Below are 72,089 nucleotides of genomic sequence, written 5' to 3' on the forward strand. Positions count from 1 at the left end.
CAGTGGGTGGGGCTCTCTTCCACCAATTAACATTTAAGAAAGTGTCCCACAGACAAGCAAATCTGATTCCTTGACTGAGATTCCTTCTTTCAAGGTGTGTCAAGTTGACATCTAAAGCTAATGACAGCAGAGAGGTGAAAGTTCTTGGGGACACCCTTGGATACACAGGTCAGCACCTCTCAAAGTTCCCTTGAGGTATTGGCTGGCTAGACCTGGGGCAACATTGGGCACACACAAGTGCTATAGTGCTGTCACACATGCTACTATATTAGAGAGGAGCTCCTGGGGTTTGGATACGGTTTGTGGGCACCTCCCTGCCCCAGGGTCAATGATCTGGAAGCTTGGTCCCCAGCATGCAGGCATGAGAGAGAATGGGACCTTTTGGAGACGTGATTAGATTGCTGGGCACAGAATGGATTAATGGTGGCCTTGCGGAGCTGGTTGTCAAGAGTGGGTTGCTATGAGAGAATAAGACTGGCCTTTCCTTGGTCTCTACGCCTCTTCTTGCCAGACAGCCTCTTCTACCTGCATGTAAGTGATTCCATTTCCATTTCTCTGCCTCGATGCCACTCAACCAAGGGAGCTCTCGCCAAAGGCAAAGCAAATAGAGCTGTACAACCCTGGACTTGCACCTTCCAAGTCTGAACAGGAACTAAGCTTCTCTTCCTTGTAAGAAGAGATTTGAGCATTTTTGTTATAGCAATAGAAAATACACTAAGGTTATTTCTAGAACTCAACCCGTCCTACATCCTCCTCCCCTTGCCCCTTCCTTCCTCTCTCCTTCAGTCTAGTGTCCTCTTCCATTCAGTTTTGGAGACACAGACTCAGGCCAGCCCCTGTACTGACTGTATTCCCAGATTGGTGACTATTGCATCACGATGACCTGTCATACAGGGCCATCAACATCTGTGTAATTTGAATATGGGTTTGATGGTACCCCGTGTCTGGGCCACATAAGAAGACCTGATCTTTGAAGCCTAAGATCCTGGCTGTCGCTAGGAACACACCATGGTTATTTACCGACCCAGACCACCAAGCATCTCAGGTTCCCTCACGTTACCTCGTCCTTCCTCTCCCTGGGGATGAAACAGTGTGAGACACTGCTCACATGTTCTTTCCTGACTGCACTGTGGCAGCCCCGAACTCCTCTCCCTCAAATGAAGTAATAATATCCACGGTGCTAGACAGGCAGAGCTCTACCTCTGGATCTGATGGTGAGAGGGAGCTCGATGGCCCCTTCTCCCAAGGCTTCTACAATCTCCTCAAACCCTGCCATGATCTGGAAAGCAAGCATTCAGAACAGAAGCCCATGGGGCAGTCCATACTCAAGCCGTGAGTGAGGGAGGGGTGAAGTCAGTGGGCCTAGAAGCTCCTGGAGAAGCAGCTTCCTCATTTCCCCCATCGCTGCTCTAACAAATGGCCATTACCACTGAGCCTGAGAAGAGCCCACGTTGATCATCTTACAGTCACGCTCAGACGGCTAACAGGGATCTAGCTGGGCCAAAGTCAGAGTGCCATCCTGGTGGAGTGTCTTCCGAAGGGCAGGAATCCATTTACTTACCATTTCATCTCCAGGGATTATACTGCTCCATGCACACAGTCCCTTCCTCCAGCTCGGAAGCCAGTAACTCAGTGCTCCCTTTTAATAGTTCTGGAACAGGCTCGAAGTGCACAGCCACAGTTGGCTGTAGGACGGTGAAAGGCAGCCTGGCTTCTGGTTGAGCTAGGTTGGAAACCTGGAAACCCTGCAAGGGAAGGTGGGCATGTTTCCACGCTCCTGGACACCAGGCTCCTGACACGAAGCCACAGCTCTCCATAATTTTGTGGCCATCAGTCACATAAGGACAATGCCCCAAGCCCCTCCACAGGTAGGGGACATGACCACAGGTCACGTAGCCTCAAGACAGATCTCCATTTTAATGACCTAAAGATCTGAAGGGCTTAGCCAATAAACTCCTCTTCCCAGACACTCCTCCCTGAAAAAGGTATTTAACCTCAGGCCCACCCTGAGAAAACGGGGTACAGTTTACTCATTGCTCCTCTCCACCATGACAAAACATGCTTTAAAACCTCAGACTGTCTCTTTTCATCCAGGTCTGCTGTGGGGAGCAGTGGAACAGGCCTTTTTCTAAAGAGCCACATCTAGTCCCCCACAGGAGGCCTCTCAGAGCCCCCATCCATGGCCTCCACCAAGCCAAGCTGCCTGCTGAACAAGCCAAGGACTCTCTCCTCCCCATGGGACCCAGCAGGAGCTCCCATATTTTCCCTGTGGGCCCCAGGCTAGATTCAGCCTGAAGGCCCCCACTCTATTCTCAACTCTTCTGAGGCATCCAGCCATGCCTGGGGTGTCCAAAAGTCTGAGAACCTGATGGGCCCAGCCTCTGCGCAGGCCCAGGGACCCCCAAGAGGCTCTGGCAGTCGCCAGGACCTTAGACAGTGCTCCCCCACCCCCAGAGCAGTGTCTAGTGGCTTCACAAAGCTGACACCCACCCAACACTGGCATAGGGTAAGCACAGTTAAAACTTCCCGATTCCTGCCCTGTGAGCTGCCCAAGCCATGAGTGGACATAGGACACACTGTCACCCCACAGTTGGCAGCTCCTGAGGTACCTCCTTGGCTGGCAGATGGCCGTTACATGACCTTTCCTCCGATTGTGTGTCCCTGGTGGCCTTCTTCTTTTAAGGACCCAAGGGATTAGAGCCTACACTCATGATCCCACTTAACCTCAATTTTCTCAAGCACATTTAAAGTCCCATCTCTCTATAATTATATTCTAAGTCACTAAGACTTAGGCTGTTGACATATGGATTTGGGGGGGCACAATATAGTCATAAGAGATTCATGCAAATAAGACATGAGCAGTTTGTGAGAGAACACCATCTACTTGTGCAATCGGTTCATCTATATGTTGACCAAGCACAGATCTTATCTCAGGCCATGAGAAAGAAAAACGCAAGGGAGGGCTTCCCTGTTTGTCTCAGCCAGTCCCCTGGGTGCAGAGGCCATAACATTGTCTAAGGGACGTCAGCCCAGCGTTTGGTTGTGCCCCTGGGCGGTCTTTAGTTGCCAATACGCCTCCATTTCTGATGCTGCCAGTAGGCACTCCTGCAATTGATACTAGCTTTTGTTCTTGCCGCAGGCCGCAGCCTGCACATTCCACAGCTGGGAAAGATGTTACAGCTGGAACACACCAGATGGACTCTGGTGCACAGAATGGTTATTAAAGCAAGCCCTGGGAACTGACATTGATGGAGAGGAAAGGGAGGCGGTGTAGGTCAAGAGAGCAGTCAGGTCCCAATGCCAGGCCATCCCTAAGCTCAATCACCAGAATGATCCCTCCGTGAGGGCCCGTGTCAGGCAGAGCCCAGCCTTTATAGACTCATATTGATCAGGCACAGATGTGAGCTGTTTAGAAAGCAGAATGACCACAGGCAAGGCAGCTCTATGTTGCTTAGCCAGCTCTAAAAGGGCAGGGACCTGTGTACAGGCAGCACGGGGCCAGGAAGGTGCGTCTGTGTGCTAGCTAGAGTCTACCCTAAGCCTCTCTGGTTCGCGTCCAAGGATGGATTCTGGAAGCATCTCTTGCAAGACTCCTGTTGACTTGTCTTCTCGGGGGAAATTTAAGGAGGATGGGGAGGGGGTGCATGGCTCAGCAGCAGAACAGTTGGCCTGATCACACGGGAATTCCTGTATCCGATTTCTGGGTCCTTGGAAAAAAGAAAATGGTAGAAAGGAAGTTGGATGACAACATCTTTGGCTATGTTGCCGTCTAGACCCAGGGCCATCACTTGTGTCTCACAGTTTGCATCCATATTGTCCTGTCTGCCCTTGTCCTCAGCGATGCCTCAGATATTCCCAATGGCTTTACTGAGTGGTGTGAGCCCCTCATACTCCAGCTAGGGTGATACACTTAGCCACGACCATCCACACCAAACAAGAGATATCTCAGGAGTCACTCTGTTCCACACCTCTTCTCTTCCCCATTGTGTTGTGTGATGGCAGCTGGCACCCTCTTCCTCTTACTGGCTGGACACCACCTCTCCCATCAGGAAGACAACTGTTCCTGGTCATTCTTAGGTGCCCATATTGAAATGGCAATGTGTGACTCAATATATGCAGTCTCTTGTCACGTTTTCAGACTTGAGAAGCAGACATTTTGATCTTGAAAGCATGCACCTGTCTCTGTGATGGTAGACTGGAGATTTGTAGAGCAGTACATGTCAACTCTGGCAAATGAATGTCTGTACCGTCAGATCCATTCATAGTCTCACCTCTCCCACTATGGGGCTGGCACTGGGGCAATAGCATAGGCGGACTGAATCCTCCTGTTTATTAGGTCATGAGGCCCATATTCTGTAGTGGATGGCCTCTAGGAAACCTAACATAAAATGTGACAGCCATCGTTCTCTATCCATGGCCTGCAGACGTCCTGACATGCCTGCCTGCAGACGTCCTGACATGCCTGCCTGCAGACGTCCTGACATGCCTTTGAATCAGGTCAAACCTTTGAAGCCTTGAACGTCCAAGCTCCTAACACCAGACAAGCCGTTTGGCGTTGTTTGTGGATCCATCTGCATTCTGACTTGGCCTGCTTTCCTTCTTCTACAAGGTAGACAAGCAGGTGTGCTGCTCTCTACTCTGCCTGGTATGAGGCTTGTCCTGCACAGTTCTTTCAAGACGCCCCTGGGTCGAGGCTGTATGCTCGAGGAGCTGCTATTATTTAGACCACATACACACACTGAAACCTAATGAACATAAACTAAACTTGGTCATTTTCCTCTTGTTGTCTGGTAGTATGCAATTCCTAAAGCAGCATGGGTATGAAGTGGTACTAGCCCAAGAAGGCCCGTGTCACTTGTTCCTGTGGTGGCTGGGCCAGCTGGACCTGTCTGTGTATCACAGCGGATGGTCCTCCTCCATTTTTAGAGGTATGACTTGGTGGGCCTGTCAGGACCTGGCTCATCCTGGGAGGTTGTGGCTCCATGGGCACTTCATACAATGATTCTGTGATGTTCGCTGTGAATTCCATATCGCATCTTAGCCCCTGGTACCAGCTTTCTAGGTACCAGCGTTGCCTTAAGAAGGCACATGTGATGGAGGGTACAGACCACCAGAGATGGAAACTGTTTGTCCTGGCTACTAGGAGTTCTTGTTTGCAATTGGCTTATAGCTGTCATGGACCCTTTCTAGGGCTACCTCACCTAAGCCACTGCATTTCTTAGAAAGCTTGAATTTGGTGACTGATCTCAGTGACAGCATAAGGATCTAACCACCTCAGACACATATAAGATGCTGGGAAGGGCCCAGTTAGTGCTGAGCTGTAGCTGGACTCAGCTAAGGCTATAGTTGCATCTGACATAAACTGGACTCCCTGATGCAAGCAGAATCATCAATTTGCTTACCCAAAGGGCCTTCTGATGTAGGCATTTTCTTAAATAAGGATCCATCTTCTCAGATGTCTCTAGCTTGTGTCAAGTTTAAAAAACACCACACACACACACACACACACACACACACACACACACACCACAGTAACCTTATGTGAAAATAATGTTTGTATGTATAATCAAGTAAATGATGTCTTCAAAGAAGTCCACTGAGCACACAGAGAGCAGAAGGCCGAATGCTAATGAACAGGAGATTTGAGACCTTCACCTAAGAGCCCAGGATCATGAGGGGAAACGAGAAAATGCAAGAGAAAGTCTCGCTGAGGGTCACAGGAAGCAAGGCTGTGCCACCACCTGGACCTTCAACTTCCAACTTCTAGGATTGTGGAATGATATTTATCTAGTGTTTACAGCCAGGAGTCTGTGGCAGTTCATTAGAACCACACCAAAAGCTAATTTAATATCTTACACGCTGACTTGACCACATAACTAGTCGTTTACCTTGTTATCTGGGAGTGATTATTTATTGGAAAACATTTATAACACTGTACGTGGTTTCATCTAATCCAAATATCACATATTAGATACACAATTTCAATGAGCTGAAATGGACAGGGAAAGAATACAATGAAGTAAACGTTTGCAACACTTAAAAACCAGTCTTGTGTAAGAAACAACAAGCGCCAAATGTTGCTACTTGCATCTTTGCCCCCATTTTAAGCAGGAAGTGAGAGCAAAGCTGGGTGGCTATTCCACATCACTACTGACCTCTAGAGGCAAGACACACAATGTTCATTGATAGAGACTTGTTCAAACCTGTTCTAAACAAAGAAAAACTATTCACAATGCTCAAGTGGTAGCAATCACTTCACAGGTACTAAAACAGTTGCTAACATTAGGTAGTAGGTATCCTAAGTGGGCGAGGCGGGAATACACGGCTTTGCGACCAGTTAGCCCCTTTCCCCAAAGCTCAGCGGACAGAAGTGTGTCGCGGTATAAGCTGTATGGAAGGAAGGCTGGTCAAGGAAAAGGTGTTCCAGGGTGGAAGCTCTATTGCTAAACCTGTGTTGTCTGCAATGGGGACCCCAGCGGAAGCAGACAGATGCAGGGCCACAAACTTCATATTCTGACCCTGCAATCTGACAACACTTGAGTGTGGATGACAGAAACAAAAATGATTTCAAGAACATTAGAAAAATCATTTCATCAAAACCTCTACAAGGGGAGGGCCAGGAAGAGTGGGGAAATCACCAAACATCTTTTAAACGTATCCTCTGAACTGGCTAATCCATTACACAGTTTGTAGGCAAAGAAGGAATGAATCAGTTTCAGACTACAGACTCACCCAAACACAGTGGAACATTCTGGAGTAGAAATGAATCGAGGATATTTCTTGCAGGGACTAAAAGGGCATCAACCGCTTTACTTGTAAATGGCCCTGGTCCTGAATCAGCAGCCTAGTTAGAAATAGAAGGCTGAGCTTGGTGATAGTTCCTTCAGAGGACTCAAGCCTACATTTTCTCAGCTAGAATGAAAGGGTCAGTCCCAAGCCAGATTGACTTTCCTGTTTTGTTTGTTTGGTTGGTTGGTTTTGTTTTTGAGACATGGTCTGTCTGTGTAACAGCGCTGGCCGTCCTAAAACTCACCGTATAGACTAGGTTGGCCTCAAACTCACAGAGATCCACCTGCCTCTGCCTCCCAAGTGCTGGGATTAAAGGTGTGTGCCACCACCGCCCAGCTTTCCTGTTCTTATTTAAACCAAAGGTGAAAAAAAATTAAAAATAATTTTTAACAAAGCAAATAAATAAACCACTGGTGACTGTGTACAGACGGAGGGATTCTTTGCCTCTGTATGGGTGTCTGCCTTTGCTGCAGGAACACACAGGCCACCCCTTATGTCAACCAGCCCATCATCCTCCTTCCTTTGCATCAGAATGTTTTCTCCCTACAGCAGCCCACATGAAACAATGATCAACATTAACCAGTGTTACCCGGCTCCCTCCCCAGAATCAGAACTGTGTGCCTACACAGGCAGAAGTAGGTACAGGTAGGGCTCATGTCTCCAGAGAACACCTGACTAGTGTCCATAAGAGAGTGACAGTCTACAGAAGTACATACAGACTGAACTCCCAAGGAAAGTAAGGGACTCTATTTCAGAAGACACGACAGTGACTTCCGATTGTATGTGACAGTCCCCATGACATTCGTGCCCAACCAGTAGAGAACCAAATGGGGACCTGTGGATAATTAAGAGTTCTGTGCTAGTTATCCTTCCTGTAGTTTCAAACCCTAAGGCCCCACTGTTGAAAGTACCAAGGGTTTCAAAACGGTTCACAGAAGTCAGTCTTTGTCCGGCTTTCCTGCATATGCCAGTTGTGAGGGTTCACTGTGTACCTTCCTGTTGCTCCGATAAACACCATGGCCAAGCATGCAGCTTGCAGGAGAAAGGGTTTACTTGAGCTTATGGTGTGTGTGTGTGTGTGTGTGTGTGTGTGTGTGTGTGTGTGTGTGTGAGAGAGAGAGAGAGAGAGAGAGAGAGAGAGAGAGAGAGAGAGAGAACCCAGGGCCGGAAGCTGAGAGGTCACATCCTCAACAGCCAGCTTGAAGCACAGAGAGCACACTACAAGTGGGGCAAAGCGATCAACTCTCAGAAGTCCACCCCCCAGGGACATGCCTTCTTCAGAAAGGCTGCACCTCCTAAAGGTTCCGCAGTGTCAGCCAAATAATGGCACTAAGTGCAGATCAAGTGTGCAGATACTCAACTCCGTGTGTGTGTGTGTGTGTGTGTGTGTGTGTGTGTGTGTGCACTTTTCATTTAAACATCCACACAGAGCAAGTCTTTGCCTTTACTTGGAAAAGCCACCAGCACACCCGGACCATGGCCCAGAGGTCTACTAGAGCCGCATCTCGGGCACTGCAGTGGGGCCTGGCTTCTCTGTGATTCCAGTGTGCAGCTGCTCTGTTGCTATGTTCTTCCCATGAAGAGGGCTCTGAAAACGACTCAGATTACCACACAGCGTGATTTACACAACTCCAATAGGTCCCAATGGAAAAGCCTCAGGGTTGAAGGGGGAAAAGAAAAAAACACACCAATGAGGGGCCATGAGATGGCCATCTCACCTAAGAGAATTAAAATCTCTTTGAGTTTTCTCTGGCCTATAACAAAAGATAAATGTCCTTTTGGATTTTGTGGGATAGGACATGTTCAGTCCTTTAAGACCCTGCTCTTGTAAGAACTCACTAGGAGCCTTGGCCTTGAAGGCGGGCTCACAGCCTGGGCCAGATGAAGCTGACTTTGCTCAGCCCCAGCTACTCAGCTGCAAAGCACACTAGGCATAAACAACAGGGAACAGAAGCTTTTAGGCTGTGAGTGAGTGTGGAGCAGGGAGCACTGTGCACCGTGCACTGGCCTTGATACGGAATTAGGGGATGTCCTCATTAGAAAGAAGCAGGAACAGCCACAGAGGTTGCATCAGGTTTAGGGAATGGGCTTTTCCTGGGTTTTACAGTCTGTGGAAACCCTGTCTGCTGCATTCCAGTCAAACACAGCATCTTTGGAAATCCTCTGTCTCCTTTTAATCTTCGTACAAACTAAGGAAATGTACTAAATCCTGCTACTCATAACCATTGAGAACGAAACTAAATACTTAGTTGGGTCAGACCAAAGAGCTTGCTGCAGCTTGTTATAGGGTAACAATGTATCCAGAGGCTTTTTACACAGCTGCCCAGCTCGCACAGGAGCTCTGGAGTTGTCTGTAATTCTGGAAACGGGGCTTTGCACATGAAGCATGATGTCCATCCAGAAAGGGCTTGGTGGGTTGTGCAGGTCTTTTCTGCCCTCTGATGCTATTACCATCTGTCATTGTTAAAACTGAAGCCCGTACACTAGAAGCTGAGACTCAGCTGCACTCCTAGCCTGACGTAACTCTTCCCACAGAGCCTAGGCGATGAGCCTCTTGCTTGTCTGGAACAGCAAATTTCTTTCTCATTGGTATTCATCGTTCCTGGTTCGGAGAGAAGGCCCCTACCTTGGTTGGGGGCAATGGTGATACTTTATCTTTTGTGCTACTGAGATTGTGCCGTAACCATGATTCCCCTAGAAGGACCTGGTGAGTACGGGTCTGCTACGCACAGTTCAATGTGTAAAGAGCAAGTGACAACCATGCCACATTATCTTTGGCACTGAATCCCAAAAACTTCTGTCGTTCTCCTTTGCATCACTGCCGTGGAGGCTCTTACACAAGAACACTGAAGATGAGAGGAATAAAGAGGTGGACAGAACCAGGAAGAACAGCGTAATGGTTCTGAACTCAGTAAGTTATAAAGGCTAACACGTCAGCAGGTAGAAGCAAAACCTTCCCAACACGAACTCAGCACAGACACCGAACTTCCAAAAGAGTCTTGGAGAAGTTACGGTCACACTCGATAGACACTTCCAAACAGAAACAGTAACAATACTAATTCCTACTTTTTTTCTGAAAAAGAAAAAGAATAAATCAACACCTATTGGCTGCCGTGAGCAAATTCTAGTCAAGGATTTCTGTCACAAGAGTTACGGTTTTAAGTGGCCAGATAATGTCATAAATGCCAAATAGAGGTGAACTCTTAATGCGTGGAATGGCTTGTTCAAAAGGGCTTTAAGCCCCTCTCAAGGGAGATGTCAAAGAGTCATAGTAAATGAGGTGGGTGTTTTTATTCTAAGTCCCATGCTGAAGCTGAGTTTCCGCTACTGAGAAGAACAATAAAATCAACATCGCTGTGATCATACGGCTTTCTAATAAAATGCCTGATGGGTTGATAAGCCATCCACATTTTGTATCATAAAATATACATTTAAATTAAACCCACACACCTTGAATGAAGAAAGCAGAATGTGCCACTGAGATTTTCTCAGCAGGGTCTTGTCAGTCGGGATGCTTATCTTACAGACCAAGCAGCAGGCTGCCTGCACCAGCTGCAGTGATATTCCCAACATGCACTGGAGGTCGGGAGTCACAGCTATCATTATCTGATGGAAATTTCCCAGTTGAATGAAGATAAAACTCTGTTTACAATGCGTTTGGCTGTATGTTTGACATCCCAATGGACATACGTCTCTAACTCACTTTTGACTACCCTTCTTCTGAAGTGTTTATGAATATATACTCTCAAAATACTGGCAATCCTCAGACTTTTCTATATGTAGGATACATCTTCTTGTAGTTTTACATTCATTTAATTACAACATGCAATTTACAACACCCGGGGTTACAGCAGGACACAAAACACAAACACGGCTCTACCCAGTAATAACTTACTTCTTCGGTATGGACTGGGTAGTGATTCAGTTCATTAACTTTGCAAACAAGTTCACAGTGACACACAGAAGCCAAGTCCAGTTTTGACTTGCATATATCTTAATATGTCTGTTTCCACTCACTGTCTAACCACTGGTATTCACATTTTCAACCTATCCTGTCAAGATACTGGCTAGGAATGCAATCACCTTTGACACTGAAGTCACATGTCAACCATGTCTGCGTCCCATGAGGATGTGAGCTGTCATCTCGAAGCATCTGCTTTGAAGAGATTTTCAAGGATTTCTCACCTGTACCTTCCACATGAACTTCAGGCGAATTTTGCACGGTGTCAGAGTCCAGCCGGTAGACTTCTTATGTGTGAGAAAATCGGTATTTGGCAAATGTCCCACTTACCACCACATTGACAAGAGTTTACAAAGTGCGCCGAAGAGGATGGGTATTTGTCAGTGTCTGGAACTTAAAAACACAGGGGGCTTCCGGCAACCTTAATCTAGAGGAAAATCAATTATCTCTCTGTGTGTTGTTAGCCGTCTCTTGGCGACTATTCAGCTTACGTGTAATGATGACTAATATCCGCCGAATGGCGAGAAGGCGCTCTTTCAGGGAGGCCATGCCCAGAATGGCCAGCTGAGCCTTGCGTTCCAAGGGCAACACGGCCAGAATCCACCAGGACCAGGCAGGGCCACTAGAATTGCTCTGTGAAAGACACAAGCGGAGAAATGAATTAATGCCTACAACACAGGGCATTCCCTAATTCAGTCTTTTGTTTAGCCAACAAATATGGGCAAGAATCCCACCTCCTGTTGTCGAGCTAGGTCACAATTCACAGGCCCTCGAAATGCAGAGTTCCTATTGAATATAAGTCACACACTAGAGGCTGGAGGTAGGACACAAAGGAAGCACCCGATGAGGGGAACCCCAGTGGATTCGCTGCCCCCCCAAGTCTCCAGACAAGGATGCGCACCCACCAGAAAGAAAGATGGGAGCTCTTAGGGTTTAGGTTCTAAGTGAGTTAGCAAAAGGGTAATGTTATCAAGGTCAAATTACTGACTCTGAGCTCCACCAGAAAGTAGATCCTAAAGCCAATGTGGCAAAGTGTGTATAATACATGCGTGCACGCATTATGGTGTGTGGTAACTACCATGCATTTATACACGTACAGATGACGTATGTAAGTTCTGATTGGGTGCAATGTGGATGCACATGTTTGCCTTTATTTCACATAGTCGAATAAGCATTCTGGATTGAGCTGGAAGCGAACAGCGATTCTCAACCTGTTGCTGCTCTCCCTTGTTCTGGATCGAAGACAACCAAGCCTGTCTGCTTACAAGGTTTGGATTCTCCTCCAGTCCTTTTAAAGAGGTGCCAACCAGAAACTAGGAAGAATGGACTCAGTGGCTTTCACGAGTTGGATAATTTCACTGGAGGCCAGAAATAACCCATTCTCCAAAGCTCAAAGAGGCATCTCAAGTCACTGCCAAGAAGATCCTGGGCTGCCCCTCAGAGGTGACCTGTAACCCAGATACTGAAGAAACATGACAGAACTGAAACTTGCCTCTTCTCTTATCCCACAGGACAGGGAGACTAGCATGCTTAGTTGCACCTCACTAGTTAAAATCCTTCTAATTGGCAGAATAAGTCTCCAAGGACCTCAGTGTCTAATTCCTTAGACCTGTGACTATGCCACTATATGTAGTAATGGGGAACTTTGAAGATGTGAACATGTTATTATAACAGGCAGATTATCCTAGTCCAACCACATGGTCCTCCTGGGGTTGTGGCCAGGGGGAGGGTGACATGGAAGAAAGGCTAGACCTGGAGCACTGTGGGATGAACAAAGCCAAGGAAGACCAGCATCCTCAGAGGTGGACCACACCAGGAGCTGAGTCTCCTACAACCAGCAGAGGGCGATGTCATTGCTATGTCAAATGAGACACCTGCCAGGCTTCTGACAGTACATTGAACTGATCACAGGGTCCCCAAGGGAGGAGTTAGAGAAAAGGGCTGAAGGAGCTGAAGGGGTTTGCAAACCCATAGGAAGAACAACAATATCAACCAACCACAGTTCCTAGGGTCTAAACCACCAACCAAGAGGTACACATGGAGAAGACCCATGGCTCCAACCCTGTAAGTAGCAGAGGATGGCCTTGTTGGGCATCAATGGGAGAAGAGGCCCTTGGTCCTCTGAAGGCTCAATGCCCCAGTGTAGGGGAATGTGAGGGCAGGGAGGCGGGAGTGGGTGGGTGGGTGGAGTCACACCCTCATAGAAGCAGGAAGAGGGGGGATGAGATAGGGGGGTTCTGGGAGAGGAATCGGGGAAAGGGATAACATTTGAAATGTAAATAAATAAAATATCCATTAAAATATTTCAGTAATTTGAAATTAAAAAAAGAAAAGATAATATACCAGTATTGCCAAAGCCACTAAGTGTGTCACAACAGTGATAAGAAACAGTCCACCCACCATTTAGAGAATAACTTAATCGATTGGTCTTATTACCATCTCTTTGAAACTGAGGCACAGCACAGTGGCAGAAGGGAGTAGTAGGGAGGGAGAGGACTTCGACATGATTTTTGAGTCTAAAGCAGGACTCCTAAACCTCTTATATTCATGACATTTTTAAACTAAGAATTTTTTACAACTCTGGGTACAGAGGTACCTTGTATCTACCAATACAAATCAAACATTTACTAATAATAAGTGATGACTACATGGATTCTTAAACAAGCCTGTAATATATGTGTAATTGTATCAATTACTAAAGATTAAAGTAAATATAACATTAATTAGATAGATGTGATCATTTTTGTATAAGAGAACAAATCTTGGCTGAGTGTATGATACTGCAGGGGACAGAGTATCTTCAGTGTTTTTCAGAATGAAATTATATTCTGAATTTACATAACAATAAATGTTGAGAATGTCACTTTCCTATAAATACAGGGTGTTTAGGGCCATTTCAGAAAATGCTAGAAATCCTGCCCTAAGGATTTCAGAATTTTGATCCAGGGTCAAAATTTACTGACTGTTTTAAAAATGAAATGCAGGGTAGCAACTGTCCTGGTTAGCTCCAGCTGTCACAGTAGCAACTATCCTGGTTAGCTCCAGCTGTCACAGTAGCAACTGTCCTGGATAGCTCCAGCTGTCACAGTAGCAACTGTCCTGGTTAGCTCCAGCTGTCATAGTAGCAACTGTCCTGGTTAGCTCCAGCTGTCACAGTAGCAACTGTCCTGGTTAGCTCCAGCTGTCACAGTAGCAACTGTCCTGGATAGCTCCAGCTGTCACAGTAGCAACTGTCCTGGTTAGCTCCGGCTGTCACAGTAGCAACTGTCCTGGTTAGCTCCAGCTGTCACAGTAGCAACTGTCCTGGTTAGCTCCGGCTGTCACAGTAGCAACTGTCCTGGTTAGCTCCAGCTGTCACAGTAGCAACTGTCCTGGTTAGTTCCAGCTGTCACAGTAGCAACTGTCCTGGTTAGCTCCAGCTGTCACAGTAGCAACTGTCCTGGTTAGCTCCAGCTGTCACAGTAACAACTGTCCTGGTTAGCTCCAGCTGTCACAGTAGCAACTGTCCTGGTTAGCTCCAGCTGTCACAATGACATGGTCTACACTCATCTGTAGGAGTCTCAAGTGAGGAGTTACCTAACTCAAGTGAGGAGTTACTTGTTGTAGTGGTCTACAAACAACTGCCCTAGTTGTTAATTGATGAAGTCGGATCCAGCCCACTACAGGTGGCACCATCCCTGTTCTGGTATGTTCTGAATTCTGTTTTGATCTTTATGCATGGCTAGAAAACATCTATTTATTGTGCTGCACAAGGCACAGGCTGCTGTACGAGGTCTTCTTTGAGCAGCGGTTACACGAGCCAGCTCATCCTCAGGACAGAGTGCAGCACTGCTGAATTCTCTGTGGGAATGCTGAGCCTCACCACATGAATGCGGGAAGTAGCTGCACCCTGACAGAAGGAAGGAAAGCCCACCTGTGGCTCTGGCTCCCTCTCTGGCATCGACCCGAAATGGCTTAGAATTTGTTTCTTCATGTGCTCCTGGAGTGATGCAAACCAGGAAACAGACTGCTGGTAAACAGACTCGTGGAGAGCGGTAAGTTCTTCAAACTCTGCACCTTCCACCTGGCCAGAGAAGAGATAGGCATTTTAGAAAATCATCATGTCTCCACGTGCTGGTGACCTCTAACAGCTAAGTGGACTTGTGACATTTATTCCTTCACGAATCCACTACTGTTGCACAAAATGACACAATTCATATAGAAACTTTGTATTTTTTTTTAACATACCTGAGATCTACTAATGGCATCCTGATTTTTCTCTTAAGACTAACATAAGCACATATCCAATGTTATAAATAATTTTTCAATGGGTGGAAATTGCACATTTGATAAATCAAAAATGACTTAGTCATATACATAAGATATATTTTAATATGTTGACAATTTATTTTTAAAACGTCAGTAATATAAATATGTATGCAAAGGAACCAACGAGATGGCTCTGTAAAAAATGCAAAACAGTAAGCCCGACTACCTCAGAACCCACACGGCGAAAGGAAAGCCCAGGCTCCTGCAAACTGTGCTCTGACGTCTACATGCACACTGCGGTATGTGGTATGTGTGTGCACATCCACACATGCAATAACAAATAAATAAATATAGACAGGAGAGTGTTTTGTCAGGTATTGTATTCTCTGGATAGTTTCCCAGGAGCAGAACAAAAAGTCAGACTCTGTCATTTTACAGACTGTTTTCCTATTACCAAATCACACTCCAAAAGACTTGCTAGAGCAAAACTGTAGCCCCCACACCAGCTACCACCCAGCCACACTGCTGTGTGCATGCCTGGCTTCTGGTTCTCCTCACCGTCCACCCAATCATTTAGCTCTCCCTGGGTCCTGCTTAGGACAGCCTGGCAGAGCAGAAGGAGCACAGGACTGGCCGGTGGCCCTGTCCTGGCTTCCTCATTGCTGGCTCTCACGTGTGCATGCCAGCCAGGATCACAGCCTGGTAAAGGGGAATTTCTTTAGAATTCCAGGTCTTTTCTTGATGGAACATTCTAGCAGTTAAAAAACCCACAGGAATCGTAACAAACAGAAAGAACTGTCATCTTTCTGTTGCCTTATGCAAAGCAATATTCATATGCAACAGATTTTCTTTAAAAATTACTTCCTGGGCGGCTTCTAAAGCCCATTTTAAAGTAAATCCATACACCGTTAAAAATAAGGCATCGTCCGCAGCAATATGAATAATTAATTCTTCATCGGATCTGTCTGTAGAACGAGCACAAGAACTCCCACATCTGTGCAACCAGCTCCATGGTCTGGAGGCCCTGCGGTTGGGCTCCCTGAGGTCCCGTGATATTTGAGGCTCTCAGGGGACAGGCACCAGAAGCAGCATCTGGTGACAGAGCCTGCGTTCTGGGTGTGACTCCAATTAAGTGAACATGTGGCCACATCTCCTGTGTGCCTTCTAGTGTGAAGTGAGGGGCTATTTCCTTTTACATCACTTTTATTTCACTTTTATATCCATATTTCAGGTTTCCACCAAAAATTTAAAAGAGGGATGTACCCATCCCCCAGTCTTGAGCGGGCTAATCAGACTTGTTTACCACAGTTGCCTGGCCCACTTGGGATGGAGCCTTCTGACCAGGTAGAAGTCTCCTGTTTCCCACATCCACAGTATTCCTACAAAAACAAGACTGCCTGCTGAAGCCCGTTTTGAAACAAGAACCCAGCTGAACCTAAGGATGGGTCTTTACCTATATAAACGCAGAACTGAAAATTAAACCTTGAGCCTTGATCAGAACTGTTGTCTTGGCTCCATTCTTCACCCCCCCCCTTAATCCCAGCCTCCCTTTCGGGTAAAGGCAGTTTGCCCATGGCTGCTGGGTGGCTACAGAGGGATATAATAACTCAATGTGTTTCCTCCTACTAATTATTTTAACTACATAATTTATATACAAGAAGTGCCCCCCAACACACACACACACACACACACACACACACACACACACACACACACAGATCTTGTCAGGCTCAAGAAATTTTGTCCACTGTAGAAGGCAGGGTAACCGTTATGCCACCATGTTAAACCAGATTGAGAATGACTCCCTAAACACTGTCTGTGGAGGCTTGAATAAGCTTAACCCAGGGGAGTGGCACTATTTGGAGGTGTGGCCTTGTGAGAAGAAATGCATCATTGTCAGGGTGGGCTTTAAGATCCTCATCCTAACTCCCTGGAAGCCAGTCTTCTCCTGTCTGCCTTTAGATGAAGATGTAGACCTCTCATTTCTGCCTGCACCATGTCTGCCTGGACACTGCCAATTAAATGTTGTCCTTATAAGAATTGCCTTGGTCATGAAATCTGTTCCCAGCAGTAAAACCCTCACTAAGACACTGTCCCAGTCAGATGCAAAGTCCACCCTATATATTCTGACTCCAGCCCATGCTTTTCCTGTTCCTGGAAATGTACAAGAGATGACACATGGCCTGCCGACTGTATAGTAAATATACAATCGGCATGGTCATGTGCCTGGCTCTCTCTCATCATGTTTGTGCGATTCACCCATGATTTTAGAGTACCAGTCCATTATGTGTTGTTAGCTGTAAGTCTCCACTGTACGAAGAACTAGCTCACCCATCCGCCCGAGGAGCTTCTAGACTGTTTCCACTTTTGGTTACTGATGAGACAGTGTGCACATCTCTGCACATCTTTAGGAGGACGTGTTCAAAATACCTTGCTTATTTGTCAAAAGATGCATGCTGATGATTCTATTAGATAAAAACAATCCTCAAGGGGTGGGGGATTTTTATACTAGCTTTGGAAGGCATTTAAAGCACTACAATTTTATGATATGCCTTACGCTGAGCCACACAAAGAATCACTGCTTGGGACTTGAATGCTGGCCATGTTTTAAAGTATTTTTCTCCCAATTTTTTATTTTATGTAGGTGCTTTGCCTACATGCATGTCTGTCCACCACAAGCATGTAGTGCATTTCTGGGGAGTCCTAAGATTTCTTGGAGTCTGAGATATAGGACATTATGAGCAACCATGAAGATAGAATTTGGGTCCTCTGGAAGAGAAGCCAGTGCTCTTAGACACGGATCTATCTCTCTAGCAACTCCCACCGTGTTTTATAAATAACCTTGTATTGATAAATAGTCTAGCAGACTCATTCATGTCTGGTCTACTGCTGCCTCTTTAATCTTAAGGACAGAGACTAATAGTTGTAGGAAAGACCAATTGACTTTCAGGGCCTAAAGCACAATCATTCCTTAGTATCTATGGGAGCTGAGCCAGGGTATCTCCCGTATATGCACAGCTCCATATGAAATGATATACCTGAAAATAGTGAACATATGCCCATGCCTCTGATATCTTGAGTCATCTATAGATTACTTGACCTAACAGAAAGTTGCTATGGTCTACTGTTTGGTTTTTGAAATAGTGTCAAGATAAGTTGCCCAGGCTGGCCTCACACATGGGCTTGATCATTCCTTCCTCTGTAATCTAGAGAATCCAGGACTCAGATGTATGCTACACACAGCTAAGCCATGGCATTTAGGGCACAGTGAAAAGGCAAGCATGCCTACACATTTTCTCTAGAGGCGTGATGTAGTTCAGTGCGCCATTAACTGACTCTATGGATGAAGAAACCAGAACACCAGCTGGAAAGTGTCTGGCCTCTCTATGGGTCAGTCCCCAGGCTAGAATATCAAACATGGAGAACAAGCCATGTTCCCTAAAGGCAGGAAAAGGGCACTTGTACTGGCTAGTTTTGTGTGTCAACTTGACACAGGCTGGAGTTATCACAGAGAAAGGAGCTTCAGTTGGGGAAGTGCCTCCATGAGATCCAGCTGTGGGGCATTTTCTCAATTAGTGATCAAGTGGTGAGGGCCCCTTGTGGGTGGTTCCACCTTTGGGCTGGTGCTCTTGGGTTCTATAAGAGAGCAGGCTGAGCAAGCCAGGGGAAGCAAGCCAGTAAAAAACGTCCCTCCATGGTCTCTGTATCAGCTCCTATTTCCTGACCTGCTTGAGTTCCAGTCCTGACTTCCTTTAGTGATGAACTGCAACGTGGAAGTATAAGCTCAATAAACCCTTTCCTCTCCATCTTGCTTCTTGGTCATGATGTTTGTGTAGGAATAGAAACTCTGACTAAGACAAATTGGTACCAGCGTAGTGGGGTATTCCTGTGACAACCTGACCATGTTTTGGGGAGGACTTTGGAACTTTGAGCTAGAAAAGCCATTAGAATATTAAGAGCTTGGTGGAAAGTTCTGTAGGAGCTTGGAAGACAATGTTAAGAACAGTGCAAAAGATGGAGGCCTGGCTTGTGAAATTTCAGAGGGAAGATTGAAGACTCTTACAGTGGCCATGTTTTGATTGTGAAGATTCTGTGGTTTTGGTTAGCTGGGGCTGAAGAATTAGCTGTGAGTAACAAGACACCAGAACCACTAAAGCAAATCTTTGTGTTACTGGGACTACTGGTGCTGGTTAGCTGGAGCTAAGAAATTAGCAGTGATTAAGAAGAGACCAGCATCACTGAGATGAAATCTTCTGGGAAGTGTTTTCTGAGAGCACAGAGAGTGTGTTCCAGGGATAGCCACAGTTGTACAGTTGTATTTTGTGCTGTGGCTGGACTTGGTACTGTGTAAGAGTCACCCAGATGGTACTGGTTTTGAAGGCATGAAGGGGTCATGAAGAGCAACTGAGGCTCTTGGCACAGTGAGAGGCTACGGAAGGCCATTAGTGAAGGTGCAGCCTCAGTTGCAATTGATGGCCCAGGACTTGAAGGGGTCATGCATAGGAGCAGAGGCTTATCACCATGGAGAGCCTATGAGAGGCTATTGGTGAAGCCTAATTACAGTGGAAAATAGCGTTTTGGAGATGCCAGTACCATGTGATGACCACCAAGAACAGCAGCAGCAGTGGAGTACAGGCAGCTGAAGCCTAGAAGACAAGCTGTGTGCTACAAAGGGCAGAGCTAAAGAAGTGACCCAAGCCCTTGGAGGAACCCAGAAGATCGTGAGTTGGATCCCAGACATCGGACATTTGAAGTTTGACTTTTGGTTGTGACTGTGCCCTGATATGTTTCCCTCTTGAAGGAAGAAAGTATTTTAGTAGAGCCCACAGTTAAAAGACTTTGAACTTTTAAAAGACTTTTAATTTTAAAGATATTGGACATTTGAAAGTGACTGAACTTTTAATATGTAAAGACTGTGGGACTTTTAAAGTAATTTAGATCTTGGGGATGAATAAGAAAGTAAGGGTTGAGGCTTAATAGTGATGTATTTGTGTGTCAAGTTGACAAGGGATCAATTGTACTGGCTAGTTTTGTGTGTCAATTTGACACAGGCTGGAGTTATCACAGAGAAAGGAGCTTGCTTCAATTGGGGAAGTGCCTCCATGAAATCCAGCTGTGGGGCATTTTCTCAATTAGTGATCAAGTGGTGAGGGCTCCTTGTAGGTGGTTCCACCTTTGGGCTGGTGGTCCTGGGTTCTGTAAGAGAGCAGGCTGAGCAAGCCAGGGGAAGCAAGCCAGTAAGAAACATTCCTCCATGGCCTCTGCATCAGCTCCTGCTTCCTGACCTGCTTGAGTTCCAGTCCTGACTTCCTTTAGTGATGAACTGCAACGTGGAAGTGTAAGCTCAATAAACCCTTTCCTCCCCAACTTGCTTCTTGGTCATGATGTTTGTGCAGGAATAGAAACCTTGACTAAGACAGCACTGTATTTTAGGAGACTTCTCTACCAGCTCTAATTCAGGTAAGAATGCAGAGAGAGTAACAGGCCACATGCTGGGTTAAGGAGGATATAACCCTGCAAGCAGAAACCCAGTGATGTTTTCCACAACAGAGAGGAGCACAGGATGAGAGATGCTGATGGTCCTCACCTTCTCGTCCTCCAGGTACTCGATGTCCGCTGTGTTGTAGCCGTCTCGGTGGCGGTGGCTCAGGACCCTGAAGCGGCTAATCCCAACTGCATCCACGACAGAGCTTCCGTCAGGGAAAGTCCTGACATCCTTTATCTCCAGCATGCAGCCATACTCTGAAATCCTAAAAGAGAGTTTTGGAGGGTGGGAGTTTTGGACAGTGGTTTTTGAAATCCAGGTGCCTCCCTTTCTCCCTGAAGTCTGGCTTTTAAGGGGAGTGTAAAGGAAGTATGAACAAGCAGGGGTCTCTGCACCAGGCCAGCAAGACCGTTCTCCCAAGAGAAAATGTGTCCTGCTGTTGAGTACCGCCTACACTGGAGACGGGGGCTCGGTTGCTAGCATTCCAGAGGGACCTGAGTAACAAGATGAGACCAAATCTTAAACACGGTGCTTGGCCAGGTCCTGTTGGCAGTGACTATCTGAGCGACATAGCAAGCGCAGGACTTGGTGCCAGTCAAGTACTGTTTCCTGTCCCAGAGCACCCCCCCCCCCCACACACACATTCACCTGCACTGTCCCATGCCAAGTCCTGAGTCAAGCAGCACTGCCTGGGTCTTTCGGTCTCCCCTTTCCACCCCACCATTCCACACACGATCCCACCAGAGGCCACAGATAGGGTCCAGGGGGCCATACTCTGTGCGCACACCCTGCCACTGAACTAACATCTTCTCCCGCTCTTCATGTTCTCTGACTTCTCTGGTCCTCCACACGGTTCTGCCTGCCTCTCACATGCTCGGCAATGCAGGATGTCAATCGCTGCATCTACTCTCACTGCAACACCTCCTCCGGATCTCTTAATCATGCTCGTTACTAAAACTCTTATCGGTGTTTCGTTGATAGTACATATACCATCCTGATGTACATTGCACAGCATTTAGTGGTGGTACACACAGCAGTATATAGCATGTACTTGCTCAAGCTCACGGAACACGGAGGCTTATCAAGATTACAGTAAGATTTAAAGTCAAGATTTGGACCCTAAGATACCTGCTTCCTACATTCTTACTGCAAGCAACTGCACTATGTATCTCCAAACTAAAGATGGATCTGGATTCTCAAGTCACAAACCAATCTTATATCTAATAAAGCCATTCTCTTTCTGGTTACCTCACAGAACTACCTCATTCCTGACTGCGGTGGACATGGAGGCACCCAGAAGACGTCTTGTGTTTCCTAGCTAACCACAAACGACCTCCAAATGTCAGCTCTCCAATGTCTGCCTCAGCTGCAGAACTGTCCCATCCATGATCAACCTATCCTGTCTGCAGACAAGAACCCATGAGTGGTGCAAACTTCTCTTGCCTGCAGCTCCTGGGAGATGTGGTCTCACATTGATGCACAAAGAGCCATCAATGTGCCTTTAAAAACCAGTGGAATTCAAACACTCTTATCTCCCTGGCTCCTTTCCCACCCTTTCCTAGAGGGCCCGAGTGCCCTCTGCTCTCTGACGTGTTTGAGGACCGCACCTTATCACGTATCTGGGAGCTTCTTCTTGCTCCCCAGTGTTCACTCTCTCTCGGTGTAGCTGATAGAGCTTGGTCACCTTGCTTTCACTGACTTCTGATGTGACAAATGTTAACATACACTGTTAACATTTGTTAACATACATCCCCTGTATGCTACTGTGCAAACTCAGTGTCTTATATAAAATAATCTTCACCTGCTTGCTCCTAATTCTGAAAATAATCCCTTACACTTTCTTTTAATTAAAAAAAAACATTTTCTTGATGGTTTTGGTTTTCATAGCAATGACCTGTTAAAAACATGCATACTATAAAATAGGGAGGAGATGACCTTAGCAGTCCTATTAGGCTGTTCCTTACTCCTTAATACTCTCCTCTCTCTCTCTCTCTCTCTCTCTCTCTCTCTCTCTCTCTCTCTCTCTCTCTCATGCATACATTTGAGCAGATAAATTCTGACCTCTATATTCTGTTTCACAGGTCTGTTGACTATGGCTTATGATTCTGATATTATAGGAGGGTCCTTCCTTCTGGTCATTTGATTTATTCAAAACTATCTGGTCTCAGTCCTTTCCCTGCCACACTGATCCTGGAATGGGCAAACAAAATTCTCTTGGGATGTCAATGCCATGAATTAGTTGTATAGAAATGGCCTTTCTATGGGACCAAGTCTCAGTCTCCATTAACACGGTCTTTCAGATACAGCTTCATGGATATTCTTCCTGGGCACATGAACAAGCTACACTTCCCAGCTTCCCTTGCTGCAAGTGTGCACATAAAAGACGTAGCTTTTTCCCCCTCCAGAGTCCTTTAGAAGTCTATGCTTGTTTTCCTAGCTATCCACAAACAACCTCCGAATGTCTCCCACATCTGCTTCAGCTACAGAGCCCATCCCCCGGATGTGTAACCTCATCATGGCCATGCCCATGTGGTGCTGATAAATCCTCTTTCAGGACAGGAAGGGGCTGGAGTCTCCAAGCAGGCCCCAGCTGCCTGCTGCCCTACAGTGTCCTCTTCAGTCAACCGAAGTGGAGCAACAAGAGGTGACATCATGTGGCACAGTCTGCTTAAGAGCTTAGAGCTGTGGAGGCTGAGCGAAGCCTCACTGATGATGTAAGCATTTTTATTCTTCTAGACCAGAGCTCTGTGCACAGATGGGCAAGGAGAGACCTGCAGGCAGAGGATTGGCGGGGTGGGGGATGGCGACACAGAAATGGACAGGTGAATGTGATAAAGGGGTAAACAGAAAGGGCAGAGATGACCCTAGAAAAGGCGGGGTAGTAGTTGGCCAGCCTTGAACTTTTACTTTGCGGAAGTAGTTGGTGAAAAAAAAGAACAGAGTTTCCAAGCATAGTTGTTCTTCAAGGAAAAGAGAAAGTAAGGACTTAATTAGGACCCCTGAGGCGCTGTTCCTTACCCTGCGTTCTCCGCAGATAAACACATGCCAAATCGCTTAGTGCCAGTTTCCATGCATCTCCTTATCATGAGCCGGTAGCGGGGCTCGAACACGTGGAGAGGGCAGGGGACTGTGGGGAAGGCCATGGCACACACGAAGATGGGCACGTCTCTGGTCAGACTGCGGGGCGAGAGGAAATGTTGGCTCAGAAGCGAGAAGTGGCTGCAACACCCAAAGCTGCCAACCAAACAAAATCCGAGCCCGACTCGGGGCTGAGCGAGCAGAGACCGCCAAGGGCCCTGGCATAAGAGAGGCCTCCACTCCGCCACTCTCTAATTTGATGAGAGACAGCAGCCTGAGTTGTGTTACTGTACTCATAAAGGTTATAGCTGAATCACCCTCAAAAATACTTCACAAAGCAAAAACCACATAACAGAAAAAAGTCAGGATGAATAACCGGCCAGGCCTGTACAGAAACACCAAACTCCAACCGGCTACAGACAGGAAATCACGAGTCACAATCCTGCTTGCTACCCAGACTTTTGTCTTTCCACTCAGAAAGTTATTTAGATACAGAAAATAGATACACAATTCTCCAAAAATATATTTTGAGATATTTCGTATAATTACTTATAATTAAATTTCCACAGATATTTTGCAACTAATATTTTTTTCCATTCAAAGATAAAAAATTCTGTTATGAAAAACAAAGCAAAATCTAAGGCTTGGCTTATATCAACAAAGCTTTTCCTTATTAGTCTGCACCAAGGACCAGGTTCATGTGATATAAGTACTTACTTGGATAGTTCTGACATCTCTTCATCATAGACCCTCTTTCTGTCAGATAATTCATCAGATAAGTATCGGAGTATCAATTCTTCAGTCAGAACAGTTACATTAAAATTTCTGGTTGCCAACAACTATAACAGAAAAGGTGTGTTAAATGATGGTAAATGTTAATTCATCCTGAAGGGCAAAGCTTAGCCCTGTGTGTGGCCTGCAGGGTTTGTGCCATACATGAGACAAAGGGTTGCCTGGCAGATGCTGTTTGGGTCACTAGCATTCTCTGGCAAGCCAACAAAAACTGTAGTCTGGACATCTTTGTCCTTAAGGGGCTTATAGTTAGCAAACCTCCAGGATTTTTCTTTTTTTTCCTCTTTGAAAAACTTTACTGTGCCTGGAGCAAACCTCCAGGATTTTTCTTTTTTTTCCTCTTTGAAAAACTTTACTGTGCGCATGCCTTTAATCCCAGAACCTAGGAGGCAGAAGCAGGTGGATTTCTGAGTGTGTGGTCAGCCTGATCTATAAAGTGAATTCTAGGACAGTTGGGGCTACACAGAGGAACCTGTTTCAGCAACAACAACAACAACCAACAAGAAAAGAAAAGAAAGTCTTGATAGATATTTTGGCTAGCACACAGAGCCATGGGTATTACTGTGATGTTTTCATCCACATTCACCATGTATGTGCCAGGTTTCCTTTGCACACCCCCTCGGGAGACAGCAGAAAAAGTAGTAAAATGCCTGTGTTTGGAATGGTCTTGGGGCAAGCTTTGGCTTTCATGGGCAGGCATAAAGGAGTCATCTCTAGGCCCCTGAACCCTGGGAACAGGCAGGCATAAGGGAGCAGGGAAGATGCGCCTATCGCAAGGAATGATAATAGCTTGCAGAAGACCATAGAGACACTCCCTAATGCACCACTGCACATACTCAGAACTTGCCTAAGGTCATCACACATGTGCAGAGCACAACACTGATAACCATCCTGTGACCTCTGAAATGTTCAGAAAGGGGCAATGTGTATGCAATTTTAATAATATGTCATGCAACGTAGTAACACAAACATGTACACTGCATTGAAACTTAGTAACACAAGCATGTACACTGTAACTTAATAACAGAAGCATGTGTGCTGCAGCTTAGTAACACAAGCATGTACACTGTAACTTAGTAACACAAGCATGTACACTGTAACTTAGTAACACAAGCATGTACACTGTAACTTAATAACAGAAGCATGTATGCTGTAACTTAATAACAGAAGCATGTATGCTGCAACTTAGTAACACAAGCATGTACACTGTAACTTAGTAACAGAAGCATGTGTGCTGCAGCTTAGTAACACAAGCATGTACTCATTCTAGACAGGTCTTCATGGTGATGGCTTATTTGAACATGTTTTGCAATGAATTAAAAAGTTACAATCAGTTTAAGCTTCCCCTCATTTTAACACACACTCTTGCCATGTGAGATTTTTTTTTAAAGTTAATTTAGGCATAGGAGTATGTCTCAGTGTTTGTTTAGTATGTGCTAGAGGGAGAGAAAAGGGAGGAGAAGCACACATTACGCTAGTGACTGCAGATTGCATATTTCAGGAATATAATTAAAACAAAGATTGCCTGTCTCAACTTTAGGGTGTTCAAGAAGTCTTTACCCCTCCAAGAGGCTAAAGAATTTGCATTATAGAAACTGAAAGAGAACCACAGAGCCAGCACACAGCACACAGCCCTGAAGTGCCCTCTATCTTATCTGCATGCTCAATACAAATGGCTCAAGAGTTTACATTTTAGATAAATAGCAACAAATAGCTTCCCTATATACCCCACATTTTACTGAATTTGGTTTCAGACCAAACACAGGAACAACTAACTGGAAAGGGCATAAAAGAGACTTGGCAGCCATAAGGAACAAGCCAGACACACAGATGCACTGTAATGTATCAAACCATTTGGAACGGATGTATACTGCAAATATATATTCTCCTAGCTGGTTTCAATGTAACTCGATGATTTATACCAGAAATTGTTTTAATACTTAGCTACTTCGTCATCTAATGATTCTTTATGAGTTTTGATTATGAAAGGTGGGAAATGGCCCATCTTCGATGGAACAAGTCTGGTTTTAACAGTAGGCGGAGGGAAAGCATGACGCTCCCACAAAAGCACAAGAAGAGGCTTCAGCTCGGGAGCCACTCACCTCTGAAAGCTTGTCTTTGCACAGCGGACAGTGAGGGGCATGGTCCAGGCAGCGCTCCAGGCATTTGAGGCAAAATGTATGTCCGCAGGGTGTGGTGACAGGCTCAAAGAGCAGCCTGGGAAGAAGATGGCGAGTTCTCAGAAAGGTATGTCCAGAACAGTCTTTCAAACAAGCTAGCAGTTCTAAAAGGATGCCTTACACAGTTTCTACACCAGCCTGGGAGTCATTCACGCCCACTTCTCCTTTACATCTTCACTGGAGTTTTAGAAAATAAATCAATAACTGCTGATACATATTGTGCTAATTTTATGTTAAATTTGACACAACTAGAGCCATTTGAGTAAAGGAAACCCCGGAGTGAAAATTTGCCTCCATTAAGATTGTACGCAAGGCTGGAGTGCATTTTCTTAATTAGTGATTGATGTGGCAGGGGCCAGCCCATTGAGGGTGGTGCCACCCTTGGGTTCTATAAAAAGCAAGCTGAGCAAGCCAGGGGAAAGCAATCCAGCAAGCAGCACCCTCCATGGCCTCTACCTCAGCTCCTGCCTCCAGGTTCCTGGCCTGTTTGAAGTCCTATCCTGACTTCGTCCAGTGACAGACTATGATCTGGAAGTGTAAGCTGAATAAACCCTGTCCCCCTGACTTGATTATTGGCATTGTGCTTTGCCACAGCAATAGTAACTCACACACACACAAACTCTCTCTCTCTCTCTCTCTCTCTCTCTCTCTCTCTCTCTCTCTCTCTCTCTCTCACACACACACACACACACACCACATATTAGGGGATATGTGTGTGTGTTCGCTGGTAGTACCTTGCACATAGTCACAGAATTCAGAAAGGCTTGCTATCTTTAAAGAGCTGCACACGCTCTGAGCCAGCCTACCTCATGCACAATGCACACTCAAAGTCAGTCGCGTCAATTGTGAACTCTGGTTCTTCTTCTAGAGAGTTCGCATTTCTCTGAGGTGAGGAATCTGCATCTGAAAAAGTTTCAAACGTTACAACTAACATCTGAACTTCTGAGAGACACCATACATTGAATTTATTTATTCAGGATAAAACGTGTCAACAACAGTGTTAGCAAATGGTACTGATGAGATAGATAGGTAGATAGATAGGTAGATACATAGATACATAGACAGACAGACAGAGACAGAGAGATATAGATATAGATAGATTCATATTCCAGCAAATATAAAAGAAGAATTGATCAAGTTGGTACATATCCAGGACAATTAAAATTTCATCTAAGTGTTCTCTTTGTCAATATAAAGTCCCTGCAAAATTAGCTCTAGAAAATAAGCTGGTATACTTCTTTCCTTATGGATTTTACTTGTGTGGCGATCCTTTTCCAATCGGCTGAGGACTAATACTCTACCCCTTTGATTTCAGAGCACAATGGCCAGAAGCGGCTTGCTGACCTTTCTTGGGGATCTTCTCAGGGGTATTCACGTCGAGCTCCTTGTCTTCAGCATCGCTGGGAAGCTGCCTCTTCAAGGTGCCACTGGGCGCCGCGGGGATGACGCCTTCCAGGGCCTTTTTATCCTCTTCACAGTGGAGGCCCAGAATAAAATATAAAACCGAAGAATTGATGTCCGCGGGTGCATCCGACTTCTCAGATGGAGTCTGTTTAAGCAGAAAAAGAGAGTCCTGTGTATTCAAGAACCACAGAACACAAGGGAACCAAACCAAACCAAACCAATCCATGCATTAGCCTTCTGGGCAGTCTGGAAAGGGACTGTGGAGCAGGCTCAGCAGTGGGTAAAGAGCTTACTGGGCAACTGTGAGCCCTTGGGTTTGGGTCCACAGCATCGGGTTTTGTAAAAATCAAGCATAGCAGAGCTGCAGCCTCAGTGCCAGGGAGACAGCCCAGCCAGCGCAACTCCACCCATAATCTAGGATCGGTAAGAAATCCTGTCTCAAAAAACAAGTGTAAACAAGAGGAGACGACAGCCCATATTTACCCCGAGTTTCTACACGCACAAACCAGATCTCTGAGGAAGAAAGAGGGACTGTGCTCTTCACAAGACTGGCCTTTTCTATTGGCTAATCAGGAATGCTTTACACCTTTCATGGTAAAACACAAGATAACTTCTTTCTAAGAAGACCAATCTTCACCTCGGTAGCTTATGCATCAATGTATAAATTATATATCATACATTCAGACCAATCTCTGCTTTCTTTTCTCTAAGATGAAATAACAACTGGTCTCCTGAAGTTCTGAAGATGCTCCAGGATGTGTGGAGGTGTTTGAGGGGCTCCAGAATTCCCATCACTGTCCCATTAGTTCCAATGACTTCACTTAACAGTTGTAACTAGCTACATCTAGCCCATGTGCTGCCATGACACCGAGGAACTCCCGACATCATGGGCAGCCCGGTAGCAGACACACGCACTCCACACCTGAGGACTGTCTGCATTAGCGTGACCGCCTGCTTCTTCCAGAGGATACTGGGGATTCGTCTGGCCATCACAAAGGGCCTTTGGTCCAGTTTCAGTGGACGATGTTGAGGTTTGATGCTCATCTTCTGAAGCTGAAAAGAACACTTCACATATCACCTATAAAAATTTCAAAAGCAGAAAATACATGGTCAAATACCCTGGAGGAAGAAGTCTTTAATGGGTTTTAATGGTTCAGAGTCAACAGAATTCCAACATCCCCCTCCCCTGCAAACTGAAAAAGAATAATTCCCATAGTCCACCTGCCAATCTTTTGAAAATCTAAACATTTGAAACTATAGACAGTTTATTACTAACTATGCATTCCAATCCCCTTCTATCTGTCCTACCAATGGCAAAAATATGAGTATCAGGTCTGCCTTCTATCTGGTTCCTATGAACTGGTTCCTATCAAACCCTAAAGTGTCATAGTTGAAGGCTGCAGAGTCTGCAGAGATCTCAGGTTAAATCCAAGATGTCATCGCCCACAGGACTGAGAATTTTCTAGAGGGCTGCTCTGTGTATGGGCCAGGGAGCATCTGGTAACAGGCCAGAATTCTGGCCCAAGATTTACAGACCATAACCAGAGAAGTGATGCCAGTCAAGCATTCTGACTGCCAAGCCTCGCAGACTCATCTGAACCCAAGGGATTAATGCAAATGAAGAGAAGTGAAGGACACTGGGAAAACGTAGACAAGCTTTGCTGGGAAAATGTAGACAAACTTTGTTTCTTAAATCTCTCTGCTCTTCATGCTGCATTGCGAGCATGGAGCATGGCAGTAAATAGCCTCTGTAATTGCAAGCAGTGCCGCCTCCGTGGGGATGTCAGAGTCATCGACTGGCTCTGATATGCCTTCAGCAGAGCTGTGGTGGTGGTGGGGCAGGACTGCATTTCAGCCATATCATTGGACTAATGTTAATTCTGTGATAACGCACGTCCATCAGCCAGAGAATGCTGGAGGGGAGAAACATCACATCTTAAGTAGTACCGGGCAGGCAAGAATCTACAAACCCCTAGGACCTGAGCATCCACACTCCACTTGAGCTTGCCCTGACTCTCACAACAGCTGGGAGACACACACTGTTAGAGGAGGAGCCTGTGTGTATGGGGAGTATGATGGAGGAGCTTGCTGTAACTCTAAAAGTTGCCACAGAGGCCAGAAACCTGACTGCGGTGCAGATCAGCAGACACCGGCCATCAGCACCAGAAGGAAAGGCATCTGCCCAGGAAGTTCTGCTGCAGACAAATCATGCCTATTTATCTCAGCTGACTATATTTCTAACAGGATCAGATGCTGTGGTCTTATGGGTAAGATGCAAGTGAATTTCCCGACATGAATGCAGGGAGGGAAAACTTCAGCGTGTGGCTTGCCAGATGCAGATGATGAGGCCGGGGGTGTAAATGAGAAAATTCACAGGGAGGAGACCGCAGAAACCCTCTTCTGTGAGAAAACATTCCAAAGAAAGAAAGCTATTCTTAAGAATCTAAAGTGGTTTCCCACAAGTGTGGAGGGGAAAACTGACTTGTGTTCTAAAGCTCCACAAAAGGAAATGTACTAGTCAGCAGAAATTATAATGTAGACATATTGGTAGCTTCTTCAGTGAAACCATGTTAACACAGGAAACCCTGACGAAGGTAAACAAAAGCCCCCAGTCACTGGAAAGGCTACATAAAGGCCCTGAGTACTGTCTAGGCATTTGGCAAGGAAGGCGTCCTATACTAATAGGATGCAATGGTATATGTGTGTGCCATGCTGATAAAGCTTTGCTGCTAGTCACAGGTGAGTCTGCGGAGTGAACTGTACATGTGTCACAGTGCCTCTCACCGGGTCCTTCACGAGCCCTAGGACCAATGCTCTGTCTCCACGCCTTGTACTGCATCGTGGCTCTCCTGCCAATCTCTCATCACAACTGGGGTGTGGGCACTGCCTCATCAAAACACAGCTGTATACTCAATTAGAAGTTATCAAATGCGGTGCATATTATCACTGTGCTGCTCATTACAGCATCACGGGCATTTGAAATCACGTTTGCTACTCTCACAGGCACGGCCCCCCCATATGACACAAAGTCACATGTCTCATGTAATACCCAAGGGGGACATCGCTTATGAGAACACTTACCTTCTGCGTTTCTTTCTTCGCCGAGTTGCACTCAGGATTTAGAGCAAGGCAGTAGATAAATTCCTTTAGGACTTCTTTACTTCTTCCCAATCCAGAAAGAATCTGGGCTTTTATATGGTGCCCCTGGATTTACCCAAAGACAAAGAATACATTTTAAAACACAGCAAGAATATACACATCTGGTAACAACAGTCCTGGAAAATGTGTTAGAACAATTTGGTTAGGTAGTTGCGTGTATCCTGTATCTTCCTGTCTTGATAACTGGTGAGCTTCACTGTTTAATAAATACATCTGCAACCAGAATTCAAGAATGCCTGCAACTGATATTTGTGCCCCAAGAAGTTCAAAGGGTCATGCTAAGAAAGAAAAAGGAATCTGTCAACTTAACTTTATTATATTTATAAATCCATTTATTTATAAAAACTCTTGAAAGCTAAAGCAATCTTGAACAAAATATCAGTTTGTATTTATGTTATATATAAACTATAATAAGTAAAAAGGTTATAATTTATATATCCTAACATTTACCAATTTGTAGATGTGTCCATGTGTGTATGCTACAGATGGAGGTGCTCAGAGGCCAGCAGCGTGGGACCAAGAGTGGTGCATCTTTTTGGTGTTTATTTGATATTCTTGTACCCTTTTCAGTAAAATAGCCGCTCAAATTCCTTAACTGTTTAACCAGTTGTGCTAATTATTGCTGAATTGGTAGGATCACCTCTTACGCCCCTAATGTGCATTTACCTTTTCTTCTCTGCACCAATATCTTCTGAAGATCAGGAGTTTCAAAGGTTTGATGAAGACCAACTCACCAAATTCTTGTTTTTATAATGCGTGCTTTCTGGTTCCACTTGCTGACTGTCAATCTTACCCTTACTTCCTTTCTTTTGATTGCCTTGGTTTAATAAGATTTATTTCTATGTATATGTCTGCATGGGACTGTCTATGTTTATATGCCATATGCATGCAGGTTTCTGAAGACACTGGAGAGGGTTGTTGGATGCCCTGAGCTAGAACTGAAGGCAGTTGTGAACCTCCTACAGTGGCCAAACGCAAGTCTCCTGGAAGAGCAGTGTGCATTCTTACCCACCAAGACATCCTTCCAACTCCTCACCTTGGTTTTAATTTGATCTTTTTGATCTAGTTTCATAAGTTAAGGGACTAGATTTGGGACCTTTCTCTTTTAACAGGAAATGATAATAATATAAAATTTTCTCTAAGAATGGCTTTAATTACATCTAAAAAGCTAAATCTATAATATATTTTATCATTAATTTAAATGTTGGATAGTTCCCTTTTGATTTCTTCTCTGTCCAAGGGATTGTTTTAAGAAACAAGTTGCAGATACATAAAGATTTCCTAGCTTTCTGTTGCTCCTGTTAACTTCTAATTTTAGTTGTCTTGAGAGAAACTTCATTTGACAATTTCAGTATTTTGAATCTTGATACTGTTCTGTGCACCCTGGATCCAATGGGCATTAAAGGATATATATGCTATATAGTTGGAAGGCATTGTTTTACAAGTACCAGTTAGGTTGAGATGACGTCTCCAGGTGTGTCTCAAATATTCCTTTAGTGTCTTCTGATGTGCTTTGTGATCATCTGGCCATTTAATTTTTGCATACTTTGTATTTTCAAACTACATTTATACAGCCATTTAAATCTTTCCATGTCTTCACTTTTAGCATGAATTTCTAGTAGATTCCATTTCATGGGTGTTGCTTTGCAGGCACACTGATATTTTTCCTTTCCACTTTGAATATGCTGTTCCCATGTTGACTGGCCTCCATGATTTCTCATGAGAGGTCAACCAGACATCTTGCTATTCCCATCTTGACTGACTTCCATGATCCTCATGAGATATCAACCATCCATCTTGCTGTTCCCATGTTGACTGGCCTCCATGATTTCTCATGAGAGGTCAACCAGACATCTTGCTATTCCCATCTTGACTGACTTCTATGATTCTCATGAGATGTCAACCATCCATCTTGCTGTTCCCATGTTAACTGATGTCCATGATTCTTCATGAAGTGTCAACCATCCATCTTGCTATTCCCATGTTGACTGGCCTCCATGATTCCTCATGAGGTGTCAACCATCCATCTTGCTGTTTCTATGTTGACTGACGTCCATGATTCCTCATGAGTTGTCAACCATCCATCTTGTTGTTTCCATGTTGACTGGCCTCCATGATTCCTCATGAGATGTCAACCATCTATCTTGCTGTTCCCACGTTGACTAGCCTCCATGATTCCTCATGAGTTGTCAACCATCCATCTTTCTGTTTCTATGTTGACTGATGTCCATGATTCCTCATGAGTTGTCAACCATCCATCTTGCTGTTCCCATGTTTACTGGCCTCCATGATTCCTCATGAGTTGTCAACCATCCATCTTGCTGTTCCCATGTTGACTGGCCTCCATGATTCCTTATGAGGTGTCAACCATCCATCTTGCTGTTCCCATGTTGACTGGCCTCCATGATTCCTCATGAGGTGTCAACCATCCATCTTGCTGTTCCCATGTTGACTGGCCTCCATGATTCCTCATGAGATGTCAACCAGACATCTCGCTGTTCCCATGTTGACTGGCCTCCATGATTCCTCATGAGGTGTCAAACATCCATCTTGCTGTTCCCATGTTGACTGGCCTCCATGATTCCTCATGAGGTGTCAACTAGACATCTCGCTGTTTCTATGTTGACTGGCCTCCATGATTCCTCATGAGGTGTCAACCATCCATCTTGCTGTTCCCATGTTGACTGGCCTCCATGATTCCTCATGAGGTGTCAACCAGACATCTCTCGCTGTTTCTATGTTGACTGGCCTCCATGATTCCTCATGAGATGTCAACCATCCATCTTGCTGCTCCCATGTTGACTGACGTCCATGATTCCTCATGAGGTGTCAAACATCCATCTTGCTGTTCCCATGTTGACTGGCCTCCATGATTCCTCATGAGATGTCAACCATCTTGTCTTGCCATTTCCCCGTAGGTCATGCCTTCTTTCTGCACTCAAGACTCTTAACAATTCTGGCTTAAATAGAAGACTAATAGTGATTTAAGTTTATTTTGAGTGGTTTCTTGTTCACCTTGTGAAACTGGAATGTTTCCCACTAACTTTGAAGGCCATTATTGGTCCAGTTTTTCCTCTCTCCGTTTCTCTCTCCTCCTGTGGTTCCAAGTGAATATTCATTACACCACTTTATAATCCCAAAGAACTAATTCATTTTTCTTTCTGTTCTGTTACTTAGATTGGGTTTTCACTTTCTCTGTGACTATCCTGTATATCACCTTCTGTGTACAAAATACTATTCACTTATTTACAAACTCATAACTTTCAACTGTCATTTTAAGGTCACTTTCCCGGTTGGATTTCCTGTTATTCATAAGGTATCATATATTTTGTTAATTCTTTGGACTTAATTTCATGTAACTTTTGAACTTATTTATACAGGATAGACACTTCTAACCCAAAACTGTGAAACTGGAAATGGCCAAAATGCAAAGCTTCTTCAGCACTGGCTTGATGCCACCAGTAGAAAGTCCCAAGACATAAAGCTTTGTTTCATGCACAAAATTTTAAAAATACTGTTTGAAGCTGTATAAAAGTTTAATTACTTTTGCAAGCTGTATACAAAGCATGCTTATAATTGTCTTCTCCTTGAGTTATATCACTATATACGGAACTATCCTCAAAATATGAAAGTATTCAAAATCTCCCACTTCTTCTGCTCCCAGGTATTTTGAACCAAGATTTTGAGATTGTGCTCACTGCATACCATTGAGCTAAATTGTATACAGAGTAAATAAAGCACATTACCCAATAAACAGCAAGAGTAAAGCACATTACTGTTTAAGCACTATCTGAGTTCAGGAATAAACTTGGCATGGTAAATTTGATTTAGTATGAAATAATTGCTGAATTCAGACTACTATGAAATAGAGAAGATATGTACTATCTTCAGGTGCCTCATCACAATTATGCTAACTTATGAATAAAATCATAACCTAGGGCTTGAGTTCTGATCCTACAATCCATGTGAAAACATCTGGGAGGGTGGCATCTTGGGAGTGGGAAGAGGAGGACCCCAGTGGGTTGCTGACCAGCCAGACTAACGAGTGAGCTCGAGGCTCAGTGAGAAACCCTAAATCAAAATACAAGATGAAGAAGCAATAAGGCAGACATCTCAGTGTCTCTGGCTTCTACCTGTACCTACACCGGTGAGTATGATATTGCACATGCACATACATACACTATACACACACACACACACACACACACACACACATACAGGCATATTCACACATGCACACACAGTGCACACACATACACTCCCACATGCATACACATACACACACATACTCAAACACACACATGCACTCACATCCATGCACAGTCACACATACATACATACATACATACATACATGTATATTCACACATGCACATACAGTGCACACACACACAATCCCACATGTACACAAATATATTCTCAAACATACATATTCAAACTCATGCACTCACATGCACACACAGCTACACACAAAAGCATACATACATGCATACTTACATGCACACACAGTACACACACTCACACACACAATCCTACATGTACACATATACACATACTTGCACACACATGCATGCACTTACACACATGCACAGGCACACACATACACACACAGTACACACACACACAATCCCACATGTACACAAATATATTCTTATATATACATATTCAAACTCATGCACTCACATGCATGTACAGCCACACACATACATACACACAATCCCACATGTACACACATACTCACATACTCACACATACTCTCTCACACATGCATGTACTCACATGCATGCACACACACACACACACACAGGTACACCCCATAACCTTAATCAAACAGATCATCACCAAGGCCAGTTGACAAGCATAAATCACCTTGGTCAGGAGAGGTTCCCTCTGACAAACTGCTTCAGCATCCTGCAGGGCTTGATCATAGTTCTTCATGGTTAAATATAACTCAGCTCGCAGCAGCAACAAGGAGTTGTCATCAGGGGCTGGTAGACAGGAGAAATAGAAATGACTGCATTTTAAAATACATTGTCACAAAGACAAATCTGAAACAACTCCTCCCCGTGCTCATATGTAGAGTTCACTTATTAAATGGGTATAAGTTACAGAGTTTCTTTCAGGAAAATAGAAACAAATTTAATTAGACTTTAGAAAGCATCAAGAAAAACAAACTAATATAGACTGTTCCTATAAGCACACTAGCACAATGTCTAATACTAAATCAAGGACTTCCTTAACCCAATAATCCAAATCTAAAATGCTTTCCAATCTGAGCTGACAGTATTTCAGACTTCGGATTTTTAAATTATAGGTGGAAGACACTCAACTTAAAAAGAGAAAGAAAGCCATTAAAATGTGAAACACATCGCTTCTGGGCCTTTTGGCTAAGATCCAGTGTAGAACATGAAACACTTCTAGACTCAACTATTTTGTACCAGAGAAAGCTGTGCTGCATAATTAAGTATTTTTAACGGGACACCTTAAATACATCTCATGGGAGGCACGCTAAGAAATCCATGCTCTAAAAAATAACAGAGGGGGTTGCGAGATGGCTGTCAGAGGGACACGTCTGCAGTCACAGCGCTGGGAAGGCAAAGCAGACATTGTTGGTCCTCAGTCATGGACACCTGGATTCAGTAAGAGACCTCGCCTCAAACTAAAGTGGCAATCATGTGAGAAAAATAGCTGACACCACCCCCATAGTCACAGGTACCTACGCTGTACACACACATGAACATATACCTAAGGAAGGGTCCACTAGACCCGAGCACGGTGAGCATGGCTTGTCCCCCATTCCCTCTGCCTTGTTGAAAACTGTTAGATCACATTCCTAAAGCTAGTCCCCAAGATCTGTTCCCTTAGTTGGCCACTTCCTCCACCTGAGACTGACTACCAAGGTCCAGTTGTCAAAGTATTGAAGGCCAGCAATCAGAAGCCCCCTTTGGCTTGCCTAATAACATGCCCAGTTAAAATTAAATACCTAGGGTTTCCCCTTGTACCTTTATAAACTGTCATTTGCCTATGGCCATGTCTGTCTCCTCTCTATCCAGAGGTAGTTCTCTGTCCCCTCCTCCTTTCCCTTTCTCCCTTTCTCTTCCTCCTTCTCCTCCTTCTTCTCTTCCTCCTCTTCTTCTAGCTCCCATCTTTGTCTCTTTGTCCCTGCCCTCTGTCCCTATGAAGCAGATAAATCTCCTTGTGCTGAGAATTTGGTCTTAGGATGTCTTGTGCAGACACTGGTCCTTTCATATACACACATGCCCACACCGAGAAAACTGGACAGAAGAGTAAAGTTGTCAGGACCTGTCGTTGAATCATTTCTGCTCCTATTACCCACATTCCTCCTATAAGTAGTCACAATAAAACTCACTGGTTCAACAATCTGGACTTTGTCAGTGTCTGTGTTTTGGTCTATCATGGGTTACCTTTGTTGGGGTGAGAAGTAAGTGTTTGTGTGTGTGTGTGTATGTGTGTGTGTGTGTTACAGCTCCCCAGGAAAAGTCTTCATGTTTAATACTCACTTGCTCACTCTTGTCTCTGGTAATACAGGCCTATTATGGAATTCTTTGTCATAGAGTTTTAACTTAAGGTTCATGGCTCCTCCCAGCATCAACATCAAGTGAAAATGTCTATGTTAGCTATGTTCCACGATGAGACCTTATATGTTTCATCTATGACAATGTATATACAGACTGAGGGACGCTCACCGACAGGACTTATAAGCAAGTGATTTTTAAACTTTTTGTATATGTGTATGGGTGATTTTCTTTCTTTTTTTAAATATGTGGGCTCTTTTTCCTTTTCCTTTGCTTTTTTTTAAAAAGTTATTTATTTTATGAATGTGAATACACCATGGCAGTCCTCAGACACACCAGAAGACATCAGATCCCATTATAGATGGGTGTGAGTCACCATGTGGTTGCTGGGAATTGAACTCAGGACCTCTGGAAGAGCAGTCAGAGCCATCTCTCCAGCCCTGGTGATTTTCCTTCATGTAAATCTGTGTACCACATGCGTGCCTGGTATCCTCTGAGGCCAGAAGAGGGCCTCAAATCTCTTGAAACCAGAATTACAGATGGTTGTGAGCTGCCGTGGGGGGTCTGGAAATCCAACCAAGGGCCTCTCTAAGTGTATCCAATGCTCTTGACCTCTGAGCCATCTCTCCAGCCCCAAACGTATTTTTTAAAACATTTTCTCTATTCTTGAGACTCTACACGTGAACATAGTAGGCTATGATCATATCACTGCCATCCCCCCATTCCAGATTCATTAATATCCTTCCCAAGTCATGCCATCTACAGGCTGCAGTGACGGTTTTTTCCTCCGCATACACTCTCATTCTCCCGTGGCACCCAACCTGAAGGGCTCTAGACTTGTTCACCTTTGCATTCAAACTCAGCCTCAAGACGGCTTAGATAAGTGATCCAAATGGCCACCTAATGGCACCTAGATCCCAATATTATTTGAGACTTTCACAACTGCTGCAGCCATGGGGGAAATGGAAGGAGATTCCCTAGGTCCAAGCTATCTCTTACCTCCACTCCAAAGCATCTTTCTGTCCTTCCTGTTCCCTGACAAAGCTCCTTCTAGTTATGACGTCTGATGGGAGTCACGGGAAAGCATTTCTCCATCTGTCCATTGAGCATGCTCAAAACACAGAGTATACACCCCACTCTCTCAACTCCTGGGTATAGACAGATGTGCTCTAACTCTCCTCAAAGAGCCTTGTGTCCCTAACCTTACCTTTCCTAGATGATACTTATCCCTCCTAACATCTGCCCTCGTGCTCATTCCATCTCTCATTTCAGATTTCAGCTTCCACACATCAGCCACCTAACAGCACACTTCCTGGCTGCTTTGGAATTCTGGTTGTGAGTCCCTCCCCGGTCAGACCCTCTGTAGCCTCATCCATTGGACTACTAGACTCTCTGTAACTCTGCCATTTGCATCTGAATGTTCACAATACCTTGATCTTTGCAGCAGCACTGCCTACCTGCTGGGTGGTCTTATGCCCTGCTGTTCCTCTTTCAAAGCTAAAGGTGGTTCCCAGCGAAGAACCCTTGCCAGTTCCTATCACAGGGCTTACAGCAGATTGCAAGACAACCGAGTGGTCTTGGTCCTATGCCTCCTCACAGACCCGGGTACACCCACCTGAGCAGTGGGTGGGGCTAACCATGTCCCTAGCTATTTACTATAGCTCTGAGGTCATCCAATGAGTGGCTCAGACTATCCTTAACCTCCAGAGCCAAACAGATGCACGGCTGCCCTAGCGCCTCAAAATCAGCAAGGGTTAGATTTACTAACAGCAGAGAGAGGTTGTCTTTGTCTCTTCCTCGGGGAGGAACATTGCTTCTGTGCTACACAATCTGATAAAGTCAAAGACAAGATTGGATATCTCCAAAACAAATGTAGGAAACAGCTTGATGCCTCTGACCAGTGGATTGTTGAAAGTCCCCAATATGAAACTGTGTGCTATTGGTCGTAGCTCCCCCTTCCCCTTTCCTTAATTCTACTAGCCACATAGACTTCTTGTCTAGATAGACTTCTTGTCTAGATTTCTTCAACAATAGAGCCAAAGATTTCTAACCAGACTTTTAATCAGTTGCTGTCACAGGATTAGTAGCTCCTAGCTACAGAGCCAGAGGCCTGCCTGCACCTCCCAATCATATTCTGATATTGAAGGTCAAGTTAGATCCAAGATCTTCAATGTCCCCAATCAACAGGAAGTAGTCTAATGAAAATGCTTTCCCAACCCCTGGTAGTTTATTAATAATAAACAAAAAAGAGGGGTATATAGGGTAAAAAGTCTGAGCCCACATTTGGGATTGAAAAACCTACCAACATCCACCAATCAAAAATCCCACTAATCCCTGAGCTCAAAAAATCCACCAATCCCTGAACTCAAAAAATCCACCAATCCCTGAGCTCAAAAAAAACCCCACCAATCCCTGAGCTTGCCCCAAGATCAGGTCACAATAACCCCAACAATCCTATGCCACCCCCCCCCCCCCAGTTGCAGAAACCCTATATAAAGACTGCCTTCTGCTCAGTTCCCTGCTGCTTCTCAGAGGCAGCCGCCCTCTATGCTTTCTCAACAAATCTCTCGTGTGAACTTCAGTGTGTTTGACTCTGGTATTCCTTGTCTTCTGACTGCCAGAATGCCTTCTCCTCAGAGATGTTACAGTTACAATGTCTTCCATGAACATATGAGCGACGTTAATTGGGCTTAGTGGGTTATCAAAAAGAAAAAGAAAAAGAGGGAAGAAAGAAAAGAAAAAGGAAGGAAGAAAAAGAAAACATTTTTTAAATTGAGAATTTTCACTACCTGGAAGGCATATAATTATTACTTCTTCCCATAGGGTCTGTCTTTTTTAAAAAGCACATATAGGAAATTTAACTGTAGATTAATAATTTCTCACTGAAAGATTAGGTAAACGTTCCTCAACTGTACAATTACATGCATTTTGATACCTCTCCTTTGGAGGATTTTAGAAATCTAACAAAAGATTCTACTGGAACTATAAGCTGAGCCTCAGAGACACATCTACAGACCCCATACCCTGTGTTTGATTCTCTCAAATCCTGACGTCTGTCAGTTGGTTCTCATCGGTTTTTCACACAGCCATATTGTGTGCAGACGATTTGCTTTCTTTTACTGTAATATTTGGAACCAGTTCCCTTCAGTCTCATGCTGTAAAGTACTGAGATTGACCCTCACCCCTCCCTCAGTAGGAATTTAATCCAGAGCCTTACTGTCACCCCATTCTTTAGTTTAAAAGAAAACTATGTATGCCTAGAGCTGGGAGATGGCTCAGTAGTTAAGAACGCTGGATGCTCTTCCAGAATATCTGGGTTCAATTCCCAGCACCCACATGATGGTTCATAACCATCCGTAACACCAGTTCCAGGAGAGGCCATGCCCTCTTCTGGCATCTGGTGGCACAGCATGCACACGTGTGTGAAACAGCTAAGGTGGTGCCATTTTGTTCCGACTTTATTTTGAGACAGTCCTCAGCCTTTCATCCCGGTAGCCACAGCCACCACAGCAGTGCTTTTGGTGGGACTGTCCATGCCCTGACTGTGTCCAGAGGTATTAACCAGAACAGCTGATGTCTGTGCCGGCTATAACATAAAACTGAAATAACTAAGTGTAAATGTGAATTAGAGATAATTGTCACACAGTGCCTGAGAAAATACCATTAAGCTCTGCAAAAATACAGATGTTGTTCCTATCCTTTAAAAAAAACCTGTGATTGTGGGTTCTGTCTTTAAAAACACTGTACCCTCGAGCTTCTGCACCAAGAGACTCTGAGAATTGAGCTGGCTCTTGATCACCAGTTTTAAAAAAAGGATTCATACATTTCTAGTTGGTTTAATGTTTGTTCATCAGTAACTCCCCACATGAATCATTCCACATGCCTGCAAAACATCCAGATATATTACAAATATAAAATTAAAGATTGCATCCAATCACTGCTAAAATTAGCCAGGCTACCTTCAATCCTAGATTCCTAGCACAGGGTGCTATGTTCCAGGAGGTTGTTGCAGAATCTGAGAGATGGAAGTGCTCTGCCTTCCTCAACCTGTTTCAGTGGATTATGCTAGGTGACTTGTCTGATGTCTAATTATCCTCATATTCTTAAAGCAGGTTGCTAGACTCGGGTACTAAGACATCCACTCAGAATTTCTCATTTATGCAAATGTATAAGATTGGTTTGCACATCTTATCTCTTAAAAGGAGATGTAAATATCCCTGTGGGTTTTTTTTCTTTTTTCTTTCTTTCTTTTCTTTCTTTCTTTTTTTTTTTTTGTTTTTTGTTTTTGGTTTTTTGGGGTTTTTTTTGGATTTTTGAATTTGGTTTTTTTCGAGACAGGGTTTCTCTGTATAGCCCTGGCTGTCCTGGAACTCACTCTGTAGACCAGGCTGGCCTCAAACTCAGAAATCTGCCTGCCTCTGCCTCCCAGAGTGCTGGGATTATAGGCGTGCACCACAACTGCCCGGCTCCCTGTGGTTTTTCTCTTTCTTTTTTCTTTTTTTAATTTATTAATATATTTATTTACATTACAAATGATTTCCCATTTTCTGGACCCCCACTCCCCAAAAGTCCCATCAGTCCCCTTCCCTCCCCCTGTTTTCCCACCCAACCCTTCCCACTTCCCTGTTCTGATTTTGCTCTATACTGCTTCACTGAGTCTTTTCAGAACAATGGGCCACTCCTCTGTTCTTCTTGTACCTCATTTGATGTGTGGATTATGTTTTGGGTATTCCAGTTTTCTAGGTTAATATCTACTTATTAGTGAGTGCATACCATGATTCATCTTTTGAGTCTGGGTTACCTCACTTAGTATGATATTCTCCAGCTCCATCCATTTGCCTAAGAATTTCATGAATTCATTGTTTCTAATGGCTGAATAGTACTTCATTGTGTATATATACCACATTTTTTGCATCCACTCTTCTGTTGAGGGATACCTGGGTTCTTTCCAACTTCTGGCAATTATAAATAGGGCTGCTATGAACATAGTGGAACATGTATCCTTATTACATGCTGGGGAATCTTTTGGGTATATGCCCAGGAGTGGTATAGGAGGATCTTCTGGAAGGCAGATCAATGCAACAGGATTGAAGACCCAGAAATGAACCCACACACCTATGGCCACTTGATCCTCAGCAAAGGGACTGAAAACATCCAATGGAAAAAAGATAGCCTTTTCAACAAATGGTGCTGGTTCAACTGGAGGTCAGCATGCAGAAGAATGCGAATTGATCCATCCTTGTCTCCTTGTACTAAGCTCAAATCCAAATGGATCAAGGACCTCCACATAAAGCCAGACACTCTGAAGCTAACAGAAAAGAAACTGGGGAAGACCCTTGAGGACATCGGTATAGGGAGAAAGTTTCTGAACAGAACACCAATAGCGTATACTCTAAGATCAAGAATTGACAAATGGGACCTCATAAAATTACAAAGTTTCTGTATGGCAAAGGACACCATCAAGAGGACAAATCGGCAACCAACAAATTAGGAAAAGATCTTCACCAATCCTACATCAGATAGAGGGCTAATATCCAATATATATAAAGAACTCAAGAAGTTAGACTCCAGAAAACCAAACAACCCTATTAAAAATGGGGTACAGAGTTAAACAAAGAATTCTCACCTGAAGAACTTCGGATGGCAGAGAAACACCTTAAAAAATGCTCAACTTCATTAGTCATTAGGGAAATGCAAATCAAAACAACCCTGAGATTTCACCTTACACCAGTCAGAATGGCTAAGATTAAAAATTCAGGAGACAGCAGGTGTTGGCGAGGATGTGGAGAAAGAGGAACACTCCTCCACTGCTGGTGGGGTTGCAAATTGGTACAACCACTCTGGAAATCAGTCTGGCGGTTCCTCCAAAAACTGGGCACCTCCCTGTGGTTTTTCTAAGGTCTGGGATATAAAGGAATCAAGCTCTGAACATCTTCGTGCCTTGCTGGAAGACAATCCCTTGGGAACTTTATAGCTTCTTTCAGATTAGTAATTCACGTCACCCTTGTGCTTCTTCCTGGGCCAGTTCATGACAAATTACACGGCCCGCCCTCAGATGCCAGACCTGGATCTGAAACCCACCATCCCCCTCCTTATACTAGCTATGGGCTAGCGTTGTCCTGAGGTTGACTGGGTTAAGGACACTTTTCTGCTCTTTCAGATCATTCTTTTCAAACAAAGCATTAAAGTTTACTCTTTACATTCCAAAGGCTGCTTTTCCTGGAGTCCAAAATTAATGAGATTTACTTCTCACACAGACATCAAATGAATCAAACCATCTTCTAAGTGGGGAGACTTAAACAGATGAAGCCGAGGGAAACTGTCCATTAATAACTAAAAAATAATCAATGGAAGAGGAAGAACAGTATTTAATTCTTTTGTGTGGAGGGGATGTATGTCAGAAATCTTAGTGCACACCTGCCAAGTCAGGTGACCCTTGATTTCAGAAGGGTCATCGGTTAACTCCGCTGTCAGAAGGTGTCAGGAGGCCTGAGACACCGTCTGTGAGACAACCAGAGGATGTGTGTTCTGTATTCCGAGTTTATTGGAGATTGTCCTCCAGCCCTGCAGAGTGAGCCTGCCCGGTGACAAGGACACGCAGAATGGAGCCACTGTCCTGCTGTAAAGGCTTTGACTGTGTGAGACAGGTGGAGTAGGGAGCCACAGTATTTAAAAAGAAGATCCATTGAGAACAGCAACGGGGAGCGAGTGGCGACACTCCGGAGCTGCCTGCTTAGGATGAGGTGGGGCTGACAAGCCCACGTCTTAAATGTGTGTTTTGACCTTTTACTCGAGTTTCCCTGAGATCACCACCCAGGCCATTCTCAGGCCCTGTGTGTGCTCTCACTGGGCAGATCCCGTTAGGAGTGACCACCATTTTGACTCTGTCGCTAGTAGACGATGCACACCTTCCCGTCATCTCAGACCTCTGAGGAATTTGTTGCAGTTAATTTTTGTTTTCTATCTGTTCTTTTTTACAGACATAATCACCATTGAGCTTCCTATGCTGACCTTTTATATTCAACAGTCTTGATTCTCTTGAAGTTTCTGGTAGTTCCCCTGTGGCGTTTCTGGTAGTTCCCCTAAGGCACACAATCTTAACACCCTTTTTACTTTCCCCTCAAGGCATTGGCTAGCACCTTAGGTTTAATGCTAGGTAGCAGATATGACAGTGAGTACCTCTGTCTCTTCATTAGGAAGTTTTGAGCATAGTGAGACTCAGTTTTTACATCAAGTCATGGCTCCACAGACTTTGCAGGCATTTCTAAACAAATTTTAAAAGGTTTTCTTATCATTCCTCATTTTCTGTGATGTTTTTAAGATATACCACAATATTTCTCTCCCCACATTTTTTTTTCTGTTTAAGTGTGTATGTGGGTTAGTCTATAAAACTTAACCTCTACCAGAGATGAGCTGACCTCCAGGGTTACCATTCAATTCAGCATGGGGATGATATATATATATATATATATATATATATATCTCATATATCAACTTCTGCTGTTAACTCTTTTCCCCTTCTTCCCATATTCTTTGAATTCAATTTACTTTTCTTTTTCTAGCATCAGAAGAATGGAGGCAGGAGTTCACAGACTTGTGGCTGACCTTGGTATAACAGTGGTGTCCTGTTTTCCATGTTGATGTTTTTCTAGCTAATGAATTAGTGAATGCAGATATGTACACGTCGCCGTGCACAAGAGGATGCCGGAAAACAACTCTTGGGAACTTGTTCTTTCCTGAAGCCCTCCATGTTAGCTTGCCAGGCCTCTGCACAAATGATTGATCCATTGACTCATCTCACCAGCCCAATAGAATGCCTTCATTACCATCCGGATCAAAGGTTTCCTTATTTTAATTGTGATTTCTTACAAGGCCAGGAGGGCTTTGCTCTGATAAACAGGCTAATGAGGTCATCATAGGCCAGGTTAGTTACCACCATCTCAGCAAGCTCTGAGCTCCCTGCTCTGTGCTCCCCATGCAAGGCGGCTACTACAACAGAGCATGCGCCTTAGTAGATGCTAGCTAGCACCTCGATACTGTGGATTTCTTAGCCTTCACAACGATGTGAAACCAAGGTCTTCCTTTTATAAACTGGTCAGTTTGTGGTACTTTGTCATGGTATCCGAAAACAAGAGTAAGAAAAGTGATATTAAAAACACACTGCCTTGTTTCCAAATGTTTGAAGACAGTGTGCTCATCTGCCGCTTAATTTTCCTTTAAGTTTAGGGTTCAGATAATTCAACCTGCTTAATTTCGATGTATAGTATCTGTTGAGTTTATCTTACAGGAGTTAGCCTACAAAACAACAGGCCCTGTGAGTTTGAACAGGTGACATATTCTGCAGATACTTACTCTATGTAATAACAGCTGTGAAAAAGAAACACCAAGGTATCTTACTCCAACATATACTCTTATCTTCTTTCCTTTCCCTGTCTCACTAATTATCTCCCTTTGCTTCTGTCGCCTGGTTTGTGTCTGGTGCACACTCAGAACACTGCCCTTTCTCCATTGAAGGAGATCATAGATCCTAAACACCTCTGGTCCTCTTAACACACTTCCCCTTTAATTTACCTGATGCTGATTTTGTCGAGTCACAGCTCTTTCTGTCCGTCTTTATATGCATTCATTATCAGCCTGAATCTTCCTGTCTTTTTTATCAAAAGTTGTCTGATAGATAAGCACTATATAGCCAGGCTTCATCTAGTCCAGTCTGACATTTTAATGGAATATTTGGATTTACTAAAAATAAAGTAAATAAATCCTCACTTTTCCAGGGGTCTCATTTGCTCCGTAGTGTCATGTTCTTAAAAGTGTCTATGTGACTGAGGAGGGCACTGTCTCGCTGTGGAGCTCACCAATTATCTGCAGCTCAGTCCCTTTACAATCTTGTCTCTGGGGGCAGAACTCAGATTCCCCAGGCTGGTGTCTTTATTGACTGAGCCATCTCAGTGGCCTCTATTTCCCAACCTTTCGGATGGATCATATTTGTTGTTTCAACTAGAGCTTTTAAATTTCAACATTTTATCCTTTTTCTGGTGGCTCAGTTGAATACAATATACAGAGTAACCAGTAGTCATCCACCATTGTTACCACACGGGATGTAGCACATTTACCACACTCTGCACTCCCTCTATGGTTTGCCTTGATGTGAGTTATAAATGCCACAGAATATCGGGTTTTTTCATTGATAGGGTAACTTTTCTCATCTTCATCCTCAGTCCTCTCACATGGGATACTTTTCTTCAGTGACGCCTTCCCCTCAGGATCTCACAGAGTTCAGTTCTGACACGGATTATGTCCTTCAGCACTGCCCGGAGCTCTGGCTGAGGGCATCCCCACCTTTCCATTTGTGAAGGACATTTCTGGTTGGGAGACAGCTTCTGGATAGGCGTTTTATTTATTTATTTATTTATTTATTTATTTATTTATTTATTTATTTAACTTTGCTTGTTCTTTCAGTAATCTAAAGATGCCATCCCGCCGTCTCCCAGCGTCACTGGCTGTGTGGGAGCTGGCTGCCCGTCTTCTCTAACTGCTCTCAAACTTTTCCTTACGCTGACAATCTCGATTCAGTGAGTCACAGGTTTTCATCAACTATGGGGAAAATCTTGGCTTTTCTTTTTCCTTAAGTATTCTCCTGCCCTTTCTCTTCGATCTTCATCGAAGGGTTCCAGCTTCATAGACCTCAGAACCTCTGTCTGTGTCCAGCACACTTTTGCTCTATTAGACCTTGGTCTCACTGTGATCCAGGAAGGACACATTCTGTTAATTTGTATCTTGGTTTCCTTTCTATTGCTATGATAAAGACCCTGACCAAAAGCAACTTGGGGAAGAAAGGGTTTATTTGGTTTCTATATCCCAAGTCACAGTCATTGGGGGAAAACAAGGTAGGGCCTCAAGGCAGAAGCTGAGCCACACAGGGATATTGGTAACTGGCTTGCTCTTCTCTGGCTTGCATGCCTTACCAAGGCTAGCACTGCCCACAGTGAGTGTGCCCCTTACACAACAATATCCGTTAGGAATATGTTCCACAGGCTTGTCTATAGACCAATTAGACGGGGTCATTTTCTTAATAGATGGATGGGGTCTTCTCAGACAACTCTAGTTTCCATTACATTGACAAAAACCCCTAACCAATACAACCTGTTCTTGGGATTTTTTTTCACCCAAATTTCTGATGTGTGCAGTATGGTTTGTTTGTTTTTTAACATATCTAATTAACTTCTAAAGTTAGACACAATCCTATGTCTTGTGTGCATGTGTATATGTTTGTGCACGCATGTGTGTGAGTGGATATGTATGTGTGTGTATGTGTGTATATGTGTATGTATGTGTGTATGTATATGTGTGAGCATGTGTATATGTATGTATGTATGTGTATATATGTATGTGTGAATGTATGTATGTATGTATATATATGTGTATGTCTGTATATGTCTGTGTATATGTATACATGTATGTGTGTATGTATGTATATGTATGTTTGTATATATGTGTGTATGTAGCTAATTATCTGCTGATATCATTATCTGTTCATACATATCTGTCCTCTTTAACATATGCATTATTTACTCACATTCAAAACTTATTGGTAAACATTACTCACAAAGCCTCTAAGTAACTTGGGTGACTATTACCTTGTCTGTGGAAGAAATCAAGAAAGAAGTATTTGAGACAGAGTGATGATTGCTACAACACAAACTCTCTTATTCCAAACATTTGTGGTCTTTCTTATTGTACCAAAGCCTCTAATTTGAGCTAGTACATCACAAAATTTAATAGTGTGTGTGTGTGTGTGTGTGTGTGTGTGTGTGTTTTGTGCAGTGTTGGGAATTGAACTCGTGTGTGTGTGTGTGTGTGTGTGTGTGTGTGTGAGTGAGTGTGTTTTGTGCAGTGTTGGGAATCGAACTCATGGCCTCATAAATAATAAGCATTCACACTACTCCTTTTTCACTTATAATGTTGAAACCAGGAGACCTGATTTTCTTTTCTATTCTTTGAATAGAACATTAACATGGGACTTAATTCAATATAAGTTGTCATCTGATTGGACTGAAATTGTCAAGGTTTTAAACTTGCAAACTGAGTTCTAAAACACACACACACATGCATGCATACATACATAAAAAAGCTTTAGATTTAGTTATATAGTTTATGAAACTATCAGAAAGTTAACACATATGTAATCTCCATCTCCAACTGCACCTGTAAGCAGCCCCAAAGAAATGTTGTTCTTACAAGAGTTGCCTTGGTCACAGTGTCTGTTCACAGCAGCAAAACTCTAAGACAGCACTTGGTACCAGAGACTGGTGTACTGCTGTGACAGGCCTGACCATGCTTTTATTTGGAAGAATGTGGATTTGGGGTCTTTGGATTTGGAAAGCTGTGAAATGCTTTAAATGGGGCTTAATGGGCTATCTTAATAGGAATATGGAAGACTTTGTTACTGAGAATGATTTGAATTATGCAGACCTATTCCAAGAGGTTTCCATGGAGAATTTCAGTATGTGGCCTGGAGACTGTTTTGTGGTATTTTGGTGAAGAATGTGGCTATTTCTTGCCCTTGTCTGAAGAGTCTGTTTACCTGAGGCTAAGATAAAGAGACTCCGATTAATTGCACTGACAAAGGAAGTCTCAGAAATGCCCATCATAGACTTTGTTCTCTAGTTAAGCCTCACGGAGAGCATCTTGAACATACCTAGCAAGCTTAGAAAGGAAAAATATAAAATATATAGTTCAAATATTAAAGGGGTACCAGGAAGTGAAATGGAGTAGAATCTTGTGTTCTAGGAGATAGCAGATTAAAGGAGTGGCACTCTGGGGCAAGATCCTACCCAGCTAAATGTAGATCCAGGCATGGTGGTACACAACTTTAACCCCAGGAGATAAAGCCAAGCACATCTCTGAATTCAAGGCTAGCCTGGGACAGAGCAGACTCTAAGTAAAGACAATTTTAAATCCAGGCTTGGTGGGCCACACCTTTAATCCCCAGTGCTTCGGAGACAGGCCTGCAGATATCAGAGTTCAAGGTCAATCTACAGAGCAAGCTCCAAGAAAGCCAAGATTAGGCAGAGCAGAAGTCAGGAAAACAGAAAACTCTAATAGACTAAGGGGCCATGTTCCAGGCCCAGGAAGGAGCAAAACATGGCAGCTTCAGTCATTTGTCCCTGACTTCAGAGTGAAAAATACAAGGGACTACGTGGACAACTGATGCCGGTTAGCTTGAGCTAAGAAAGTAATGGTGATTAAGAAGAGGCCAGCATTACTGAGCTGAAATCTTCTGGGAAATGTTTTCTAAGAGTACAAATAAGCTATGTTCCAGAGGTTGGCAAGGTTGTACCTCACACTGCATCCGGACTTGGTAATGTGTAAGAGTCACCCAGGTAGTAATGGTTTTGAAGGCATGAAGGGGTCATGGAGAGTAGCTGAGGCTCGGCACTGTGAGAGGCCATGGAAGACCATTGGTGAAGGTGCAGCCTCAGTTGTAGTTGACTGTCCAGGACTGAAGTGGTCATGCAAAGGAGTTGAGCCTTGGCACCATGAAGAGGGCCTATGAGAGGCTATCAGTGAAGCCTAGTTGCATCAGAAGACTCCAGAGTTTGGGAGATACCAGTACCATGGGATGATTGCCAAGACCAGCAATGGCAGTGGAGTGGATCAACCTGAGCTTAGGGTGATACAGAGGGCAGAGCTGGAGCAGTGACGCCAGCCCTTTGGAGGAACCCAGAAGATCATGTGTGAATCCCAGACATTGAAACAAGAAGCCGTAACACTGAAGTTGCCCTGGAGACCCCAAGATGTTAAAGATGGCAGAGCCATGGGCTATCTGCTGAGGAAAGCTGTTAGCAAGGGTTGGAACCAGTGCAGCCAACAGTTTGTTGTAGTCAACAAAGATGAAAAAGGAGTGGGAGTTGAAGACTGCTTTGACATCAGACATGGAGACGCAGGATTTGGACTTTGTCCTGCTGGTTTCCTGTCTTGCTTTATGGATTGCAGTTAAACGATTGGGTGAGTCTCAGAAGCAACTTTTAACAGTTTTTTTAAAATACTGTTGAGATTGTTATAGACTATGGGAGCTTTGGATGTTGGACTAAATGTACTTTTTATTATGCTATGTTTAGGTATGGCCCCCATAGCCTCTTATGTTTGTAAGGCCAGGGAGTGGAGTGTGATGGTTGGTATATGCTTGGCCCAGGGAGTGGCACTATTAGAAAGTGTAGCCCTGTTGGAGTGTGGACTTGTTGGAATAGATGTGTCTCTGTGGGTGTGGGCTTTAAGACCCTTATCCTAGATGCCTGGAATTGAGTTTTCCACTGCCAGCCTTCAGATGAAGACACAGAACTCTCAGCCGGGTGGTGGTGGTGCACACCTGTAATCCCAGCACTCTAGGAGGCATAGGCAGGTGGATTTCTGAGTTCGAGGCCAGCCTGGTCTACAGAGTCAGTTCCAGGGCAGCCAGAGCTACACAGAGAAACCCTGTCTTGGAAAAAAATCCAAGAAAAAAAAAGATGCAGACCTCTCAGTTCCTCCTGCACCATGTCATGTCTGCCTGGATGCGGCCATGTTTCTGCCTTGATGATAATGGCAGTGAAGCTCTGAACAGTAACCCAGCCCCAATTAAACGCTGTCCTTGTAAGAGCTGCCTTGGTCATGGTGTCTGTTCACAGCAGTAAGACCCTAACTAAGACAGTCCCCACCCATTTTTCATTGTTAAGATGGTGCTTTGAACCAAGCTATAAACTTGCCATTCTTCTACCTCAAGCTCCAAGTAGCTGGGATTGCAGCTCTTCTGCGAGGCCCGGCAGCCTAGGTGCTCTCTCCCTGCAATGTGCTTGTACGGGGCAGGTCCTTTCTCCTCACTAAGGCATTAGAATATATTCACGCATCCTGCTCTTACTGGATACTTGTTTTCCTCTTTAGTTTTTAATGTATGTGTGTGGATGCTTTGCTACAGGTTATCCATTTGCACTTTGAGCCTGGCTAGACTCCAAGGCGGTCAGAAGAGGGCGTCAGATTCCCCAGAACTTTGTAATCCCCACATGTGAATGCTGAGAACCAACCCTTGGGGTCTATAGGAAAAAGTGGTTTTAACCAGTGAGCCATCTCTCCAGCCCTGGAGGCAACTTTAATGGTGGTGTGTGCGCACTCTGTGCAATCATTCGGTACACATGCATATGTACCTCTTGGAAACTGTTAGAAATCAGTCATTTTAATACAATTTTCCAAAATTGTATTAAATCAAACAATTTTCCAGGAAGATATTTTGCATGAGACCGGTCTCATCTTCTCCAACATCTAAACACAGGTGAAGGTCTTCAAATGAAAAAGTCCTGTCTGACCTAGGGAATGCAGTGAATGCAAAAAAAAAAAAAAAAAAAAACCAGACCAAAAATAAACGAATGAATGAATGAATAAATAAATAAATAAAATAAATAAATAAATATAAAGAGTGGTCTTTTAAATACTTAAGGCACATAAGTAATATATTGGATACAGAGTAGAAACCACTGTTAAAATAAAATATCATTTTACTGTACTTAACATATCGACCAGAAGACTTATTACGCGGCTTACTCTACAGCTCTTCAGCTAACACTGCTTTACAGCATGCACTGCAGCCTTGGGAAAGCCACAGCACGATGTACCAGGCGTATGACACTGGCCACCCAGCAGGGTGTGGCTGTGCACCTTACTACTGCTAAAATTAAAATGCCGCCGGCCACCGCCCAGCCCCGTGGTCACCCTCGAGGCTGACTCACCCATATCCAGGGCCTGCTGGCACCTGAGCAGCGCGGCCTCGGGCTGCTGCTGGCGCTGCAGTCCCCGCGCCTGGCACGCCAGCCTGCGCAGGCGACACTCGGCAGGGAAGCACCTCTCCAGCAGCCCGCTCAGCATCACATTCACACGCCGGGCCTGTGCCCGCGCCGGCACCTGCTCCACGCAGCGCTTGCACACCGTGAGCCCGCTGGACAACGTCACCGGCTTGTAGAGCAGCCGCCCGCAGCGCGGACAGCCCAGCAGGTCGCGCGGCGCCACGGGCCCCAGGGCCCCAGACGCGCAGCCGCTGGGCCTCACGGCCACAGGCGGCCGTTTCTCGCGCAGGCCCAGGGCGCGCGCCAGGCCGCTCGCCAGCTCCGATAGCTCTCCCGGCTGCAAGGGGCCGAGCAGCGCGGCGCCGCGGAACGCGCCGATGGCCTCGGGCAAGCGGCCTGCGCGGGCCAGCGCTTCTCCCAGCTGTAAGCACAGGCCGCGCTCCGGCTGCGCCAGGCCGGCCAGCAGCGAGCGGAAGAGCTCGGCCGCCACCTCGTAGTCGCCCGCGAGGAAGGCCGCGGAGCCCTGTCCCTGGGGCTCCGCCGAGGGCTCCTCGAGGCTGCGGCGCATGCCCTGCGGCTCCGGAGGCGCCGGCTCGGGGCTCATCGCGCTCAAACTGGGGTGCTCGGCGGTCGGAGCGCGGCCTCTGCCTTCTTCGCCGTCAGCTACGCGCGTCAGCGGACCGGGTGCTGCGAGCTGCGGGGACCACGCACGACGGACCCGGAGGAAGCGCAGCGCACGCGGCACAGCCCCGGCTCGCGCGAGGCGCCGTGCGCGTCCCAGTGCGCGCCCCAGTGGCTCACGTCAGCCAAGTGACCGTGGGAGCGTAGCAATCCCTTCACAGCGCCGGCGTCCGGACTGAACCTTTTTTTTTCTGCTCCCCGCAGGCGGACCCGCGCGTGTACGTGCGCATGCTCTTCCCGCAGCTGCGGAGTTGTTGCGCAGACTGGAGCCGAGCAATGTCCTCGTGACCCTCCATCCATCTCTCCTGCATCTTCCTACCTGCGGGTTCAGCAACGCCATGCTGCGCAGACGACCCTGAGCTTCTAGAAGGCAAAGTTTCTAAGCTCTTCGATCATCCCTAAGAGAATAAGAGCCTGCAAAAGAGACCCAGTGCTCTCCATAAACATAAGAATCCAGACAATGACGATTATTTACATATGTACGTATAAATCGTCCAGCTTACATTAAAGATTTTGAAATACAAATGAAACTACAATAATAAGCAGATTGGAGGTCATATGGATCTGGAAGAAAGGACATGCATACAATGTTACATGACGAAATCCTTAGGGGTGATAAAGTCTTCATTGTGGTGATGGTCTTCATACCAGGCAGGTGAGCAGTCAGACAAGGTAGCCAAGGAAACTGCAGCCCTCCTGACTCCTGATGGTTGAGAAATCCCTTTGTAGCTAAATACTCTTGAAGCTGCAAGTGGTTTGTTGCCACTTAACAAGAACCAAAGCACAGGGACATTTCCCATGCACATAAATGAGTGCACAGATAATAAGAAACCGTTTAAGTTTGAGAAATGAAAGCAATGTTGTAGTGATAAAGTCCACTAGGGTAGCAAGAGTTGATTCATTGTCTCTCTCATGCTCCCTAATGCTGACAGATTCTGACAGCAGTCAGAAATCATGACTGAAAGAGATTTGGGAAGGAAAGGGTTTATTTCAGCTTACAGCTTACAGAACTGTGTCATGAAGGGAAGTCAGGTCAGGAGCCAAGGCAGGAGGAACCTGGAGCAGGAGGTGACGCACAGGCCACAGAACAGCTGCTGACTGCTGGCTCGCTCTCCCTGGCCTTCGCGGCTCGCTCTCTTATAACATGCAGGGCCATCAGCCCAGGCTTGGCTCTGCATAAATCATTAATCGGGAAAATGCCTCATAAGCCAGTCTGAAGAAGACATTTTCTGAACCGAGGTTTCCTCTTCCCAAATGATCCCAGCTTGTATCGAGTGACCAATAAATAAGTAAATAAATAAACAAATAAATAAATAAAAAACCAGGCTGCTGAAAACTGATCTTGAAAGTACAATGCACTAAGTACTACTTGTTTTATTTGGGAAAAGAGTTCCAAATCAATGGCCCTAAGCTCACCGAAACCCTTTTGAAATTTCCTTCCAGACTCTAATGAACTGTGCTCTGGAGTTGTATGGGTCTATCCTCTGTCCTCAAGCTTCCGTTTGGGTCTAGCCTTAAATTCTTTCATAATCAGGATTAAGAACCTCAAGAGTAGAGCTCGACTTCCTGGTTATCATGGTGGCTTGGTTGGAGCTCCAAGGGGATTTCCAATAACACTTCTTTCCTGTCTCTTACTTCTTTAATTGACATTAAAAACCAAACCCGTTTTCCTGCAGCGTTAGACAGCAGCAGAAGCCTTGGGTCCAGTCATGGTTGTGCCTGTCACGGTGTGAATAGATATGCCGACGGCAGGGTAATAGCGATACCGAGCTCAGCCTCCAGGATCATTACAAACAGGAAATGATGATATACTCCATAAAGTATAAAGGGTAGGACAGAAGGGGTGTCATTCTTAGGATGGCCAAGATGATACCATCGTTGGCTATCATCACACTGGGGGTGGAGGGTAGGCAGCACGCCAGATTGTACCTCATGGACGTGGCAGGGGCCACCAGAGTGGCAGTTCTGTGTATATCATTAACATAGAGGTGTAGGGGGAGGTGCTGATGGTAAAGTCTGGCTCCCTAATTGGTTCTTGATTTTGTCAATAAGGAAGGCGGGAGCCAATTGCTGGGCGAAGGGTACAGGTAGGATTTCCAGGCCCCAGAAGGAAAAAGAGACTCAAGGAGAGAGAAGGACCCTTTTTGGCCAGATTTTGCAAGGAGAAGAAAGTCGCAGTCAAGTTAATATTTGGGGGTCGCTGCAACCGCTGGCCGAGGCCACCCGAGAAGGCTGGCTGATAAGGTTAGGGCAGGAAATTCTCTGCCCAGCAATTGTACGATCTGGCAATTTCTAAAGTAATAAAGCTATCTAAATGTTTTTCATCCTCAGAACAAAGATGGGCGGGGGTGGGGGGAAGAGGGGAGGAGGGGGAGACCCGGTGGTAAGCAGCAGCTTGGTGAAGCTAGCTGGGAGGAACAAGAGGAAGAGCAGCAGGCAGCAGCTCCAGGGTCGCAGCTACCGGACAGGACAATTCAGGAGTGCGGCCAGCGACAGCCATTCTCGGAGCTAAGCCAGGAGTGAGGGCCGAGGTCCCAGGCAAAGGAGGTAGCGCGTTTTTAGATTTACACACAACAGGGTAGAGTTGTGGGTCAGCATCTGGAAGCGAGTTTGCAAGGCCCCCATCTTGTCACGATGGGACCCCTAAAGCTACTTCAATGTATTCTACTAACTGTCACCTCTGGGCCGTGTTGAAAGCCATAGGTGGTGTGGTGGGTAAACTACCTTGAGTGTCCGCAGGACTGGGAGGTGCCAAACATAGACTCAAGGCCAGCCCCAGCCCCTCCTGGAGCCGCCTAGGCTGGCCTGGTTTCAGATCCACCCCTCTTTGCTCTTTGAGAAGACTCATTCATTGACTGCCCACCCAGGCAGCTGGCTTTCTTTTTCTGTACCGTGGCACTCAGGAATCCATTGTAATTAACTTCTGTCTAATTAGCAACCCAATTTGGAACCTCTTTCCAGGCTCTTTTTGTACCTGTCATGGTTAATTTAAGTCTTCGTTCATTCGCTACTGCTATAATTAAACGCCTAAAAATGGGTAATCTATTTACAAAACAAAAACAAACAAACAAACAAAACCCGGAGGAGGTTTATTTCACTTACACTTCTGGAGACTGAGGAGTCCAGGATCACAGCTCTGGCAGAAGGACAAGCTTGCATTTGTGTGACAGAGAACAAAGGAAGGAAGGACACTGACCACCATGACATGGACCTTGATCTGTCCTGAGGACAGAGCCTAACAGCCTGGTTGCCTTTAAGGCCCCAGTTTTTAAGTTACAACAGTATCAACCCAAGCACCAGCATAAGTTCAGAAGAGACCATCCAGTCCCAGCAGCTGGTGCCTGGAGCATCAGAACTGTGGTTTTACTTTAGTTTCTGTTTGTGTTTGGTTGTTGTTGCTTTTAGGATTTTTAGTGACATGTACATATGTGTGTGTGCACATGTGTGTATGTACATATGTGTATATGTACCCTCAGAGGCCTTATGTTGGATCCCCTTGAGCTGGAGTTACAGGCTGTTGACAGCCACCCAGTGTGGGCTCTGGGATCCAAACTCAGGTCCTCCAAGAGGAGAATACAGTCTCCGCTGAGCCTTCTCTTTGGACTTTGTTTTTGTCTTAATCGTATTGGTTCTTTAAGGCAGCACCTTCCTGGTCCCCTGGATTCATCTAGTAGCGCCTGGGCTGTATCAGGGTCCAGCAGGTACAGGAAGGAAAGTACCTTATATTTCCATGCTCAAATGGGTTCTAGCAACTAGCAGCGCAGGTGTTAGCTAGTGCTGCTTAGAGAGGCATTCTCTCACTCTCTGGGCCTGCTTTTGAACTATTGGATGGTGATATGCATTTGCACCGGAGCCACAGGCGGTTGGCATTTTCATGGGGTGCTTCTCCAGTTCCACAATCCACTGAGCCTAATTAGTAAACGCCAAAGATATACTCAGCAGTACGGTTTCTGTGTTCTGGATAATTAATCATTTCAAATAACAACATTCATCTAAACATACTGAAGCCAGGCCAACATGGACAAGTCAGAAGGGACACAAAGGATTTGTATCAAAACCCAAAGTGAGAAACAAAGCCATCACTCTGAGGCCAAGGTAAGTTAGAGAAAACGGTGCTTATGTTCTTCAAGGTAAAGCATTTGCATGCAGAAGATGCCATCCAGAGAGAGTCAGAGATAAAGAATTAGAAGTCCCAAGTTCAAGTCCTGGTTCTACCTTACTTAACACATGACAATTTCAAAGCTTTAAACATGGTGCAATCTTTGATAAAACAAAGCTCATAAAATGCATCTCAAGGGACCCTTCTGAGAATTAGCCAAGATACCTGCATAGCCTCTTTCTTGGCTGATCCCTGAGTCAGCACATGGCGCCCCAGTCATTTCTTCATTTCTTAACCGAAGGTGATGTACCGACTCTGCAGGGTGTAGCTTTAGCCCCTCAGCCACGCGTGGGGATGAAGGCTACATGAGCTCCTGGGAATGAGAAAGCCAAAGGACAAAACTGCCCCTCTATTGCAATACAACTTCCTCTTCCAGACAGAAGCCTCATGGGGCCTTCGAGTGTTCTCTGATGCATGGGTCCAAGCCTAAGACCCCATCTCAACTCCTGCATTGGCCAAAAAGGTGTAAGGTAAAAGTGAAAATCACCTTATTATCAATTCTGAAAGGCATGGGACGGCCCACATCTCTCTACTGTGTTTATATGCTCTGTGCACATTTGTTCAATCAGTAGACCCTTCTTTCATTTAACCCAGCTAAGCCTAGATACCTACCTCCCTTACAGTTTATACTAACGTGGATCTGCCTATTTAAAAGGCACAGGGGATGGAACTGTGTTTCAGCAAGAGGACCAGCCTAGCATGTGCAAAGTCCTGGCTTCAACCTTTACCACTGTGCACACGCACAGAAGTCAGGGAATCGGATACCCCAATGCACACAGCACATGGCAGGTTGTACCAGAAACACAAAGAAGAAAAGAAAACAGCATCGGGTATTTGAAATCAATGGGAAATTTTTGTTTCCTGTGTGAGGAGCAAACTGGCAGGGAAGAAGGACCAGAAGAGAAAAATGGAGAGCAGTTTGTATTGAATGGGGGGGAGGGGGGAAGGCCTTTTGGGTATCAGATTTTACACACCTACTGGTTGAACCAAATGGCTCTTCAGCCCAGCAGCCCATAACCCAGGAGGATGAGCCAGGGAGGACCAGGACTTGTGTGAATGAGGCTGTGAGAAACAGGAAGTGCTTCTCATGTGGAATTGTAAAACGTACAGGGAAATGAAGACCTTCAAAGAGACAAATATAATGGCTAAGCATCGAAGCCATCCAGCCACACGGAAGACTGAGAAAAGGTTTCACAACATGCCTTGGAAATAAATATCCTTATCTATGCACACATGTTGGCTGGCATGTTTATTCTCTTATAAATGTTATTTTTAACTATCTTAAAAATACTTATTTATATTTATGCATGTGTGTGTATGTATCTACCTGTATATGCCATAAGAAATGAATGTCTGCAGAAGCCAGCACAGGGCATCAGATCCCCCGGAACTGGAGGTACAGGTGATGCTGACTCATCTAGGTACTGAGCACTGAACTCAGGTCCTCTGGAAGCAACACAGCAACTGTTCTTAACCACAGAACCTCTCTTTACCTGTTTTAAAATGATTTTTCTTTTCTAAATCCATCCCTTTAGAAAATGGCAAGGGGGACGTTTCCAGGAGAAAAAGTAACAAGCATTGAGAAGCCAAGTAAAGGATCGCTCATAGAGAAAGGAGGAGGAGGAGGATCGAGAGGGGGGAAAGGAGAAGGAGGGGGAGGGAGAAGACGGGAGGAGGAGGAAGAGAATGGAATCTGAAACGGACAAGCAGTGTTTTCTCCGATTTCAGATAGAAGGAAAAGTTGTCGTGGTCATCATGAACCAGCGACACGATGAGAAGCAACATTGTGACGTACACTGCTGCTAGGGAAAGGGTGTATGAGTTATTGCCACGGCCAACAGCAGGAACAGATTGCGTTTTAGGACGAGTACAAGCTCAGAGTCTATAGAAGCTTCTAGAAGCTACTGCCGTGTCCCTTCTGTTCATGGGGAGTCTCGGGCTTGGTGGGAAATGATGCCGAGAGGCCACTGGGATATCTCAGCTCGCTCACGAGTTACGTCACAGTCAGGCTGCTGTGAAATGATGCCGAGAGGCCACTGGGGTATCTCCGCTCAATGCGAGCTAAGTCACTGCGCTGTGAAATGTTCGTTCTTCCTCTAGTTTCTTTGAAAACAACGTTCCTCAAATATAAGATAGACAAGGAGATCTGAAGGCTGAGTCTTCTTTCACGGGGGTCCAAGGGGAGTCGATGTGCTGGGATGAGTTGCCATGGTAACCTCTGCGCTCCATGGCAAGGACTGTACACAGAATGAGGAACAGCTAAACATCTCTTTTCCAAAACAATCACGTTCAGGCACCAGAGAAATCAGCTCAAATAGAAACAGCACCTACAAAGACCGGAACGAAGACTAGAGAGCGTATGTATGTATATATGCATACCTATATTATATGTATATATATATACATATATATGTATACATACATATATAATATCTTGTTCATTCATAGTCAATATTTATACATATATCCTGCTCATTCATATATACATGCCTTGCTCACTTATATATATATATATGTATACATATATATACATATATATAAATCCTACTCATTCATATTTAGTATATATACATCCTACATATATACACATACACATATACATATGTGCATATGTATGTATATATCTGATGGGAAGATACAAAGGCTTCTGGAAACATTGATGTCATGAGGCTGGGCAGTCATTGCACAAGCCTTTAATCTCTTTAATCCCAGCACTCTGGGAGGCAGAGGCAGGTGGATTTCTGAGTTCAAGGCCAGCCTGGTCTACAGAATGAGTTCTAGGACAGCCAGGACTATACAGAGAAACACTGTCTTGAAAAAAAAAAAAACAAAAAACAAAAAACAAAAAACAAAAAACAAAACAAAACAAAAAAAAACCAAAAAAGTTTGAAAGAAATGTGTTTCCAAAGGATCCTAAAACTGATCGGAGCAGTCCCTGAAGCCATCTGTGCGCTAGGCATCGATGACTCCAATAGCAAAGACAACTGGCAACTCGTGAAGCGCTGCAGCTGGGCATGGTGAGGAAAAGGAGGAGAGTTCTGCCCAAAGTCGCCATGATCCTAAAGAGACTGCAAGCAGGCCAAGCCTGGCTCTGTACAGTGGACCTCACCAAAATAACTCAGTCAGTCCCTGAATGAATGACAATAAAAATCGCACAGTGTAGGAGGGATAGCAGCAGTCACTGTGGCATGCAACGAGCATAGCATGCAACGGGCAGTTTGTAACACACACACACACACCACCACCACCACCACCAGCAACAACAACGATAGATGACAGATTCAAGAAAACAGGGAAGTAGACAGAAAAATTGGCCGTGATCATGATTTTACATCGGATTTTCCAAGAAAAGATTTCCAAATAGTCATTTAAAATGTGTTCAAGTCCGAATGAAAACTGTGACTACAGATCTGAGAGAGGAAACAACATTGCATTACAAGGTGTCCAGGTTTTGAGAGGGATGCTAAGGCAAGTCTTTGGTAGGAATTTATCAGGAAAGTTAATGCCGTGGAAAAACAGGCAGGGCCTTCTAGGAGAGTTCAGGCCTCTGGGTCTAAGCAGCGGCTCCCCATTATGGCCTTCAGAGAGGAGGGCTAGCCCATGCCCTGCAGTCGGTGAGTATCCCATCATGCTCTGTGTCCATTGTAATGCGTGTCCATCCTACAGATGTGCCACCTGTCGGCACCGAGAGCTTAAAGTGCTTGGCAACATCTGTCCTGGTAACTTTTTTGTTGCTGTGATAAAATAACCAGGACAAAAAAAAAATACCTTGAGGGAGGAAAAGGTTTATTCTGGACTGCACTCCCAAGGCGAGGCAGTCCAGTCACATGGCACGGCCGTGCTAGGAGCAGAGAGAGGACAGGAAGTGGTGCCAGGCTAGAAACCCTCAAGTCCCACGCACCCAGTGACGTTCCCTCCATCCAGGATCAACTTCATGACAGTTCCATAACATCCCCCAAATAGTGTCACCTGCTGGGGCTGAGGGTTCACAGGTGTCCGTGGGGGAAGCTTTCACATTTCAACTACAAGAACTTCCTGTGAAGCAGTGAGAATGACAAAGGAGATGACACACACACACACACACACACACACACACACGTAGAAATCTTGGTAGTGGAGAGCAGAACAAAGGAATCCTCACCACCACCACCACCCCGCCCCCGACAGAGTCTCAATAGTAGATTGAATTGACAGGAAAGAGGATTTGAAGAATGGAGGAAAAGCCAATGAGAAAAGGGGAAGAGACCTCAGAGAGTAAGCCTGCCTCCGTGAACCATCCGAGTGGCCTGTGACAGGGGAAGCAGAGTAGGGCAGAGAGCAGACAGAATGGTATGTGAACAGAAAGGGAGAGAACGAGACCTGTCCACACTGTGAACACCCTCAGTGTAGGAATGCAGGCAGCTCGCATGCCTGTGGGTGGGCTACATGAATGATACCTACAAGTGCACACATCAGTCACCCTGCTGAAAGGCCAGGCAGGCAGAAGGTCCTGAAGGCAGCCAAGACAGAAAGGACTCATCTCTCGCAGGGAAGTCAGAGCAAAATCGACAGCTGGCATCTGAGCAGAAACCAAAGAAGAAGATAGGACAAAGTACTTAAAGAACTCAAAGGAAAACAAGATGAGCTGCCAAACCCAAATCCTATATCCAAAAAAGCTATCCTTCAAAACCAAAGGGGAGGCAAAGACATTTATAGGCAAACAATGCCCAAGGGTATTGACTGTGGTCAGAATGCCTTTACCAACGACTGCAATGTTCTACGGACTGAAACAGGTGACCCCAGACAAGATGAAACGGACCCACTGTCGGGAAAGGTAATCACGTCGATATAAACTGCTGTCTACATACTCGATTCTCCTCTTTCAGTCTCTTAGCTACTTAACAAGCACCTAGAAGACAGTGTACGTGGGTGTATTGTTGAGTCCTCTGCAGCATGCAGGGATATTCACAAATAGCACAGAGTCACTGAGCCAACGACAAGCAAATAGGGTAACAGGGTTACAGCTGGGAGCCTGTGGATAACAGAGTTACTGCTACAGAACATAGGACTGGGTTTGGAGGAAAAATTAATGCCAGGTAATGAATCAAATGCAGAGAAACATTTGAGGAGAAGCATAATGAAGACTAAGGATATCGATACAATAGGAGCCTTTCCTTCTCTTCTCTTCTTTCTTTCCTTAACATCTGTCAGTCTCTCGAGGCATCCTAAGGGAGTACCACAAACGAGGAGGCCTAAGTCAGAACTCTCCCCGTTCTGGGAGCCTAAGTCTGAAGGCCAAGAGGTCTGTCTCTAAAGGACAGAGTGCGCCATGCTTCTCTCTTAGCTTTTGGGACTTAGCGACCATTGGCATGGTTTTTTATTACAAATTAATTTCAATTATTTGCCTTTGAAAGCTTCGATAATTCAAAGGATTATAAAAGTGTCACCAAGTTGGTTTAAAGCAATGTAGAAAACTTGTACAGGCTGATAACCACAGGAAAAGCAAAGAAAAGTCCCAAAAGCTCTGTCTCTGCCAGCATTTCAGGCCCTTTTGATAGTTGTGGGGTTTGTTTCCCAAAGTTTCTGGAGAACAAATAACTCCACGAACTTTCAGGACACGGGAAAGAAGAGAGAGAATGGTGGTGGACCTAGCCAACTCGCCACGAGCCCGTGTCACCTATGCTGAGACGAGCCAGTGCGACTTGTGGTCTTTCTTAAGTTCACATGCTGCTATGCACACTATCAGGAGGCTGTGCAGGCTTGTTATTTTCTGTGGGTTCTACCTAAGCTCCTCACTTTGGGGAACGTGGTACGTCCATCTCGTTGTGCCTTTGGCACAGTGTGTGGTGCTTCTAGACCCTGTGCAGATTCACCACAGTTTGGGAGTAGCTATGGCTTAGCTACTGTTCCCCATCGGTGGTGCCCTTTCCTCCAGGGTGGGCAGGAAAGAAGGACTTCCTCCGAAGTCAGGGGTGAAGTGGCTCATCTCCTTGGACTGATCCTCCTTGTTCCTGCTTAGGGTCCTTGTGACATCTGTACACCATGGGCACCCCCAGGTATCACTCCAAACGGAGAGCAAAGGTATTTCCTTTGTCTGCTTGGCAAGAGCTGGGCCAAGGGCCATCCGGACAGGGCCCTCTGTAGTTCTCCACATGTGTTGCCTGCATTTCCGTCGCTCCTTCTGTCTGACGTCCTCGAGCCTGGAGCATTCCTACAAGAGCAAGTGAGCGCCCTGTGCCACACTTCTTGGTGTGCTTGGGGGACTACGGTCTCCTTTCTCAGGCTCCTTTTGTCTGTGTTCAGTGGTTACTCAGAACCTGTGTCCATCTGATAATCATCTTCCTCTAACTGCCTTGTTACTGGGCTGCTCTGTAAAGATAATTTTCTGTTATTTATTGCTAGGGAATTATCTTTCTGCACCATTGTGTCTGTTGCTTTTATATCATCACAAGGCTTGATGTGCTCTCTTTACACAGCAGTAGCTGCTGCTTTTACTCATTGTGTTGATGTGATAATGGGAGGAATCACTGCATCAGAGGTCGAGAAGGAAAGAGATGTGAAAGAAATAATGAGACGAGATGGAGGGAGATGGAGGGCTGGCTCAGCGGTCTCTTTTTATTTGATATTTGCATTATCTAATTTTAGCTCCTTTCACTGCACCACAGACCCTCCCGTGCTCCTGGCCAGGCCTTACATGTCCCACTATGCAAGTTGTGAACTAACGTTATGGACTAGTTAGTTCCTCTTCCTGTTCTGTGGAGTACCCAGTGTCTTGACCTCTTCAGTGAGAGGTCCTGTGCCAATACTTCAAACAATAACAATACATGTAACATTGTTACTGCTTTATACCACAGCCTTCTCTTTCCTCTTCCTGTTTTGTGGAGCGCAGGATGCTCCAGACCTCTTCAGTGAGAGGCCATTTTTTGCACATCTGCTCATCAAGAATGAAGCTGCTCTAAAATTACTTCTTAGCCCGACTTACTATGTATGCAGCTGTGGATGATTCTAAATCCCTAGTACTCTTGTCTCTACTTCCCAAGTGCGGGGACTACCGGTGTGTGCCACCATACCCAGCTTAAAAGAATGCATTACGTGGTGGTAATACCAAGAACACTGCCCTTTATTCACTGCATCCTGTTTTCCTGACAAGTGCGTTAAAACCACAGCTGTACCTACTTGTCATCCACAAAGTAGGGAAGAAGACCAAGTCTTTTACTGTCAGTATTGAATCGATAGCTGTGCTAGTTACCAACGCACCCAAGGTCTTCAGAGTGTTTTTAGCACGTGTCATTTCCTAAACATTGAGGTTTGAGGAAAGGTTATTAGTCCTCGTGGCACAGCAGCTCAAGCTAGCAGGTGGTCTTGTTATACTGGCAGAAAAGCCACTGTGGCACCGTTGGGCAAAGTGATTCCTCACAAGTCAAGTCGGTGAAAGAACAGAGAAACCACTGTCCCAGTGTGAGGAGGCTCCTGTTGATGTGAGAAGAGAGCTCATGGGAGTGAGTGACGGGTTGTGTTTGGAGCTCGAGAGAGTTTCAGTCCATAGCTGACTGGCCTTGTGGCTTTGGAGATTACAGTGAGGCAACCCATCATGGCAGAAATATGTGGCAAGGAAAAGCTGCTCATGTCATCACGCTGTGACATCAGGAAGGAGATGAAGAGGAGGGGCAGGGGGAGGAAGGAGAGAGGCAGAAGTGAGATATTCACAGAGAGGAGAGATAACAAGAGACAGAATGGTGGAGAGATAGAGTCAGGCTGAGAAAGAGAAAAATATAGGATGACGGTGGATATGGGGGAGAGACACAAAGAGATATAGCCCTTCCCTTAAATGGTCTTTAACTGGATTAATCCATTGATATGGTCTGAGCCACCATGATCCAATTACCTCCCAAAGTCCCCATCTCTGAACACTGTTGCATTGGTCCCTGATGTCTACCCATGAGCTTTTGGGGTCATTTAAGATCGACCCATAATGCCCACTAGACTCTGATGTAATCCCTTGGTGGTGGTTCTTGCTTTCACAATTGTTCCTATACTAACACTTTGTGGGAAAACACATTGATGGTCAAACATAGGGTGGAAGATTCTCTAAGCATCAGAGGCGAACAGTGGACAGACAACAGGCTGGCGGGAGGATGCTGGGAACGCCATCGCGATTGCTCTCATTTTCTTTGACAAAGTGGGCTTTGTCAGACAAATTTTAAAAATCAGGTGCGGAATACTCAGGGCTTAAAACATATAAAAGCCACCTAAGGCATGCACAGTACACAGGACAGCGCTTTCTGTGGGAAGCAGCCACTTGTTGCCCTATGTGCCCAGAACTTGTGGCAGCAGCTGGTCGCAGCCATCTGGTCGTATTGGCTGAGCTGGACCTGACGAGGCTATGGATCAGATGAAGCCCTATGGCCTTCTCTTACCTTTACAGACCCCAAATCTGAGCCCATATAGCATCACAGAGGGAATTTCCTCTGAGACGAGTGATGCATGAACACAATACACTTAAGGTCTTAACACATTTGATTGCAAAGTAGCTCCTGCCTCAGCTTCTGAAACCTTGTAGACTTTGGTTTCATTTTTTTGGATCCATTTAGTGATGAAGCAAGCAATTAGGCTAAAAAAGCAACAAAGTACACACAAAGGAGTCCCACCCATGCCTACTCTGCACTCCCAGCCCTTGCTGAACCTCGTTCTGGTTCTCAGTTTTCTTCCATCTTTCATTTTCTTGTCAGTACTGCTGCACCCACCTGGGTGGCTCAAGGCCATCACAGGCCCATGCAGTTCCCACAGGGGCTTTAAAGTCAGCTGTCATTAATATTACAAAAGCAGAATCGGATGGCTGGTGTCATGGTTTGTATATGCTCGGGCCAGGGAGTGGCACTATTAGGAGGTGCGGCCTTTTTGGAGTGGGTGTGGCCCTGCTAGAGTGGGTGTGGCCCTGTTGGAGTAGGTGTGGCCCTGTTGGCCTGGGCTTTAAGACCTACATCCTAGCTGCCTAGAAGTCAGTCTTCCACTAGCAGCCTTCAGATAAAAATGTAGAACTCTCAGCTCCTCCTGCATCATGCCTGCCGGATGCTGCCATGCTCCCCACCTCGATAATAATGAACTGAATCTCTGAACCTGTAATCCATCCCCAATTAAATGGTTTCCTTTGTAAGACTTGCCTTGGTCATGGTGTCTGTTCACAGCAGTAAAACCCTAACTAAGACAGCTGGGGTTATTAGTGAGTGCCAGTCTAATAATAGGAGAAGCAATAAAATGGTCTCTTTATGCAGTGCCCAGTGTTTAAGAAGGAAAAACACTTTTGCCTTACACATGCATTTTATGTCTTTGCTATGAGTGGAAACTGTTGGCGTTCTGATCTCATATACACATGCATACACGGACATACATGAAGCTTTGTAAAGGCAGCTTGATCTTTCTGTTTACTATGTTTCCCCCCTGTAGAATAATTATCTACAGCTTGAATAGAAAAACTAGTACAAAATGCTGAATCCTTACTTAGTCCTGTTTGGGTGGCTTTTGTTGACACTGATGAGTACCCAAGCCCAGATGGGTACAGAGAGACCATTTTTCCTGACTCTCACCCAAAACTCTGGGAAGATGCCGACAGGTTGAGACAGGCTGACCACACCTTGTCGGAGAGCTGTTTGCCCCAGTGCAGGTGGACATCTTCCGTCCCTAACAGAAGAGCTGCTCTGAGCCCACAGCTGGGATCTGTTCCTCTCAGCACGAGAGTTGGAATGATTGAGACTCACCGCAGCTGTTTCTGGGGCTCCTCCAGCAGAGAGCGAAAACATAATAAAATCCTACAAAGGACCAATGACATGCCAACATCATCCCAGACAAAATCCCGCAGGTGCCGGCAGCCATTGGTTGGGGATTGCCTTCCGAGAAGGGAAGTTTTCTGTTATTTGCTTTACGAACTTATGATCGATAAAGCTAAGACAAAACTGTTTTATCGGCTCTCTCGCGGCTCGTAGGCATCTAGCAATTGCTCTGTAAACGTGCCTCTCTTTCTGTTCCTACCTTCTCTTAAGCAAACAAGTTCTGACTCCACAGATCCTGGGCCTAATCCCAGACAGCAGTATTTTCTAACTTTTATCCTTTGAGCTTTCAATAAAATCTTAAAAGTACCTTCCCCCAAAGTGAGTTTACTGAGGGAGACAGGATTTAACAGGAGCCAGATGAGGAAGAGCAGCGCCCCCTGGAGGAAGATGTGGAAATGCTGGCTAGGAACCTCCTACACGGAACCTCCTACACGGGTTGTAACATTTTGGACGGAGTCTAAAATAATATACAGATTTAAGGTCCTAAACTACTTTTATCTAAAGCTCCATCGGTGTCCATGTTTGGCTTGGTTCTTTATACAACCGGTGAGAACCAGTAGGGACATTGGAATTGTGAAACACCATGTAATTTAAATTAATCTCAGCGGTTTATGCCTGCTTCGTGGGAAGAGGGAAAGGATATCATCTCTTACCACCTAGAGCAGGTTGTCCTTGGGTCTGTGCAGCCCTCTTGGCTTTCCCTTAGGGTGGCCTCTCGCCTTCTTACCTACAACCTTAGGTTCTAAGTATCTAATACTACTGGATAACGAGAACTAGAAAATGTATTGCTGAAAACTTTTAATTATACTCATATGTTAAGTTTTTAAGGTATGGTAATCACTTGTTTTATTTTCAGTAGTTTCTTTTTTCTTTAATTTTTTGCATGTGTATGGGTATTTTGCCTGCGTGTGTGTATGTGCAAGTACTACCCATTTTTAAATCCTGGTTCCTAGAGAATCGATTCGTGTAATCTTCCTATATCTTTCTCTTTTGTTTTATCCTCCATGTAATATTGACATTGTTTCTAGCTTTGTACATTAGCAACTTCCTCAAAGTCACAGCATTGATTTTTGTTTTCATATAAAAATATTGAGGGCTGGGGTGTTGCCCAGTGGCAAAATACTTGGCTAGCTTGCGTTAGCTCTGGGTTCAATCCCCAGCGCCAGATATATGGACTGAACACTTGTGACTCAGCAGCTATCACAACAGGATAGCCTACTATAAGTCCACACAAAGACTTACGCATGTATTCATAGCCATCTCAACCACTGGAATAGGGCATAACACCGGAAGCACCAGAAATTTTTATCAAGGACTAAATGGACAAGCAAATGCCATGTTCCCTTTGCACATACTACCCACTGCGTTATGATGTAACCAACGGGTGCACAGCAGGAGTGACCCTGGGAGACTCTGGATGCCAAGGGAAAGAATCGATTCTCAGAATTTGTAACCCTGGGAACATGAAACTTCAGGAAAAGACAAAAGATATGTAGACAGACAGATCGATACGTAATTTCTTAGCAGGGGCTGGTGGGTGCTGGTGGGTGCTGGTGGGTGCTGGTGGGTGCTGGTGGGAATCAGACAGGATTCTGCCTGGTGTGGAGGAGGAGGGAGTTGCAGAGTGTTGGGTACCACAGGTCTCTAGAGAGAAAGCACTGATATCTATGGTGACAGAGAGCCCCAGAGCCAGGACACATAGATAATGCTGGAAACCCACTTACTGTCAGTAGCCCAGGTCTGGAGTCCAAGGATGAACCTCGAGACTTACTGAAAAAGGCAGGATCCAGAGAACAGATGTCCGGGCAACAAGAAGCCAGTGGTTCATCTGCAGAGCTTGCTACTTAGAGAAGGAGAATGCTAGGTTTACAGTGACCCTGTATTAGTGTCCTGTTGCTGTGAAGACATGCCATGACCATGGTAACTCTTATAAAGGAAAGCATTTCGCTGGGGCCACACTTCCTAGTCCTTCTCAAACAGGCAACTCCTTAATAACCAAGCATTTAAATATATGAATGAGCCTATAGGGGCCATCTTTATTCAAGCCACCATACACACCAATATAAAAGAAGTATCAAGGGAGTCAACCAGGTTCCCTGAAGGAAACACCAGAGAGTACACGGATATGCTCCTACGTCTCAGTGCTTCTAGAGCCTGGTTCTGAGGCTTGGAAGCTACCGTGTTAAGTGCAGAATCTTAGTCCTGGGGAATCACTGTTAAGACTTAATGTCCTCATTCCCTTTAAAAGTCACATGTTGATCCCCTGATCCCCAGATCTCCAATAGGATAGGGACTCCTGGGAGACAGATTTAGAAGAGGCCACGGTTGTGGGTCTCTGAAGCGAGATGAGTTGTTTTTTTTTTTTGTTTTTTTTTTTGGTTTTTTTTTTTTTGGTTTTTTTTTTAAGGCATGAGGAGACAGAGCATAGTCCCCTCCTCCTGCCTTTGAGGACAGCAAGGCAGCCACCTGCAAGTCACCAAGGATGGTGTCTGTCTGCACTTCATCTGGGACTTCCTGGCCTCTGGTCCAGTGAAAACAAAACGCTCTTTATAAGCCTTCTGTCTATGGCGATCTATTCCAATACCCCAGGCAGGGAAGTGAGATCGTCTGCTTTCTTTGGAAAGTCAGTATGGCGAAGGAATGTGTTTCTGAAGCAGACACAGGTGATGACAAAGCATGCTTTGCTGAAGCAGACGCACAAAAGGACACGTGATGAGGCATGGATTCCTCGCTAACATCGTGCAGGTGTTGGTCTGCCTTACATCGCGTTGCAGAGCTCAGCTTGTCAAGACTTCATAGAAAGAAACACACCAAAAAAAGTCTAGTGGTGTTGGGGGCTTCTTGCCGCTTCTGCAGACTCAGACTGATTGGCAGAGTGATATCAGATGGTACAGACTTATCTGGAACATGCTGGGGCAAGACCCACGGGAGGACACATGATGTCTGGAGGGAGTATAGGACCCAATGGGCAGTGGCAGGGGCTCGCATATCTGCCTTTACAGTGCTTCTTGGTCTCAGCCCTTTGCTGATCTTTACTTTGTTGAGAGAGGCACAAAGAACTTCTCCTGGAGTCCCTGCTGGTCCTAATCAGTCCTGCTGACTCATGCCAATTCAGCTGCGGCCTGGCTGTCTCTACTAGAACATGCTACTGCTGCTGATTCATGTTTGCTATCCCACTAGTACTGAGCTGGACTGCTGGGATATTCACGAAGTGTTTGCTGCTGATTCCTGTGAACAGAACTGCTGATTTCCTGACAATGCAGATTGGATTTGCTCCCAAGAACCACTTCTAAACAGGTCCACTTGCCCTGTATCCTGATAACCTTTCTTTCCCACTACCTCTGGTGGGTGCTGGGCTAGAAGGGAGGTCAAAGCATTTAAGAACCCATATTAAAAGTAGGGTTGAAAAAATCTAAGCTACAAGGCAGAGTAGGAGCGGCATCGGCACGGTAAAACAGGTGCTGCTGTATTGAGCACTTAGCCATGTGGGGGCAGCTGCACAAATCAGGGATGGAGGAATTCTGAAGTACATGCAACAAGCCTGAGCTATAGGAGATTCTCGGTGGGGGTGCTCTAAAAACGGGTGGGGCATAGAGACAGCTTCCATCTTCTTAGAGAATATGCCACAAAAACAGGCCTGCAGAGACAACTCAGTGACTAACCGATTCTGCTATTCTTGCAGAGGAGCTCAGTTCAGTCTCCAGCTGTTAGCATCAGAAGCTGTTTACACTCCGAATCCAGCCAATGATGGTAGCATCCCTAGGCAACAAGGACTCTCCTGCAGCAGTTGCCATGACAACCGCACACATTCCCCTGCGCATTGCCTCACCTGAATCACTAGTGCAAGTCATTACCTGGGTCAGGGTATCTTCAGCTTACATGACTTTATCAGGAAGTAACCATTATAAACTGAGGACTACCCACATGAAGAAAGGAGTTTGAGGCTTAGTTATTAAGCAAAAGGTACCAGAATATGAAGGCTTCGGACATTCTTAGTCTATCGAGATGGCAAGGAATGGGAGAATACATTAAGACAGAACATAATGGTGAGGCTTCTCAATCATGACAGGAGAGTGTGGGTGGGAGCCAGGGTCCTAAAACTGGTCCTCTCTACAGCTCGGACTCTCTACAGCTCGGCCTCTCTACAGCTATGCTTGGTTGCCATCTTGACTACATCCAAATAAATTAAAACCCAAGAAGCTGGACCCATCAGAGGGATTTTTCTTAATCTGAATCTTTTGAAGTAAGAGATTCCACATTTAATATGGGTCACACCTTCTGCTGGCAACCTACATAAAGGACCTAGAAGGGAGCTCAGTCTCTGCCTGTTTGCTCTTTCTGGTGAGACCATTCCTTTATGGTGGGCATTAGAGCCTACTTCTTCCCAAAACGAGATCAGCTGAGATATCTGGCCTCATGTACTGAACAACTACTGGGCTTTGCAATGGCAGATAAGCATGGCTGCAGTATCTGGACCATAGCTTGTAAGCCATTCTAGTAAATCCACGTTCCATATTTATGTGAGTCTATGTATGTGTGTGTGTGTGTGTGTGTGTGTGTCTGTGTACATTCTATCCATATATATGTGAGTGTGTGTACATTTTATCCATACACACACAGACACACAAGGGAACCAGCTGAGGCTGCCAACACTGGAGGTCAGGACCAACGTCTTGCAGTCTGTTGTGCACTTTCCAAAGCTTTAAGCTGAAGGGGACAGTTCCGCCCTGCAGAACTGTGAGGGTGACTCTACTACCCCAGTGAGTCTAGGAGGTGAGTGTGCTGCCCCCTTCTGCATAGGATGGCTTCTCAGCATGAGACCCCGTGTCAGGTCAGATGTGAGGGGCTGATGGGAAGTCTGAGGTCAGCCTTGGGGTGCAGCGCTCCCTCTGTGCTGCCTCTGAGCAGTGTTGAACTGAACTTAGCAGTGGTCCAAGGGCACAGGGAAAGGACACCCTCCGTGAATGAAGAGGAACATGATTCTGAAGACAAGAAGGAC

The 72,089-nt window shown here is 45.2% G+C and overlaps 1 protein-coding gene across 1 annotated transcript; it reads right to left on the reverse strand.

The window, feature by feature from the left end:
* Positions 1-8,178: 8,178 nt before the first annotated feature.
* Lonrf2 (LON peptidase N-terminal domain and ring finger 2) lies at positions 8,179-53,331 on the reverse strand. Its single transcript, XM_052193186.1, has 12 exons — positions 52,391-53,331; positions 35,965-36,083; positions 31,019-31,141; positions 28,860-29,015; positions 27,878-28,082; positions 27,340-27,436; positions 26,456-26,570; positions 24,279-24,400; positions 23,502-23,660; positions 20,586-20,748; positions 14,664-14,813; positions 8,179-11,383 (listed from the first exon to the last, which is right to left on the reverse strand). Exons 1-12 carry the CDS (start codon positions 53,046-53,048, stop codon positions 11,189-11,191), a joined length of 2,262 nt encoding a protein of 753 aa, XP_052049146.1. The 5' UTR covers positions 53,049-53,331; the 3' UTR covers positions 8,179-11,188.
* Between the last annotated feature and the right edge of the window lie 18,758 nt (positions 53,332-72,089).

This window comes from Apodemus sylvaticus, chromosome 9, assembly GCF_947179515.1.
Source record: "Apodemus sylvaticus chromosome 9, mApoSyl1.1, whole genome shotgun sequence".
In the NCBI taxonomy this organism is placed as follows: Eukaryota; Metazoa; Chordata; class Mammalia; order Rodentia; family Muridae; genus Apodemus; species Apodemus sylvaticus.

Bases quoted from the DNA above. Each gene is read 5' to 3' on its own strand.
- Lonrf2 (XM_052193186.1), bottom strand. From the start codon at position 53,048: ATGAGCCCCGAGCCGGCGCCTCCGGAGCCGCAGGGCATGCGCCGCAGC. The intron at 31,142-35,964 runs GTGATTTATGCT...GGGTAAATCCAG, and splicing joins GGGAACCTCTCCTGACCAAG to GGGCACCATATAAAAGCCCA. The intron at 11,384-14,663 runs GTGGGCTTTCCT...TGTCTTTCACAG, and splicing joins AGAGGGAGCCAGAGCCACAG to AGCAATTCTAGTGGCCCTGC.